This window comes from Lutjanus erythropterus, chromosome 11, assembly GCF_056507025.1.
Source record: "Lutjanus erythropterus isolate fLutEry1 chromosome 11, fLutEry1.hap2, whole genome shotgun sequence".
Classification (NCBI taxonomy): domain Eukaryota; kingdom Metazoa; phylum Chordata; class Actinopteri; order Lutjaniformes; family Lutjanidae; genus Lutjanus; species Lutjanus erythropterus.
The window spans coordinates 22753070-22825158 of NC_139327.1; the positions used below are offsets into that span (position 1 = coordinate 22753070).

At 38.3% G+C, this 72089-nt stretch overlaps 2 protein-coding genes across 2 annotated transcripts; one reads left to right on the forward strand and one right to left on the reverse strand.

Annotated features, from left to right (window-relative positions):
- The first annotated feature begins 334 nt into the window (after window positions 1-334).
- Window positions 335-26880, forward strand: LOC146319072 (periostin-like). Its single transcript, XM_084729677.1, has 22 exons — window positions 335-593; window positions 1667-1765; window positions 9903-9967; window positions 10106-10263; window positions 10370-10534; window positions 10641-10787; window positions 10897-11038; window positions 12641-12853; window positions 12965-13099; window positions 13690-13838; window positions 14274-14410; window positions 16558-16688; window positions 16860-16990; window positions 18355-18457; window positions 18537-18604; window positions 18718-18763; window positions 18845-18877; window positions 21689-22035; window positions 24880-24949; window positions 25190-25276; window positions 26483-26518; window positions 26804-26880. Exons 1-22 carry the CDS (start codon window positions 475-477, stop codon window positions 26860-26862), a joined length of 2640 nt encoding a protein of 879 aa, XP_084585803.1. The 5' UTR covers window positions 335-474; the 3' UTR covers window positions 26863-26880.
- A 16060-nt stretch (window positions 26881-42940) lies between these two features.
- Window positions 42941-47232, reverse strand: ugt5d1 (UDP glucuronosyltransferase 5 family, polypeptide D1). The gene is made up of 3 exons (XM_084729678.1): window positions 46916-47232; window positions 46114-46824; window positions 42941-43585 (listed from the first exon to the last, which is right to left on the reverse strand). Exons 1-3 carry the CDS (start codon window positions 47084-47086, stop codon window positions 43001-43003), a joined length of 1467 nt encoding a protein of 488 aa, XP_084585804.1. The 5' UTR covers window positions 47087-47232; the 3' UTR covers window positions 42941-43000.
- Between the last annotated feature and the right edge of the window lie 24857 nt (window positions 47233-72089).

The window sequence follows — 72089 nt, forward strand, 5'->3', positions numbered from 1 at the left end:
TACAAAATTCTTAAATTCATTATAGTCTAATACACTTTTATAAGACAATCCACAGTTGGAGCTGTCATATTAAAGTGTAGAGCATTGTAAAGTTTGAGTTACAGGGTGTCCTCGGTGCTCTGGGATGTGATGGTGGTAAATCCATGTGAAACAACGTGAGGGAGGGGGAAACAATAAGCTCATGCTCCGGTCTGAGCTGGGGGGAGGATTTTGACTAAAGAGAAGGGTGTGTGTGGGTGAGAGCAGGACGTATGGAAAAGACAGTGTGGGAGTAAAAAACGAGAGTGGGTGGGTACGGGTGTGTGCTAGAGAGACAGACTTGTTGGTATAAAAGCTCCCTGTCTCACTCACACTCCCATGAATTTTTTGTTGGGGGGGTGAGAGTGTGTGTATGTGTGTGTGTGCTTAAAAGACTAGAGGAGTGTGTGTGTTGTGCCCTTTCATTCCTGTACAGAGGACTGATAACTCCCCAGGATGCATCAGCTGCTAGTGGTGACCTTAGTGCTGGTGGCACTCTGCTCTCTCGGGAGTGTGGATTCTTCAGCTTATGACAAGATAGTCAGCCACAGCCGCATACGGGCCAGGAAGGAAGGGTAAGGACATGGGACGTAGGGCAACAACAGGAGGAGGATTAGGGGGGTGAGAGGATGTGTGAGGGGAGCAAGAGCAAAATTTAAAGAACAATATAACAGTTATTGGCTTTTTTGTTTTTAATTTAACACATAACTTGTGATTTCAACTATGTTGATCAGCTTTTTATGCATTTTTCTGCAGGCATGACACCATAAATTGCATGACTAGAAACAATATTAAAGATATGTGCCTGTGTGAAGTGCTAGTTATGTAAAAATATTATATTTGTGCTATGTTTTAAGGTGTTTTTCCGTCATAGAGTCCTCAATCATGATTTGAGAAGCAGGCCAGGCACATTGAGGAAAATATTGATTCAAGCCATAATGGAAAATTCAATAATTTCTCACTCCTCTGCTGTAAATAATGTGCCAAATTTGGTGTTTGAAATTGATCCCGAATTGATTTTTTCACTTAAGTTTAGGAAGTTCTTTGTTTTATGAAAATTTTTCTATTACACGGCTTTGTTAAATGCTTGATTCTGATTGGCCAATCCTAAGGTCTGTTATTTCTGTATAGCATATTGTTGCTATGGAGGCAGTTCTGGAGGAGAAATAAAATAATTTTTACATCAGTAAAATCAGATTAATAACTTAATATTGTTTTTTAAATAAGCCATGTAATAAGAGGGATAATCTACAGTGAGCAGGCCAAATAAACACCTGAAATGTGCTTTACATTATCCCTTACATAGTGAATAGACCAAATAAGGATTTAACACAAACTATTCAAATTATTGCTTTTCACAAGTACTTATTGTTAATAAGCAGCGTACATAAGCAGTGGCATGAATTAATGATGTTTTTCTTTACCTGTGTGCCTCTCACTGTGTCCTACCTTCACTTCACAACCCTCTCCTCCCCTCATCCCTCCTCATCTTGTTATTCTTTTCTCACCGTCCCACTCTGTCTCCCCTCCCCTCTTTCACCCTCATACACTCCCTCATCACGCCTCACCTGCTCTTCCTCCCATCTCACTTTTTTTGTCACTCCCTCATCTCCCACCCCACACCTCCCCTCCTCCCTCCCTGTTACAGACCCAATGTGTGCGCTCTACAGCAGGTCAGTGGGACTAAGAAGAAATACTTCAGCACATGTAGGAACTGGTACAAAGGCTCCATCTGCGGAAAGAAGGCGTAAGTCTTGAGCAAAAGATTTATTGGACTGAAAATGTTATTTTATTTTTATTACTTTTTTTATTTGCACAGAGTTTAAATTACCTTACGGAAAGTCCAAACCACTCACAGCTTCCATACATCCTGACAGCCGTATTTTAGTATTTTCTAACAGGTCAAATTAACATCTTATAGCTGAAGTGCCTGTTTCTTCATCCCTGCACTGACCTCCTCACCTGGTCCCCTCATTATTATGGTTCAAACAGCCAAGGTCAGCTCTGTATGACCCCGGTGTTCTGGAGCCCCGGGCTCTTTCTGTCTGGAGTCTGAACCTGAACATGTGAATGTTCACAAAAAAGATAAAGACATTTTAAAGATGTCTTTTTGACCTCCATTTTGTCTGTCCCTAAAGCAATTTCTAAATGTTTTAAATAAGGTTATTAATAAGGTTATAAACACCTCATAAACCAAACTGATGAACAAGTTTTAATACAGTTTTAATACATTGTTGGGGTCTCACTAATTGGCAAGATCCACTTACTTTTTATCATCTTAGGCAACTAATTAATGAGTAATTAATGAGCAACAATTGAATGGCAAAGGGGAGCCTTATTGTGACGTATAAAACCTCATTTATAACATAGAACATAACGTAGACTCACACAAAAACAATTCCTCTCAGTCATCACCCACAATCCCCCTGCATCGTCTGCATCCACAGACACCCTGCTCTCCTCCCGTACTCTTTTTATCTTATTTTCTAATTATTTTTCTGCACTTGGGATACTTTACCAAGCTGACAGGTATAAATGCTGGCTAATGGAGAAGACAAAGTAAATAATGAGATTACAAACTATTACTTAATTTGTTGTAACAGCTTATTGATGACTTATAAAGTGTTTACAACTTACTTAATAACCATTATATGATATGCAATATACACTATACCAATATACCATTTATAAATTGTTACTAAGGACTGCCTTATTGTAAAATGGTACCAAATTTTTCAGTTTAGAAAGAGAGAAGACCCAAGCTATCACGCTTCCTTCCTATAGAAAACTTTAGCTAAATATACAAGCATATGTTTTTTACATTTCCAACCAGATTTCACAGTCCCAGTTTCCTACACATGGGATCTTTATCTATACAGTTTAACTATCACTCTTTGTCTTCATCCACCCTTCCCCTCCTCTCAAGTCCGGGCACGCTGTGTAGCCTGCGGGCTGGGGGTTCACTCTATTGTGGGCCTGTCAATGTTGTAAACGCTTCTCAACAGTGATTGATGCCCCCACTTCCCCTCTGACACGTTATAGGTGCTCAGGAAAAATTCAGTCTGAGGCTCTGCTTTTAGCGTTTGCATGCAGTGGGCGTAACGGAAGATATATTGCGGCTCTAGTTTCACTGGTTTTGGGTTCTCGGCATGGGTGATGGGTTCTTGATTTGTGCCGCTAAAATGACTTTAATAGCGTTGATTCAAGTGGTGAATCTTCTGTCCTGCGGCAGGACGGATAGCTTTTTCAGAGTTCTGTGATAAACTGTAACAAAATGTTTAGGCTGTTTGAAAAACACCACATTTTAACATATTAATGAGCCAAAATCAAGTTAGAGAGTAGAACGCACAAGTAGGTTCCGATTTTTTGACTCCTGCGGGACATGTAATGTCAGAGGGCATGATGTTTGAATCTGTGTAATATTTTCTTGTGACATGATGTGCAGAATGAGTTGAGTAGAAATACAGCCACAGATGCACTGATGGAGTGTAGGGCTCAGCTGGAGCTGCTTGATGCCTTGTAGCGTTCTGGGAGACTGAAGAAGACTCTCTCTATCATAGACACATGCACATACAAGAAGACAAATGCACGCACACACAGACATCTTCTCTTAGTCATGCAATCAGCTGTAACACCTGCCGCTGTGTTGGGATAAGCCTGGAAATAAAGAGATGAGGGAGGGTAAGAATGGATAAAAGAGTGATTCAATCCAGGAGTGAGTCATTTTCTCCAGCGATGGATTACACTGAGATAACATTACACAGAGACACCCAGCAATTACCAAAAAAAGGGAAGACAAGATAATATAACATGAGGGCACACAGCAGAAAGATAATGAGGGTTTATAAGGTGCCAAATAAGTTTAATTGTTTTTGTCTCCTGGGCTGTTAAAGTACGATAAAGATATATCTCCTTTCTCAAATCTATTTACTTTGAGAAAATAGCTTTTTTTTCCCCCTGTGTTTTGTGCTTAAAATAAGTTTAAAAGAATTTTGCTAAAGGTAGAATAATAATAAGTCAGATGCTGTTTGTAAATACACCAAAAAGATAGTTGATTGTAGACTCTCTTTTCCAGGACATCAAATACCAACATTTTAGGTCGGTAAAACAGTCCAAGCACAGCAAAATAAATATATAAATACAAGGTACAGGTGGGTGAGGATTGAGAGAGATTGTCTCTGGGATTCCTGCATATTTTGCCTTTAAGTTAACATAAAAGCAGCTACGATTCAGTGTAAAAAGACTTCAGATAGCCAAAAGATGTGATTGAAATAATCATTTAAAAATGTTAAAGATACCATTTCTACTTTCCCAAACATCAAACAAACAAACAAAATATAGAAAAGTAAAATATATGTATAATTTATGGGATCATGTTATTTGTATTTAAAACATTACAGTTTTCTGTCAGTAAGCAAATAAAACTTGAAGACAATACAACAAACAGATGAAAATCTTTCCTTTGTCTCTGTCTGTAGCCACAGTGTGGACATTGTTCAGCAGCAGTGGAGGAAATCCCCCCAGCTGTGGTTATGTCTGAGTTGGATTTGGTGTCGATGAGAGATTAGAAAAGGGTGCTTGAGTCTAGTCCTATGGTCATTTCACTGCAGGCTGCTGTACAAATAAATTTAAACAAGGTTTGAGGGTGCAGCTGTTTGAATAAAATCAGACTGAATCTCTTACAAAGAACAAATTATGTTGATGTGAATTAAACATACGCTGTGTTCTTCTAATTATCCACTTTGGAGTTAAATGATACCATGGGGATTTCTTAATGCCTTCATTTCCACAAAGACCTCTTGAGGTGACGTTCCTGGAGGTTCAGGTGGAAGCAGTTTTCTTCAAAGTGATGTGCTGTAGGTAACGGACATGTCAGGCAGGAGGCAAAGATAAGTGCTTAAAATTAAACCATAATAATGTCATTGAGGTGGTAGAGTAGGGTAGACTGGGGACGGGTTGCCTCGGGGGACAGTTGCAACAAGTCTTGCTCAGTTAGCTCTTCTCCCCACCACAAAGACAAAAGACATATTCAGTTTCTGCTGCTGCATCCAATGAAAAAAAAAAACTTCTTTTGGAGGTATGAAAGTAATTTATTTCATGAATTTTATTTTTGTCACACTGTCCTGACCATTCTTATGGATCAATCAAAACATATGTAGTTTGAATCCTCATTGACTTTTAAGTGACATAGTTAGCATGTGTCTAGATGAGTGTGTGTAGCTTGCACATGATATTCTGTAGTGGTTGCTTAGCTTGGGGACTTTTGCAACATGTTGTTGCAACTGTCCCCAAGCTAAGCTGCAAAATATCAAAACAGACCATGCAACAGTATTTTACACCATAAACAAATGCACTCAGATACAAATGTACATGTTTAATAACATTTCATTGCATTGCAAATTGTTTGATTGTTCCTGCATAAACAAACAAAATGCAAATATTAGAAAATAAATAAATAATACTGTAATATTATTGTAAAACAGTCCATATTTTCAGAATACTATTCTTATTGAGATAAAAAAAAAAAAAAAACTGATTAGTGAAATATAATGTATTTTTAATATGCTGCTACCATCCACAGCGTTGGGGTCAGTTGCAACATCTGACTTCTTCCCTTGAATATTATGAATGTTGTGAATGATACGTCGTATAAAATCATCTACATGTTTGGATTAGATTAAACAAAAGATTTGTTTGGTCTAATCCAAATAGTCCCTGAGAAATACAAAAAATGTTGCAACTATCCCCAGTCTCCCCTATTGGCATCTTAATTTTTACAGTAATTCCGTTCCTGTGTTTAAAAACACGTTGGTACAGTGTTCATGAAGTCACTGAGTCTGAATTGGGCACACAGGAGAGACTGTTGATTTTTGATTACATAACAGGAAAAAAACTGTAATGTTTTTATCTGATGCCAGACAACCCCACCTAGTGTTTCTGTACGAGTACAGTGTGTGTGTGTGTGTGTGCGTGTGTGTGTGTGTGTGCAGTCATGCCCTGTGTTTGCACATCTGCTCATCTGGAAGCCACATTGAGCTGGTTCATGCAGTGACACTGCCAGAGGCCGGGTTGCAGAGCGCTGGCCAGCTCTGTCTCTGGTCTATACTGCATCCATTATCCTGTCAGAGCGCAGCCGGGGAGCAATGACTTCATACCTTCCTGACAGCCAGCTGTGCACGGATATTTATGTATTTTACATTATAACAATTACTGTCAAGGCAGAGAATTGATACACTATAAGCAACATGGCTGTGTGCACAAAAATAGCAAATTCACAACATTTAGTATCGGCACATGCATTTCCATAAACACACAAAAAAGTGTGTGGATTAGAGAGGTCTGCCAAGCTATGTGAGTCATTTTAGGGAGTCAAAGGGAGAAAATGAGTGATGTTGCTTTTCCTCTGTGAGTGTGTTTGAAGTGGGCTATGAAGGGAGTGCTTTGCTCTTTCATAATATAACACTACTGTTCATTTCTGAAAGGAAAACAAACAGGTATTTGTTTTGGACGGGGAGGAAGCACAAAGTTCATACAGAAACGAGGTATTTCCGTGGGCAGGGGTGAACTTAGTCATTTTGGGGCCTAAGGCAAACACAGACGTGCGGCCCTTCACATGGGTCTTGTTCTCCCTTTTTAGTTCTAAAATAAACTTTCATTAATGTTGGAGTGAGAAGTATGAATTGATGAGTGTCACAGCCTCATTAAAGATAATTTGAAGTATAGTGGTACGACAGCATATGTGTACTTCTGTATCTCTTGCCAGGCTGCAGTAGGTTGAACAGGCTGTGGCTGTGTTGGATATTGTCTTTTAGTATTTTTCAGCACTGCTTGGGTCGCTTTGCTTCATTTTTCAATAGTCTGTACACCACAAAGAGCCATTTGTTTACACAAGTTGGCAGGATGTTTACCACTTTTACACCAAAATTGACTAAACCCACTAAAATTAGCCAGTTGACCCTTTTCCCATTGCCAGTAAACAAGTTTACATCCCAGGGTTTTCATTCTGATTTTCTGACTCTGCTGGGTGTGCAGGAGAGCAGAAAGATTATTTAAAAGTGTCTGTCCTCAGCTCTCAGTACTTTTGTAGCTTCTAATTGAATCTCTAAGATTTGAAGTTTAGTTCCTCTCCTATGTTGCTGTTTATACTTTCAGATATCTGAATTTATTTCTGTTTTATTTTACTTTCAGTTGAAGAATTTATATGAAAGAATTTAAGAGAAAAATGTTTATTCACAGTTATCCACCCAAAATAGCAAAATAGTCTACCCAGATGTCATGTTTATCCCTGAGTACTGCAGAGTCATTTGACACAGGGGTGAGTGCCGATTGTATCCTTTCCCATGAGAGTCAAAAGCCAGAAGTTAGAAAGTATTAGTGGGTTCTTTGTTCAGTGTAAAAGTGGCTTAGGTTAGCAAGGAGACCTGAAACACTCATGAAATAAACATTCTTATATAATTTTAGCATGTGGATTTTTAGAAAGATGATTAATAACTGAAAAATTAAAAAAAAAAAAAAAAAAAAAAAAAAACACCCATTGCCAACCATTGCCTAATTGTAATTCCCACCCAGTCCATGGGAAAACAGAAAGCAGGAAACCTTACAACTCAAATTCAGTGAATGTGTATTAAGCTCTGAGCAAACTACTCTGAGCAAAAAACACTCAAAGCTCCAACTGAAACCCCAATTAAGCTTATTCCATCGTTCAGGAACTCTGTGGCTGCTTCTCTGGTGGATCATTGTTGAGCGTCCAATGTTGACTCACTGCTAGTTTGTTTGCATCTTGGAAGACTTGTGTTAGCTTGGGATGAGTCCCAATTAAATTTCTGCCTTCATTACCGTCTGTGGTTCATTTTCAGTAAAACTCTACTTGAGAAACATAATTTATTCCTCCATTAAACTTTAATTTGTGGCTCTCACTGTCAGTCTTCTCACACCTCGTTCTGTCACTGCAGTAAAACTTGATCTCCTGTAAACCATGCTGTACTGTTCGACTGACTGAGGATCTCGCAGCTGCACAGCTCCTTTAACAGGTCCTCTCAGCTTCCTGCCAGGATGTTTCTACTTCTTTGAGCTCTGTTTTCACAAATGCTCATAAGCTGTTCCTTCCACACCTAAATCTATTACATGAGCACAAGAAGTCGACTGTATATCAAGATTTTGTTTTCACTGGAGACATTCTTGGGAATTAGATTAATGGCAGGCCGAGAGAAAGTGCAGGGGAGGTAGCAGACACGGCTGTCTGGGTTTCATGTTAACATTCTTACAGTATCTAGATGAATATAAAATATATACTGTAAAGCTCTGATTTCCTTAGGAATGTGGTAGCTGTGAGTCTCCATAAAGTTTTTTGAGACTGTGCTGTTGGATTTGATTAATGTGACAGCCTAGAAATAATGCTTTACATATTTTATTCAACATTTACTTTGAAGAGAGGTAGAATAGTTTGAGAATATTGAGCTAGAGGCTTGCTTACTGATGATTCTTTTCTTATTTTCTGGATTTATTGCTGTTGCATGAGATATTGGAAATGATGTTGGCTGGCTCTTTTGAAGCAAGTGTCTTGTATGGCCTTTCTCTCTGAGATCAGTCCAGCTTTTCTCTGTGATTAGCCTGCTGGGAGTTGTCCACTCTGCCAGTTTTCTTGAGGAAACGTTTAATGCACCACTTCCTTGTTAATGGTGTTTTTCTTGTCTTTTTTAATTCTCCTTGACTTGCTTGCTTTTTTGGATGCCTTACTGTCGCTTCTTCTGATCTCACTTTCAAATGTGCTTCGACCAATTATGGATTTGTTATTTTGTGAGTAAGATTCCCTCTTTGCTTTCCTGTCTCACATGTCATCACCGTCCTCAAGCCAAGCACTCATCATTCTCTCCTATCACAGCTCCAGAGGTCGTTTTTCTTCTTCTGACATGAGAATTCTGCTTTTTTGATCTGGCAAGCTTGTTTTTTTTTCCCAACTTGCATTACAACACATTGCATCTCGCTAAGTTTTACTTTTTTTTGAATGGTCTATTTGCACCCTGATGACATGAGTCAAACAGCAGCTTTAGAAATAACAAGCAGCAAAATCTGTGTGGTGTGGTGAGGAGGTTGTGGTGGATGAATCAGTTAAAGGCAGGACTTTCCTCTGTACAACTGAGGCTTGAGTCTGTTGTGAAACTAGATGTCAGTGTTGGGGTTTCTGGGGGGGGCACCAATATGGCTATTTACACTGGGGAGTATGTAGCCTAGTGTGGCAGAGACAAGCACCCAAGTATCTGTGGCCCACCATACTATTTGCACCCAGGGTGTAAATATCATGTGGCTAGTTGTTTTGTTGCCTAAATCTACACAAACTAGGACTGAAAACTGAAAATAATAGCTTTTGTAAATAATAAGTCAGGTAAACTATAAGTTAAAAATTAGCTAATACTGATATAATTTCATTCTAGACTAAAATCCTAGTTTCCCACAGATGTGTGTGAATAGTCAAACAGCTGTTTTGTGCCTATTCTCATTCAGGTGCAAGTATACAGCCAGTTTTTACAATTATTTTTTCAGTTTTCAGTCTCTGTTTGATTTAGTTTGGCTGCTTGGTTACATCTAGAAAAATAGTTAGTTTGTCATTGCCTTGCTATCTGCACCCAGGTTGTGAATAGTATTGATGGTTACAGACACCTTAGTGCTTGTCGCCATGCTAGGTGAGATACACCTTGGCTATTCTAGCCAAGCATAGCATCTGTGTTTTTTGCTGTTGTTGCAAAAACTTTGAATCATTACAATGAGAGCGTGTCCTTTAACACTATACAAACCATTCTTCTTTACTCTCTGTGCCTGAATGTCAATAATTCACATTTTTTCATGATCAGACATCTAATATGTTTGCACTTTTTCTCTTTTGGAAGTATCGTCCTTTATGAGTGCTGTCCTGGATACATGAAGCTGGAGGGCATGAAAGGATGCCCTGCAGGTAGGTAGCTGTGACTACACCCTATGTCTGCTATTATAATATTATTACCCCATGTACAGTAGGGGGTGATTCAAAATCAATTCAAAATTTAAAATAATTGCTTCTGACCGTGAACAATTCCTCTACTCTCACCTCTAGTGGCTCCCATCGACCATGTCTATGGTACGCTGGGTCTCATAAAGGCTACAACCACACAGCAGTATTCTGACATGTCAAAGCTGAGAGAGGAAATTGAAGGCAAAGGCTCCTTCACCATGTTTGCACCAAGTAATGAAGCCTGGGAAGATCTGGATCCTGTAAGTACGCTGGAGGTTTTGAACTTTTCTAAGGGAATATAAATTAACACAATAATTTCTCACATGCTTCCCTACTACTGTCTCACTAATATTATGATTTCCCCAGGTTGTACGGTCTGCACTGGTGAGCAACGTGAACATCGAGCTGTACAACGCTCTTCACTTCCACATGGTGAACCATCGTCTTCTGACAAAAGACCTGAAGAATGACATGACTTTCACATCCATGTACAATGACCTGGGGCTCTACGTCAACCACTACTCTAATGGGGTCGGTTCATGAACAGTGTAGAAATGCACAAGATGAATCCATGATTAAATTACATCCATAAAAGACCACATCCATTGGCTTAATATAAAATTTTGTTTCGCTGAAGGTCGTGACCGTGAACTGCGCCAGGATCATCCATGGTAACCAGGTGGCCACAAATGGTGTGGTGCATGTCATTGATCGGGTCATCTCAGCTGTGGGCCACACCATCAAGGAATACCTGGATGTTGAAGATAATCTCTCCACCTTCACCGTATGTGATATGCATATTAACCTAAGATGTGTTACAGGCCTAGCGTTTGACTAATGTGCTTGAATGTGTGTAAAAACTGAAAAATAACATTATTTGGTTTATTACCCAGACTGCAATGTTGGCTTCTGGTATGATGGACAAGCTGGATAACCCTGGCCACTACACTCTGTTTGCACCCACTAATGAAGCCTTCGACAAATTAAACCCCGGCTACCTGGAGCGCATCATGGAAGACAAGGCTGTTGTTGCAGGTAAATTGTAAATGTGATACAATAATGATCACATAAACCACTAGCAAACCATCCTTTCATTGATTTTGACATGCAGAGAGTTAGAGCACTCACAGTAAATATCCATGCTGGCTTAACATGGGATGGCTGTAGGGATGGCAATGCCAGCTGGTTAGATGGCCAAAACATTATTTTGTTCCAGGCTGAAATATATCAGCTGTTGGCTGGATTGCCATGAAATTTAGTACAGACTTTCACAGTCCTCAGAGGATGAATCCTTTTGACTTTCACTCCTCTGAGTCATCTAGTGCCACCAGTAAATCAAAGTGTTCACTAACTCAGTGAAATATCGCAACATCAACCAAATGGATTGGCACAAAATCTGTCCTTTGTGTGGGGTCACCACTGTGCTCTGAGCATCTGGTGTTTAATCTTTGATGCATATGTCCATGTAAAAAAAAATGGGTCACACTCAGGTATATATTATTCAGCAGACTTTTCCTTGATCATGTCTGGCAGTAAGTTACACAGAGCGTTTTTGGCTATTTGAATGACATTAGTTAAACGATGATCAATTGATGAAGGCCAAATGGCAGAAAGCATTCCATGTAACTTACTGCCAGACGTGATCAAGTAAAAGTTAGTTGAACGATAAACTCCATGCATCCATGTGATCCTCTTTTTTATAACAAAATGTTGCACAGATATTCATGGTTCTGAGATTATGTAAGGGTTGGGTAAGAGTTTGGGGATACCGTGACAGTGTTCTCCAAAATTAAATTACTTTTTCCACAATGCCCAATGTTTTAGTTAAATATCTCAACAAGTATTTCAAGTATTTAAAAGTGTCAAACTTATTTTGACCTGAATGAACTTAATGAATTTTAACTCCTGAAACCATCTTCCAAATTAATTCATTAAATTACTAAAAAAAGCATGTCTAAACTCCCATCCCATCAGATAAAGGCGTGCCCACACACACACACACACAACACACAGTGAAAGTGTGAGGCTCTTGTCTCCACAGTGGCAGCTTATCTTCTTATTTGCTGAGTCATGGGCCTGCCAGGAACCTCTATTAGCCCGAAGCCAGTCCTCAGCGAGTGTCTCCTTGTGGGAACACAATATAACCTCAGATAAATTCTCAGACACTTGGCAAACGGGCTCTGCTGACCAACCATGTTAGAACAGCCTCCAAAGTAAAGATGATATGGAGCCGTGTGCCTTGTTTATACAAGGGAAGGCTTGGGCCGCAGAGTAATTTAGCTTGCAGTGTGACTCTGATTGTATTTGAATTTTTGTGGATTTGGAAGAGTTTTTCATGCTGTCATTGAATTGCTTTTGCAGGCCAGTTTTGCTTACTTAGTTTGACAGCTGGACTCAGTTGAAGGTGTAATCCCATATCTAAATGCTGACAGAAGTGTGCAAATACTTCTAAAAGAGTGGTGTGTGTGTGTCCGTGCACATGTATATCGAGTTATGATTCAAACTGTAAACCTTGGATCATGTAACCAGATTACAAAAATAACTGCAGGCAAACCACAAAGTCTAAAAAAGTGTGCAATCTAATAAGCAATTTTTTCTCTCCCTCTATCCCTCCCACACGTTGGCCCACCTCTTCAGCTCTGGTGAACTACCACCTGTTGAACAGTGTCCAGTGTTCGGAAGCCATTATGGCAGGGTCAGTGTATGAGACTGCAGAGGGCAGCACTATAGAGATTGGCTGTGATGGAGACAGTCTGACAGTCAATGGCATCAAGATGGTGTTGAAGAAAGACATTGTCACCACCAACGGCGTCATCCACCTCATTGACCAGGTGCTCATCCCTGACTCAGGTAAAACACATCCTGTACTTCCTCCTCAGCAAATGCTAACATTTGTACAAATTATTTGGTTGTATATTTTTTTTGTTCACTAACATGTCATGTTTATGTGATTCATATCAGCCAAGGATGGGATGGAGCTGCTCGGAGTCTCCCAGAGAATTTTCAGTGACCTGGTGTCTGAACTGGGCTTAGCTGCTGCCATCGGTCCGAAGACAGAGTATACACTCCTTGCTCCTCTCGACGCTGCCTTTACCGGTGAGTTTATCTGTGTGAGCACAGTGTCTCGATGTTGAGCAAGGATATAAAAGAGAGGTTGTACTTTTTCTTTCACAGGGGACAACTTGCTTCATTCATAGATTGCATAGTAAATAGAGATTCAACCTCTTTAATATACAGTCTGTGGCTCCAATTCACTATTTAGACTACAGTACTCATTCTTGAATGCTAGAGTCTTACATATTTCTCCTTTAAATAAAAAAAAATGTTAAATTGAAATTGAAATAAATTAAGCCTGCTGAATGTGACCTCTGCTAACCTCACCAGAAAAACACTCAGCACCGTCTAACAGACTGAAATGCAATTGATTTTACTATTCTAGTACCAAAAAGTTGAATTTGTGTATTCAAAACTGACATTTTATGCATTTAAATATCTATACTTGATATCTGTGTATCTATTGCTATGAAAAATATCATGATACCATGCTGAGCAACCATCACCCCCTTTTCAAACTGTTCTCTATTAGGACTTTTTAAGGCACACACAGGAGGAAATGTTTTTCCAGGACTGACATCTTATATATTATCCAAGTCATTTTAAATCTGTAACTTTTCTCTGTCTGTTAGGTGACGTGATGTCGTTAGACCAGAACCTCCAGAGATTAATTTTGGAAAACCACATCTTGAAGCTCAAAGTGACACTGGGTGAACTCTACAATGGACAGCTGCTGGAGACACTGGCTGGCAAACTCCTCAGAGTCTTCATTTACCGCACTGTGAGAACTATGTGTGTGTGTGTTTTGTGTGTGTATGATGTTGAGAGTCAAATAGGAACAGTAAAAGAAAAAAAGAACAATTAGAAGTGATGTAAAGACAATGGAGAGCGGCGCCTTCCATGGTGGAAATCTGAAAGCCATTAGCAGGCCCCTTGCTAAGTGTTAACATGACTTTTCTGTCTTTCAACTGTAAACAAATGCAATGAAACAGCTAATTAGTCCTGCTGTTGGCAGATGAAGTGTGTTTCTGCTCTGGTGGTTCAGATATTAGAAACAGCTGCATTAATTTCTGCACAGACATTCTTCTTTCTGATTGATCACAATCAAATAGGACAGTGTGACAGTCACCCCCCCCTAAAATAAATATTTACCAGATTTGTATAGTGACTTTTAAAACTGTAACTCTGCTCTCTGAATTTTTTTTTTCATTGATAGGCTGTGTGCATTGAAAATTCTTGTATGGTGCGTGGCAGCAAAGAGGGAAGCAACAGTGCTCTCCATGTCGTCAAGTCCCTCATCAAACCTGCTGAAAAAACGATGTACGAGCAGCTGATCGCTGACGGACGCTTCAAGTAAGACCAACTTCTTATTTTACGCATTTTTTTGCTTTAATTCTTTTAACATCTACAACATCATTCAGATCAGATGTAGTCATTTGTTGTTTTTTTTATATATATATTTGGTTTCCTGACTTTCAAACACTTTGTAGCATTTGTAAGGTTAAAGAAAGACTACGTAACTTTTTAAAGAAGAAATAATATCTTACTCTTACAACTTGAGTTGAACTCATGCAATAAAAAACACCATTACTCAGTTTCACAACTACAGTCTTAATAGTGTGCTATGTCATAAACAGCATAAACATTTTTATGGCTTTATCACACAAGTTAAACAAGAAGTAAACATATTGTACTTCCAACACATCCTCATACCTAAATGACAGAATAGATAGTTTGCCAATACTTCCAAAATGGCACATATGACCGCTGGAGAGTACCAGTGACCGGCGTACCAGACATTTGTCATACCAGTCCTTCTTTGTCACACAGTTAACATTGTGAATTGGTCAGAGTTTGGTTAGGTTTAAGCACCAAAACCACTTGGTTAGGTTTAGGAAAAGATCATGATTTGGGTTAAAATAAGTACATTAGTTAAGTTACGTTAAGTGCGTCAAATAAATTAAGTATGTTAAGTTAAAATAAGTCAACAGTAACTTTTTGTTTCACAGGGGACATAAACAGTGGAGTCCTTTGAAAGTTTGTGTGTTTGACCCATCTATCAACCAAAATCTCCTCTCTATGTGGACTCACTTTGTCACCTCTGTCCTCAGTTGCTCCTATCATAAATACTACAGCCACCAGAGGCTGCTGCCAAACAATAAACCAGAGACAGTAGAATGAGTGAACAGTGTTTCCCAGTCTGAAAAATGAAGCCAATGTGGAAGTGCCATGTTTCTGCACTCTTTTGAAGCGGGGGGTGACTCCACCGGTTGCAAGAAGAAGTCTGATTGTGTGTACTCTCATGGCAGAATGACCCGACTTCTCACCTGATTTATCATGTCAGTAAATATGGTCTCAATCACAAACTTCAAGTCTTCTTCTGTACAGTATGATGTGGTCCTGTTTAAAGTCAAATATAAGGGGCTACCGTAAGATTAACAGGTCATTCCCGGTGAATCTGTCCAGCACAACGCATATGGTTCATGAAACTCGGATCAAACTGTCAAATTAGTCAGAACTGATCAATTATGGGGAAATATTCTGTTACTGCATTGACTTTTTCCTGCTTAAAATGCTTTCAGAAAAAATAATTTTGTGCACTGTTAAGCTGTAATATGAGATATATCCCGACCAGGCAGGCCGCCATTATTTCCTGCTGAACGGGCGAGCCAAACCAAGCTCCACCCAGTACATCACCCACTAGCTCTGCTCCCTCATTGGTACTGCGAATCCTCTGGTAGCAACTAAGATGGCAACCCTCTTAATGTGAAACTTGCAATTGACAAAGAGAATCTTGGGAACTTAAAGGGAAATTCAATGTGCTATTATCCTGTAGTTTCACATGTGACCACAGTGGTCACTGTGCAGTAATAGTTTCATAGACTTGCCTCAAGTTTAAATTATTAGCTTGCTACAGCTCATTTCTGTAAGGCCGTTTGCCGTACCCACCACACAATGGAGAAACATTAAATCACGTAAAGGAAGTGGCAAAGAATGACAAATTGAACCGTGGAGCATGGCGAACATTAACGTCTTCACAATAAAATAAAACATTAGTGGTAATGCCTGACCATGTCCATTTCACATTTTCCGGCTCTGTGACGGGTACTGGCACCAGCAGAGGCTGATGATGAAAAACTGAGGAAGCAGATGTGTGAATCAGTGGGACCACACAAGCGCTCAAGGCTCACATAAATCCTAACCTGAACTCCATCATATCACACTGCCAAAACCATAATCATCCTGTCTGAAATGAGCAACACACAGCACACATTTGTGCTCCAAATGTGACATTTAATCTGGTCTTTCCTGGCTTGAATAGTTGGAAATACAGTACTTCAACATGATGGAAACGTGAAATTGACAATCCAGCCTAAAAGTGTAAAAATTTGATCTGTACACTGTGAGTTTAGGCTTTATTTCACTCTTGCACGTTGATTGTATAAATTGATCACTTTCTTCTTTCCTTTTTTTCTTTTATCTTACTTTAATAAATGTAGGATTTTCCTGTCACTGATGGAGACAGCAGGTCTGACTGATCTGCTGAGACAGGAGGGCTCATACACCATCTTTGCACCAACTGACGATGCCTTTAATGACCTCAGTGAAAGGGACTTTGCTCTGCTCAAAAGTGAGTACTCCATTAAAATGAACATCTCCCTTTTGAAGAGTGGGGATTGCTGTCAAGCCAGGTTGTACTGATTTAAAGTTACATAATGCAGAGGTAAGGAGAGAGAAATGTCAAGAATCCCAGCTGTCCTACAATATGGCTCTCATGTTTGCCTTGTGTTGTCACTTACAGGTGATCTGAATGCGTTGAGGGTCATTCTGCTGTACCACTTCAGTAATGGCATCTTCATCAATGGAGGATTAGAGGGAGGAGTTACCAATCTGCTCAAAACGCTCCAGGGCAACAACCTGCAAGTTATATCTGTACGTACCAACAGCCATCATGTCAGTGTGAATTTGCATCATTGGAATCAATGACTGAACTTCTGAATCTTTCTACTATTTCTGCACCAGTAGATACAAACAAATAACAAAGAGTGTTGTGTTTGTGCATCCATACCCCACAAACTAGTTTTTTTGGTGGCAGCTAGATTATAATCCCTGCCCGCTTTTGATTGAAAGGGGGTGTTCTGTGAAATGCAGGAAATTGCCAATTGAAGAAAAAACACACGGGATATGTCCAGGTTTTTATTGTTCTTTCAAGAGCATAGTGTGTTTTCATGGCAAGTCATCAATCTTGCAAACTTGCAACTGTTCCTGAGTTTTGTTGCTCAGAATCTACATCCCAGTGTCTCCAACATGGCCGTGGTTACTGACCAAGCTGTGTCATAGGTACAAACACTACTTGTATTATGTAATCAAGTTTTAAATTAGCACACGTGACCACTTTTTTTCCCTTTTCTCAGAGCCTTCATTGTGAGACTTAAACCCAGTCTTTCCCCACGTTCTCATTTGAACAATAGCATCAAAGAGCCAGTGCTAATCTATAACTTCAAAGCTGTATATCTCTGGAGAAAGGCCAAAAGTAATAAAACCTGGCTTCCTGTCATTTCAATCAACGCTCGCTCTCTGTATTCACCCACCAACCCCCTCCGCACGTCCCATTCTGATGCCCTCCACCTCCACCTGCCATTTTTCTCTGTCTGCTTTTCTCTTGCTTGTCAGTCCTCAGGTCAGCTTTATCATCATTTCACCCATTACCATTACTGTTAATTTCACCCTCTCTTTCTTTCCTATCGCGCTATCGGCCAAGGTCTCATATCAGACCTACAGGACTTCCTTAATGGATGCGGGAAAGCTTATTTGACGTAATTCACCAGCAGGAGAGTGGGCGATTTAGGCCTCAATCAGCAAAGGGGGGACAGTGATTCATGGAAACGTCTGGTCAGGTTTGAGGCTGAAATTTGAATGATGTGGCTCAGTTTAGTTGGTGAGTGGGTGAGAGTTCCTTTCTCAGAGGCGAAAGGAAATTTATCCCTTACTTACTCAGCATGTTCACCTTCAGTCACCTCCACAGAGACAATTAAATTGCAGGAAATTAATCATAAATGGAATTCCCAGATCTCACTTCCAGCAATGGAGAACACTGCCTGGGATTCCTATTAAGTCTCACCTCAAAACTTCTCATGTCAAGCCATTTTTAGAAAGTGTAAAAGTGCAAATGTCTTACATAATGAATGTCTCACCCAGTTATTGTTTTTTTAGGCAGTAGTTATAGCTCAGAAAATAAGAATATGTATACCCTTAAAAAATAGATATACAGATATTGTTTTTTAACTTCTTCTTAGGTGAACAACTCTATTAATGTCAACTCTGTGGATGTGCCAGACAGCGACCTGATGGCAACAAATGGTGTAATCCACGTGGTGAAGAATGTTCTCTATCCTGGTGGTGAGAACAGCCAACATTATTATACATTCATGCAATGTGGGATGCATTATGTTCTTCTGATGACGCATATTACTTACAGACCTTCCTGTGGGCCGCCAGGACCTCCTGGTCCTCCTGCAGAAGCTGATTAAGTACATCCAGATAAAGGTATAGTGAAAGACAAAATACACATACTGTATGTCTGGATATGCATAGATCAAAGAGAGACTCTCTATTATTCGTGTGCCTGTCATGCCTTTGATTCTGTGTCTGTTTTCTAGTTTGTATCTGGATTTACTTATTCTGAGATCCCACTCACCTTCCTCAGTAAGTTTCCTTTGTGCAACTCTCACCGTATGAACATTATTACTTTTGCAACAACTTAAAACTATTTGTGTTACTTCACAGAGAGGACCATCACAACACAAATCATTGAAACTGGTAAGACCACTACTACTAACCACAAGATCAAAAGTTTTTGATCTCTTATGGACGGTTGATTCTAAAAGTCATGTCTGCCTTTGAAAGTGATGCATGTTCATTGTTCCAAAATGTGCATCTGCTCTTATAATGAAATCCAACCTGCAGCCTCATGCATATTACATACATATCATGGCTCCACTCAGGTCTCCTCCATGGTTCACTGCTTTGTTCCTCTGATTATCCGCTCTCGCTGTTGCTTGAGTCCTCATGGACCTCTTGGCATATTTAATCAGCTCCTTTAGGGATAACGTAATTGGGCTGTCAAAGCATAACAGGGTCAGAGACCATGGAGGGCTCTTGGATGTTGTTCGTTCAGTTGGGCTGAGTCCAGTGCATTTCCACACAGATGGGAGCATGCCTTGATGTATTGGATAACATAGGGGAGATGAAGTCTGAGTCTTCAAAGGTAATTAGGCAAATTACATGGACTACAGAGCTTAGAGTCTAGACCTCCAGGGAATTTCATTTTTAGGGGTTATGGAAATATGTTATACTTTATTAAGTTATTGTGATTTCTATTTTCTACTATTTTTGGCATTGTGTTAATAGTTTTCAAACTCTAGGCTGTCTGTCATTCATCAAACAAAAGAAAGTGAAAAAGAAGGTATCAATTTGTTTTATGCACTCAGAAGCTGAAGGTCTAAAACTGATGAAGATCTTTTTTAAACATAGGCAGAAAGAAGTAGAAAAAGAGGGATTGACAAAGATATAGAGGGTAGCTGCAGATTTCTTTATTCGCCATTATTATGGATTTTTTCATGAGATTGAGTAACCACACTAGTAGTTTTAAAAGTAGCCTGCAGAAACTATGTTGTGACACTGACATATATATTGTCAAACTGACTCTGAGGCAGTGATTATAAGTTAACTTTCCTGGGCAAGAAGAGTGGCTCATCTTGGAAAAGCAAATAAACAATTCCTTATATTGTTTTTTTTTTTTTTGTACATTATAAGAGCCTTGAATTAAAATTTCACTGGCTTAAATTTGAATAACTTGTCATTTGGATCCACCAGAAAGAAATTAGATCAATATGTATAATACTGAATTACACATAGTAGTAAAATCATGTAGAATACACATAAACACATGAATAATATCATATTATCCTGCTGTCCTAGTACCTAGTAAGTATAAAAGCGGGGCGTTCGGTGTTTTTTAATGTTCTATTGTTTGCTAACTAGCTAAAAAGTTAATAAAGCATTCCACTGCTTGCTAGCTAGCTAAGTAGTTAATAAAATGTAGTTTGTTTGTTAGCTAAAAAGTAAAAAAAGGGACATTGTTTGCTAGCAAGCTAAAAGTTGGGGGGAGGGGAATCATTTTTTGCTAACCAGCTAAAAAAGGTGGGTATTCCACTTAACCTGCTCATGGTGGCTCATCAAAGAAGTTCTAATTTCTCCTCCTTTGAGAAAAAGAGTGGCACATCATAAAACTTAAATGGGATGAGTCTTTCTCTAATCTTTCTTCGAGAAACTTGATTAAATAGGCTGCTATTTCAAAGTTAATACTTAATCACCATTTAAATTGAAATTTAAAATTGTGGTGCAACATTTTTTTTACAAATTATTAAAGGGATATTTAAATGTAATATTTCTTAATTTTCAGATTTTTGTTTGAAAGACAGACATGAGTCTGGCACTAATTACCGGACTAAGCCATGTATCAAGGGACCTCAGGCCTGAGATGAGAAACCCTCTGATACAAACACACATCTGTCAGCTTTCATCTCTTTACAGCTCATATAAGTACTGTCACATAAAAAAACCCATCACTCAGAAGCAGTAAATGTAAGAGAAGTGAAAGAATGTCACTGGCTGAAGTTTCTATTGGCACTGATTCAAAAGGGGAGTTGTCAGAGTTTACAGAGATATCTGGCCCCAGATGGGAATTCACTGACTGGAGATAAATGTGTTAAAGGATTATGAAACATGTCACATTATACGTTCTTTTGTAACATTTTCAAGTCAGTAGACAAGATTCTTTAAATACCTTACAATATGTTAGAATATAAATATGTCTGCAATGTGATGCTTCAACACATGGATAAGATACTTACATCTGTCCATAGGGAGCAGCTCTCCAGACCATGAAGCTTACAGCAGTTATTAAAGCATGTCTTTTTCACTGATGCAATCTAATATCCTACATGCATCAGACTATATTTGTTAGGCATGCTTTGATGACTTCACATACTGTATTTCTAGCCTCGTTCTTTGCTTATAATAGAAAGAATGTGGTTTTCTTACAGTTGAAAACATGAAACAGCCAGCAGAGTGCTTATTGCTTACATGCTTCCTGTAAAGCAGGCAGCTGGGGGGGGGCTTAGCTATCTTTTCCTGAACTGAGAGCTCCCAATGAACACAGCCAGACCAGGACCAGCACAGCTTCAGGCCAATTTGATGACAAGGAGTAACCTGTAGTACCAAGGCAGTTTTCTTGCTGGGTTTGGCTCCCAGCACCCTGGGGGTTAGTAACAGCTAACTGAATAAGTGGTTGACTAACTTACTTTGGCAACAAGTAAAGCTATTTCAATCAGGATACGCAATAAACCACTTCAGTGCTGTATGCCCTGTCGGGCTTGGAGGCTTTATTCATCCCGGTGTTCAGCTGTATTCACTGGGACTGCTATGCTCACTACCACTTTGCAATCAGCGAGCTATGAAAGCTATCTGTCCATCAAGAAACTCTGTTATTAAATCACACTTAAAACATCAATTCTGACTTCATGGGAACTTTAAAGAGATGTTCATGTTACCTGTTCTTCTCTACAGTCCCTGAAGTAAAAGTGACCAGGGTCATTGAGGGTGATCCCTCAGTAACCACGGTTACCAGGGTCATCGAGGGGCCGCCAACCATCACCAAGGTGACAAGAGTCATTGAGACAGAGCCAACAGTCACTGAGGTGGTCATCGAGGGGGAGCCGGTGATCACCAAGGTAACCAGGGTCGTCCAGGGTGATCCTTCCCTCACCAAAGTGACCAGGGTCGTTGAAAGAGATCCTTCCCTCACCAAAGTGACCAGGGTCGTTGAAAGAGATCCTTCCCTCACCAAAGTGACCAGGGTCATTGAAGGAGAACCTTCCATTACCAAGGTTACAAGAGTTATTGAAGGTAAGTTCATTAACATTTTGAGTGCAAGTGATAAGCTACAACATCAAATCTGGACTTTGAAGACATTTGTTGACACAACACGCTTTTGTCACGCAGGTGGAGATGCAGGGGGAAACACAGGTCAGTTTCTCTTAACTTTCTCTTGGAGAGCATGATAGTCTAGATCAAAGAACTTTCATGCATCTTCTAACAACCCTTTTAACAAATCTATCCATCCATCCATGGTCCTGTGTTGACCTCACTTAACTGAGCATCATCATCTAATGTGACATTTCACATTACATTTCATGTTTGTTGGTGATCATCATCATCATCTGATTAAGCCATCAGACACATCATTTTCATGGTGTGCACCACTTTGACATTGAATGCAACTTTTACATGTCATTTATGGATGATTTGTTGATTGTTAAATGTATTTGGAAATCAAAACCATTTACCATGTTTAACAATCATATACACATCAATCATCTAAGTCACCAGCGTAGTGACTTGGTTGTTTTGACTGTTGGTTTCCAGCTATATCTTTACGGGCAGCAGTTTGGCTTAAACACTGGTGGTTCAAGACAAACCAAAAATCCAGATGGTTCATGTCTTGCACTGCTGTGTTTGGTTTAGTGCCAGCCAGAGTTTCTGTTGCTGCTTGAGCCTGTCTTTTCAATTTCTCAACTTCTAAATCAGCAATCAGCACCGAATGAAAAGAAAGTATAAGAAACTATAACCTTCTACTGTACACTTGATTAAAACAATGCAGAGAATCTGTCACATCAAATTGGGGTAACATTTTATGTGACGAGGTGTGCATAAGACTGTCATTACACTGTCATTGCAATGTCAGGACACCTGTCAGGAACATGAAGGAGTCTTTATGAACACTACTGACTTTTATTACTAATTGTCATTCAGCAATCTGTAAATGTCTTTGTCATGACAACTTGACATCATCAAACTTAAGGAAACTGTTTGGCTGGACACTGGCCATCATGAGACCATTATGCGTGTGTCATGAATATTTTCAGCTTTATGTTGTGACTCAAGTAAAGTGATACATGTTGGGATTGTCATAAAGATATCATTAAATATTATAAGGCCAGTTTGACAACAGTAAGAGTATACAGTAAGATGAGTTAGCGTAAATACTTACCTGATGGACAGATAGTGGTTAGCTTGCTAGTTTACTTATTGCTAAAGTAGACCAACTGTTGTCTGGTGTCATCTCTAGCTGACATTAGCTAATAAGCTTGGTTAGCTGTGAAGCCAGCTGACTAATTAGCTGACTCAGCCCAGGTTGGTAGAAGCCAAACCTGGCAAGAAAACAAGTTAAAACATAAAGATATACAGTTTCTTTAAGTTTGATCAAGTTGCCACGGCAAAGACACTGACAGGTTATGTTGTCTTGGTTAATAACAAGTTGTCATAAAAATAGTATTGGCCTGATTGATGTCAAGTTGTCATAAAGAGATTTAAAACAATGTCAACTTTGCATTAAAAATTACATAATTGGCTGAAGGACACCATGATAACAGTCATAAACTCATCATAAATTCGTAGAGATGCCTTCCTGTTCATGATATGGTTATGACAGTGTAATAACAGTCTTATGTACACCCCTTCAAATAAAGTGTTACTGCAAACTGTTTGATATTCCTGGAGCCATTTAGTCCAAAGTTACACTGTTTGGGTTGCAGCAAATCAAAAAGAAAAATGTTCACATCCACTAAAGGCAGTGGCATCGTGAAATATGCGTAAAGCTGCTTATATGGCTGCATTAATACCTCACAACAGCAAAAAAGACCCCACAGTGGCTAATAGTAAGTTGGATTTACCCAAGCAGAACTTGTATGAACTGGCTTTATCTAGAGAACCACGACCAGTCACGCAAGAATGTAACTCTCAATATTTTAAATCATCCTGAAGAAAAATATTTCACTATGAATAGACTTACTGCTCCATTTTCCTACCTATATTCTCATCACAGTCAGGGTCATGAAGCAGGTCAGCGAAAGAAAAACACAATGACTGTTTAATAGCTGCAGCAGTTATGCTCCTTCCTGGCTGCTGTAATGTTGGGGGAGAATCACAAATCATTTTTAATAATGTGCTACATTATTAGACAGCCAGATATGTTTTACACAGAGAACCCTCTGTTAAACGCTCTGTTCCTCAGGATCGTACAATATATTATGACAAGCTTTGGCCAGCCACCACTGAAAACATCACAGGCTCATTCTGGTTTATGATATTTGTATAGGCTCAGTAATGATGCTACGGAGGTAGGAGGTTGATTTTTACAGTCCATTCCCTGCTTAGGCACAGATAGCTACATAAATATAAAACCAAGTTTTTATAGATGTTCTTCTACTTCCCATGGTGCACCATGATTTGGATGTGTACCATCTCACCACTTGTTCATTTGACTTCATCTCCTTTTCAGTGTTCTTGTCTCTCAGGCAGGAATCCCATTATTACCCATTTTCTGCCTAACACAGCTGTGATGTGTGTGTGTGAGCAGTGAGCAAATTATAACGTGCCATTTTGGGGTGCTACAACTGCTTCACTGGTGTCTTGCAGCTTAGACTGTGGGCTATGAAAAAGACTTCGCTCTCTTTTTCTGAGCCGTGCGACCCCTGCACACCTGTATTTCACACCCTGTGCATTTATGTGCAAGTGTGTGTGTGTGTGTGTGTGTGTGAGAGAGAGAGAGAGAGAGAGAGAGAGATCATAAATACTGCACATCTGTGCTTAATTCTGTGTTGGCGGTGGCGGAGGAGGTGTTTTACCAGGTGTATGTACCTGTCAGTCTGTCCATGTGTCAGTCAGTACAGTTGCTAAGTCGTTAAATGACTTTCAACACCCTTCTCCGCTGCCCGTCTGAAGGTGGAGCCAGATACACCAGGCCGAACGAACCTTATATCATTGAGGGTAGGGTGTCCATACACAAACTCTTTATATCAAACAGGTTTCTTTCATATGTTTGTGTCCTTTCCACCTTGAAATAATCATGTGTACAAATCTGTATTCATTCATCTGCAAGATTAATTCAACGTGGAAAAGAGAATGTGATGCATTTTTTAAAACCCATGTCACTCCATACATGGTTTTGTATGTGAGGCACAAATTGTTCTGTATTTTGCATCTAATGGTTTTGTTTTGAACGTTTAGGCCCAGACTTCTCCAAGATCACCACCATCCATGGCAACCCAAATCTGATCGACGAGGAATCAGAGAGGATTACCAAAATCATTCAAGGTGAATGCTCACTCCTGCACATCTGGGTAACACTTATTTGAAGGAGTGCACATAAGGCTGTTACACATAAGGCTGTTACACTGTCATAACCGTGTCATGACACCTGTATTGTCCATGAATCTTTATGAATGCTTATGAGTGTTTGTCATTAATTGTCTTGAGATGTCTTTCATTATAACAACTTGACGCTATCAGACTTAAAGAAACTGTTCGGTTTCATGATTTAACATTACATTAAACTGTCACATGTGGTTGGTTTTGACACTGACAATCATGAGACCATTATAAGTCTGTTTCTAAGGTGATTTAGCTGGTGTAGTAGTTAGATAGCTAGGTCAGCCATTACTTAGTTGACTCAGACAAAAGAAAATACAGTACAAAGGTGGCTTTCTTGCTAGGTATGTCTCCTGGCACCCCAGGTTTGAGTCCACTAATTAGGTAGCTACCTCCGTGTCCGAAATAATGTTAATGCTAGCAATAGCAAACCAGACACTGGTTAGTCTACTTTAGCAACAAGTAAACAAGCTAGTTGCTGTCTGTCCATGAGCTAACTCTGGCAGCTAAACCACCCTGGAACTGTACTCTATTGTCAGACTGGCCTTATAACATTTAATGACATCTTTATGACAAGCCAAAATGGTGCCACTGCAGTTAAAGTTCTGGAAATTATTCATGACACCTTAACAAAGGCATATGACAGTTTAATAAAGCTTAATGACATCTTTATGACAAGTCCAAAATGCACCACTTTACTTGAGGTCAAGGAAAATATTCATTACACACTTATAATGGTCTTATGACGGCCAGTGTCATAACCAGCTATATATGGCAGTATGATGTAATGTTAAAACATAAAGCAAAAACATTTTCTTTTAGGTTGATAATGTCAAGTTTAATGACAAAGACATTAACATGTCATGTTGTCTTGGTTAATGTCAAGTTGTCATAACAAAGACATCTCAAACAATGTCAAATTTGTATTAAAGAATACATAATTAACCGAATGACACTTAACAACAACAGTCATAAAGACTCACAGACTCATTTCTGTTCATGACAAGTGTCATGACTTGGTTATGACAGTGTGATGACAGTCTTGTGCACTCCCCTTCAAATAAAGTTTCAAATCTGCAAAGGGCTCATGCTGTGCTTGCATGTGTGTGTTCACAAAAGCAGTGATTGACTGTGTCTCATCTCATTTCACAGAGGGAGGTAAATTCGCTGCTGCCAGGAAAGCTCCAGGTAAGAGCATAGCTAGCTGATGATGCGTTCATCAACACCAGTGTTGGATTGGATTGAAAAGAGTTGAGTGCCAAAAATCACATAATCACTGCCGGAAAATATGCACGGCAAAAGCCAACTACCTATCTTGTCGTTGTTGGACTTTCCTCTGACTCTTGCAATATTTCTTCTTTCCATTATGTACCTTTAAGTGCTTCCACCTATTCTTCACGTCTTTCCTCCTTGACATGTTTTCTTTTGTCTTACCTCCGTTTCCCTCCATTGACTTTGTGTCCTCTTTTACAGCTGGAATTAGGAGGAGACCAAGGCTGGTCAGGCGTCACCACCACAAGCCAAGGCAGTGAATCCAGCAGGGAGAAAATACTTTCACCGCAGAGACTGAATGCATCTCCTCCTGGTGCTCCTGGTCGAGCACTGGAGGATTGAAAAACTGTGGACAAATAGGGAGACATTGAATCAATCTAGCTATTTCTTTGTTCAAACCCCAATAATTGTTTACTACACCATCTGGACCATACTGTGTGATAGGCATGATGTGTAATAGCAATTCAGTGAGATTAGAATACCCTTCATGTAAGTAATGTAAGAGTGAAAGGGAAAAATGAACTTTTGCCGTAGGGTAGATGGTGTTTAAGGTGAGATATATTCTACCACTGAAAGATGTTTTTTAAGGTTTGCTTTTTTTCTAAATTCATTTCACTTTGTAAACAGTTGGCTTGGGAAGACTTTTGTATGCTTTTTATGGTGCTCGCATTCTAAATGATGGATGCCTTTCGATGACAAATGAAACAGTGTCAAACAGTGTTTTACTACCATTAGATACTGTACTGTACCTCTGTAAATTATCACATGATAATTAAAAAATACAGTGAATTTTTATACTGTTGTCAGTCGTTCTTTACAGCTTCCAAGACTGTTTTTTAATGCACTAAATTATGGATGCAGTTACATTCACAGATGGCAGTGGCCAGTGTTTATCTGTGTGTAAATGATGCATTAGTTATTTTAGTGTCCTTTATTTCGTATTTAAACTTTTACATCTATGATGGACACACCACAACATTAACAATATCATATACAACAATAATAAAAGATGTTTCAAAAACACATTATGCAACAACACATAACAGAAGTTGGTGTATAGTACAGTGCCTCAAAATCACAGTCACATCAGCTATGTGTTCCCATATTAGAAAAATCAAGGAACTATGTTTATGTTGAGAAACATTTTGGTTTCCAATTAACAATGTAACAATACATTTCAATTTCCAATTTATTTATAACTTATTCTAATTCTCCCAATAAAAGGGCATCAATAAAGTTTTCCTGCTTCTCACTCTGCTTCTGATTTACAGTCTAACTCAGACAACAGTAGCTAGAGTATCCAGCTGATATGTCGGAAAAAAGTGCCACTGACACGACTCTGGTATGACCCAAAAAGACACAAGAGGTGTAATAAATGACAACAAAACCAAAATAAACAATCACAAAAAAACAATTGCATCAGATATTGGACAAATGGATATGTTAAACATCGGTACATGCCCAGAATTTCACACTCGGTGCATCTCTACACGAAACCAAAATGTTGCATACTGCTGAATGTGAGCTGGACTTGTGTATGTCCTTGTACAGTCAGGCTTCACATTTTTTTCAGTGTCAGTGGCAAGTAAATGAATAAAATGTGCATGATTACTTCAGAATACAAAATTCCTTTCATTTCTTTTCCATAACAAAACTTAGCTGCTCTCCATTACAGAAATGTCACCTTTCCATATTGCTGCCTGCCTCAGTAATATTGAAATTACTGAGGCATGAAGGTCAGATTAAACTTATTCCTGCCATGTCGGCATCAGCAGTAGGAGTAACAAGGCACAGGAAACCATTGCAGTGTATTAAAAGAAAATGTCTTCTTCATTTAATCTCTTCTAGACTTGTTTCACTGAGAGTGAAAGTGAACAGTGAGATTAAAATCTGTCTAAAATCTGCAACATGTCATGCAATTTACAAACACAAAAGCAGATGAGGATAAAGCTTCAAAGTCCCACATCAGCCACATGCTTCCTTAAACCCAAAGTTTTATTTTCATATGAATCTGAAAAACAAAGCTTAATACATGACAGAACAGTCCACTGTTTATTTGAATTTGCTATTTAAAGATGTACTTGTTTGTGACTTGACTTTGTGGTTTCACAAATTTGTTTACGAATCCAAAGCCAGAGGTTTTTACAAGTTTCATAGCTTTTCAAAATAATTTTCACATTTTATAAAACATTCTTTACCGCTGACATAACATCATCTCAACTGTTAACATATTGTTTAAACACGTGTATTTGCCAGTATTTATTTTCATTACATGTTTTTGTGACTAATACTAATGAGGATGCAAAACACCCAAGGCCACAGTATGTTACAGGTTGCACAGACAGACACACACCAGAACCACAAAAATGTTACAATATTTTTTTTTTCTTAATCACTCCTTTATGATCTACCTAGTTGCTACTAACCTTAATCAAGGGTTCAGATTTATTGTGATATACGCTTAAAAAATATGTATATTCCAATGCATTGTAATGTGTGTGCCCTGGCTCTTTCAGCTCTTAAAACTATGAGGAAGTAAATGAATAAATAAGAAATACAATGAATAAGAAATACCACAAAATGATAAATCACTGCAAGTTATTTGAGGTGCCTGCTGCTCATTATCCTGACCGTCTGAGAGTAAATTACACGTAGACACCTATAATATTACTATACATTTACAACATGAGGGTGTGGGAAGCAGAGAAATGCGAGTTCTTTATCTGAAGTATTTATACCTGTAGATCTCTCAGTGGCTTTGGACTGCCCGCCCTATGAAGCTTATAATTTCATACAAAGAAAGGCTCAAATCATTTCCTTAAAAAACCACACATTTGTCTTGCATCTCCTGATCAGATGGTATCTGCATCGTGGGAATATAAACATCATACACAAAAACAAACCAGATTTGAAGAATTACATAACAGTTACACAATTCATTATTTCGCTGTAGCACATGCACCAGTAATATTGGTGTGTGCATCTACTGGACTCACATTTTCCTGCAGTCTAATATTTTCCTTCTGAGAAGAAAATGAACATGAGACCATGAGCTAAAAAATTATGAAATAGCATGTATAGTGTAGCTCTGATGCAACATCATTAAAATGATCCATGGCAGCTCGTCCAGGCAGCAGCAGCAGGGAGTTGACAGCAGCAGAGGGGAGTTGAAGTTTGCACAAGGACTGCAGGATTAACGTCACAGAGCGCTGATAGCAAGGTGATGAAGAGAGGTAATGATAGTCTGTAGCTTACTAGGTGTGTTCATGCAGCACAGGGGTACAGAAGCTCACACAGACACATGATGAAGCTGCACCCTCGGACTACAGGCTTGAAAGTAAATGGATTTTGACAACAGCACAACTGTACGTTGTACAACAGAAGCACACATCCAGCTGTTTGGAAGTTATGAAGAGATACGGTTGTGCATAATTTCTTTTGGACCTAACTTGAACTTCAGATCATAATATGATGAGATCATGATCATGCCCCTACATGATCAGATAATCACACACGGTTAAGACATTAATCAAATTCACCACAGACCTTTCTGACAAATGTTGGGGGAATTTTTCTCTTCTTTATAAAAAGAAAATTACAGATCATGTTAGCATCACAGTCAACACAAAGATTATCAACTTTAATATGCGGTGCTTGTCTTGGCAGACATTTTCCTTGCAAGTAATTTGTTATAGTGATGCTTTTACTCATTTTCCTAGTAGTAGATATAGTAGTTTTGTATAGTAGAATAAAAAAAAACATTAAAATAATGATGTTCTTTCATGTTTAAACTGGACGTGTATACATACCATACAAACATTCTTGTTAAAAAATAATACTAACCTGCTGAGTATTGGTCAATGAATTTTAGTTTTAAAGCTTCATCACTTCATCACAGATGCATGTAAACATGCAAAATGTCAGCATAGAGAATCAGATGAAAACAAGCCCTCTCACTTCATGTTTTAAGTCATCTGGGGTTAAGCGACCATCATCAGTTTTTACAGAATTTGTATTTGTATCTGTCATATGTCATTGGCAACTTCAGGCAGGTAACTGTGGGTTGTGACAAATCGGCACCAATGGGAGTAAAGCCGGAGTTTGAATTAATTATTAAACACACAGCATCACAACATTTTTGTTAAGCAAACATCAGGCTTAGAACTTCTTCAGGCCCCTTAGCACGAGTTACAAGGCAGAATTTCAACATTTTTGCTCAGTAAGCAATTTGTTAATGTTTAACAGGAGGGATGGACCTAGTTTGTTTTGTTCACTTGTGACTAGTGAACTGACTCATCGATGACTCTTGTAGTTATGTTTTAGAGAATATTATAGATCCAAGACAAAACTGACAGAAGGATTTGGATAAAGGATCAATGAATGAGGCAGACTAGACTCACATATTCAACTGAACAAGGATGGCCCCTCAGATCATCTACTGATTTGCAAGACTGAGGCAGACAGTGACCAGTGAACAGTATGAAAAAACAAATTAGCATAAAAACGGCAGAGATTAATTTCATTGTACAGAGTATTATATAGTTTATCTACTACTGATTTATTTTGTGGTGTTTAACTGTATGCAAGTGATAAATTGGTACAGCTGCAGGCAAGCTGTGGGTCCCGTGGACAAGAGGAAAAACAGTTGTGGTATTAACCACAAAACATAACATCAAAAATAAAATTATTATTATTGTTAAATAAAAATCTCCCCCAGCTTCTTTTTAGCTGGCTAACACACTTCTCACTGTAACTTTGCCTGGAAAAATGTAAACACAAGCTCTTATCAACATTAAAAAAATAACAATATAGAAAGAGCCAATCTTCTCTCTGATGCTCTCATTTGCTTATATATTGAACTGAGCATTAAACTGAGACCAGTAACAGCAACTTCCTGGAGTCTCAGTTGCCTGGCAACAGCTCAGAGCAAAGAAACAGTATGAGGAAAAAAACAACACACTCCTTGCTTGGTCATCTCCCTGGTTGGTGTAAAATTTCACTACAAAACTTTAATGACGCTGTGATGTCAAAGAGTTGAGTTTATGCAGACTCTGATGAAGAAACGTGGCACTGAAACAATCGTCTTTCAAGAAAAATGGCTGTCATTAATTTATTTAATGACAGAAAAACACCTGGATGTCAGCCCACTTACAGCGATGGGCTGACCAGGTGTCAAACTGGAAGAGCTTCAGCGTCTCGACTGCAGCTGTCGAGTGACATGAGTGGTATTTGACCTTTACTCTTTATCTCTGCATCTTGTGAAATGTGTGGAAAAATATTTTCTGTGATCCAAGACGAGGGAAATACTGTGTAAACAATAATTTCATCCTTGTGTGATGATGCACTAATCGGTGTTTACAGACTACAAGTTTTGAGTATTAACCAACATCCCATTAACAATGTTCCAATACTCACTTCAGGAGCCAAAGTGTTGAAATCAATGCCCTCTCATGAATGGCTCCATTGTTTCTCTCTGTCATGGTCAATTGAAAAAATAAAACTGTTGGATAAATCTCACAAAGACACACTGGATCCAGAATCATGGATATGATTTAGATTTTGTCATCATGTTCCAGAAACTACAGTTGGCCAAATATGAACTCACAGTCCTCAACAGATTTATGCAATAATAAAGTTAACGAGTACAAGGACGAAACATAAAAAAGAATGGAAATCAGCACTGAAATGGTCTGTGAATGTCAGCGAGTCAATTGGTTATAATAATCATATACCTGTCAGCCTGTGCGAAGATATCCTTATAATCTAACATTATCTTTTCAACATAATTATGCCCATATTTGTTGGGAAATACAACTAATACTGGCTGCTCCAATTGTTTTCCTCAGAAATATTTTTGTAGTTACACATAATTTTAACAGTCTACAATCCAATAAAAACCCAAACTTTTTTAAACATGTGATTTTAAAAAATTACGTCATGTTGGCACTTGGATAAGATTTATAGAGAAAGATTCCAGTTGTATTTCAAAAGGTGATGGCAAATTTCCAAATTAGAGACTAAAGAACAAAATCACAAAAGATGACCACATTTCTTCAAATATGTATAATATACATAACAAACCTCATACCTCTATATTTTGACTTTTTTCATATATCAATGCCATCCTTTATGACTGTCTGTTGGTTGTTGTTTAAATGTTTAACCATTGAAAAGTATTAAAAAGGAGCTACTAACTTTGTCTAAGTAGCATTCAGTTAGTTTAAAAACATAGTTTTTTGTCCTCAACCCATTCCTTGACATTTTTCTTGTCTCTGTGTTCATTTGTGCATGTGTCAGTCAATATCAGATTCATGTCACTCTTTTCCTCCTAACCATGTTTTTAACTGCAAGTACTGCATCATTCGTCAGGCCCAGGGTGACCAGGCATCCTGAAAAATTCAAGACATCCTTGAATTTTGAGCAGTTGTCCGGAATCGTGTGCTGTTTGTCCAAAAGTCCATATGCTGCATCAAATTACTACTGTGGGCAATAATGCCTGCTTTCAGTTATTTGAAATGTCCTGTTTGATTTGGAGAGTATTATTGATGTGTTTTCATATCATCCTCAGAATTAAAAAGATTGGGTCAGTGCCAGCAAACCTCGAACATCTAGGGCAGGGCTTTCCAAACTTTTCCAAGCCAAGGCCCCCCCAAATAGCATTAGCTTATGGCTGGACCCCCGCTTTTGTAAGGTGTTTTTAAAAAAAAAAAAAAAAAAAAAAACACTGATAAATACTACAGAGGATGTCCAAAAGAACAAAAAAAGACAAACAAACAAACAAAAAACAATCAAATAAATAAACCCCCAAAACACTTTTGAATATATTCTGATTCAGATTACATTATTTCCCTTTAGATTCACATAAAATGGACATTTTAAATAATATATAGTCTACATTATAAATGACATTATATACATAAAAATAATTACATTTTGATTTAATTAATGTTTTTTTCAGCACTTTCCTTTTCCTTCCCCTGAATTTGCTGAGGCCGCCATGACACAAAAAAAGAAATAACTTCTTTTTTTAAATTAAATTAATTATTGAAAGTACTTGTGTATTGAAATACGAACCAACTAATGCAGAGTTACTTTATATGCAAATAAGATAAATTTTAAGATTGGTTTGCTGGCTGTAACTGTGTCACGATGATGACGACGAGTCACGTGACGTGGGAATTTCGGCAAGGCCCGGTGCGTAAACGTTTGATTAACGTTGCGTAGACGTAATGGACGACGTTACAGTTGGCTGACAAACAACAAACACGGCTCAAAACAGGAGGGTGGTGTAGCAGCGAAGCAAGGGGGTGAAAAAGAAAATGATAGGAGAGACATAATACTTCAGACAAACATGAACGACTGTCTCAGATTTTTTCTTTTCAGATGTAGCGTAGCTAGCAAAGAGCCTCCCGAGGACGATGCTAACACTGATGGAGGAGGACGACAGTAACGTTATCCAACGCTAGTAGTTCAACTGTCTCAGCTCGACTTGGATCAGAGCAGCATCTGAGGATCAACCTGAGGATCGACCTGAGGATCAGCATGACACTGAGGCAGACAACCACACCGCCACCTGTTCAACTGCCTCACCTCCATCTTCACTTCAGGTAGGCTACCAACTGTTTCAATCATACATACTGAAAATGAAAATAATCATCACAGGAAAGGCTTGAAATAATCCAAACATGTAAAACACATTGACATTCTTAACTATTTTTCAACTAACAAGATTAGTTGATCGATAATTCAAGAAAATAATCAACAGTCTAATCAGTAATAAAAATGAACAATAACGTTATTTAACAGATAAAGTGAATGCACATTAAAATGCCCATAACTCGTTTTTTTATCGTTATTTTCAAATTAAATTAGTTATTAACTTTGTCTAAATGAACTGTGCAAGGGTTGCCAGATACATCTGATTTTGTACTGCATTCTCTGCAACTGCATTTTAATTGTAAATGCTTTGGCAACACTTGAAAGAGTCAAACATAGTTGGAATTTCTTCCATCATCCAGTTGCTGAAATCTTGGAATGATTCATAAATGTAAACTGCTCCTGTAGAGACAGAATGAATAATCAAATATATTTTTTTTGGTATGAAACACACATTTCCAGGATTATCCTCATTTCTGTGTAACTTTTGCTCCACTTCAGCTAATAGTTATCTTCCACTGCAGAGCTCTCTGCGTGATCCTGCTGCACTTGGCACAGCGTGACAGGCCATCAGACAAAGATCAGCCTTCTCTGTTGTTGACATTTATTTCATCATACAGAACTTTCATATCCGTCCCTCTTTCCTGAGAATAACACTGAATCCATTTATTTTCACTGTGAATTAGAAAATGGTGGGAGGCACCTTATTCGAGGCCAGATGTGGCCCACTGGCCATAAGTTGAGCATCACTGATTTTACAGGGAGTATTCCCCCTATACCACTGCCTTGGGACCCCCTACCTCCCCTGAAAGAAAATAAAATTATGTCAGGCTATTTACAGTCGTGCTATTTCTGTCTTCACCTCTGTCTCACACACAGAGCGAAGCAGAGGAGAGACAGGTGGAGTGATGTTGGTACCAGTTACAAGAAGACCCAGCAGTGACTGTCATGCTAATGTGCTGATGGATTCTGTGTTTTTGTCATTTTTTCTGAGCAAGACCAGAGTATTTGGTTAAACAGATCGGTGATGCTCATTGTTCTCTGTGAAGTTTGTTGGAAGTGATGCTTGGTGCATTGTAGACTCCCTTTGAAAATTGCTTTTTAAATTCTACATTCTTGTCAGCAACCAATCATATTGTAACATAGGAAGGAAAGCTGGCTTAATGTGCTCTGTTTAGTTTGGCATGTAGTAAAAATTTAATTATTTTGTTTGTTTGAATTTACGATAGCTGTTGACTTCTTCTCTTGGGATTTTTGGCTCTTCTTTTACCACCTCAGGTGCTGCTTGAGGTGAAATTAGTTTGCTGCATTGCCCCCTTTTGCTTTCTACATGTTACTGTTTGTTGCACATCTGATTTTTTGTAACCAAACCACTTCCACACTACTGAAGTTGCTTACGACAATATTGTCATCATCACAATATGAATTTATGATATTGTAATTTTGCAATTTGCAGTTTTGCAATCATGAATTATATGGCGCATCCAAATGTTAGACAAATGTTACTATATTCAAACTGCACTGTGTCCTCTCCCAGGGTTTGACATAAAGGCTTAGTCCACTCCTCCACCTCAAGCTGAGTGCCAGACAGCTCTGTTGTCTGTCCTCCAGCTCTAAATTAAAACCAGTTGACCACAGCTATGGAACCGAAATTTATGGAGGTTGAGACTAGACGTCTTTGCAAAGACAAGAGCTAAGTGCCATCCAGGATTCACTTTATGATCGATGGACTGTGACAGAGAAGTATTTCCAAATCACTCCAAACCTGCTTTCACTGATCTCAGACAGTGTGTTTAGATTTCATGTGTTATTGTGGATTAGGGAACAATGCGTAGTAGTAAATATTGCTGCACAATGAATCAAAATGCAGAATGATTAAGTGCAATAACGAAATATAGTGGGAGAAGCTGCAGTTTTTTGATAAAATAAAAATGTGTGACAGAACAGCATTGATTAATGAAATGCTGCAGAGATGCCATGGCTCACTCATCTTCTTCTCCAGATCTAAGAAAACATTCCACATCATTATGATTTGAATAGATTTTTTTTTACTGAAAATTAAAATTAAATAAATGCAAAAGTGATCAGTTTTGCTAATTGTAAGTCATATTGTGATCGCCATGTCTGTCAAAATATTTTCAGTATGATTTTTCTTACCATATCATGCAGCTTTTCACTAAAATCTTTCTCTATTACAAATGTGCTACTGAAAACAAAAATACAGCTGTAATCCTGTAAAGACAAAACTCATGATAAGAAGACAAATGTAGGGTCAGAAAAATATCACAAACACTACATCTGTGTAGCCGTGCGATCCAACAGATTTTGGAGAACGGATACAGTAATGCAGTTTGTCTGGAATTATTTTACATCGCTGAAGTATGAGTGTGATTTCCAGGACTCAACAGACAGCGACACGTGCAAACGCCCAACGAAAGCAGAGCAGGATTTGTTGTGCAGATTGAATGGATCCAAAATTGTGCTTCTGGCCAGTAGTTTCTCCATAGAGAGAGCAATTAATGTGATCTGTGTGTCTGTGGAGAGAATGATGTCACGCCTCACTGATGCCCTTTGGGAACACAAGCCAGTAAGGCTGAATTTGTGAGTGTGTGTATGTTTGTGTTGAGTGATGAGAAGGGGGTACGTGAAACTGTAAGTACATGCTTGATGCTTGAAGAAAAGGGGTATGGGGCAATATGGCTTTGTAAACTAACATTTACACACAGAAAACTAAGCCTGGAGACAAAACGCTATTCTGCTTTTCCAAACCTCAGCACTAAAGTCTTGTGTTTGAACAGTACCAGCTAATTAATGAACATTTTGGTTTTTCTCCTTTTTCTGACAGAGGCTGCCAAGTTAAATAATGAGGCCTCTTAACATCCCAGTCAAAAACGGTTTTCACTACAGCTCATTAGAGTGAGGTCAATAAATAAATATGTCAGTTTATTCCTGTGTGTATTTTCTTGCAAAAAATATCTGAGTTTGATGCAGCCCAGAATTCTGGCAAATGAAAGTGGGGGTTAAATATATGCTGTCTCCAGTTTCAGAAAATCCAGCAGCCTGCCCATATGGACATGATATAAATACGTTTTAGTAAGTGTTTGTATGTTTTATCTGAAACTTGTAAGTAATATAAATGACATTCGAACTATATACAAGATCCTTAGTAAGTTGTGTAATGTGAAACTTATATAAATTGTCAACTTGTGACAGTCAGTCCACATACAGTATCCTTAGCAGTAGGGTTGCATGATAAATATTGAGGCAGATGTTGCTGTATATTAGCTGTTAAATATCTGCTATACTAATATCTGATTTTACAAATTATGTGAAAGCATTTAGCTTAGCATTTGAATTCTTAGGGAAAATGTTCTATAAAAGTATATTTAAAAAGTATATAAACGTATATTTCTGAAGTTTTTTTTGATGAACTTTACGGGGAAAAATAAATGACATTTGAAGAGCCAAAACTGTTTACCTCAAAGAAATTGAATATTTAACCATCCATCTTTGCTTACTACATTTGAGTCTCTCGTACCCTCAGGTGTGCAGAAACTACAGGTTATATGAACTTCTTTTTAAAATACAAAAAAATTGGAAATGATCAGTTACCCTTACAGCTTTGCCATTGTTGATTATTGAGTCTATTGAGCCTTGCCCCTTAGAGAAAGAAAATCACAGCTGTAGGCCACCAGTAAGTTAGACTGTGTTATTATCCAGAAGTAGATGGGGGTGGAGAGAAAAAAAAATATGAGAGACCTGACAGTCCTGCCTTTGATTTTGATCCATTTTCGATTCAGCTAATTTTGCCTGATTTTCAGTTTTCGAAATTGTGACACCCCTACAACAAATACAAACATTACATACGGAAAACATAATCTGCCAGGCACTTCACTTAGAAACAACATAATATTTACTTGATTAATACTACTTTATTATTATGTTTTATAGTTTTTATAGCCTATATGGTAAAGGTACACCCATACTCAAAGTTTAGCATTCAGTCATATGAAGGGATCTGCTTTCCCTGAATTTAGCCTTGACTAGTCCTTAACACAAAACATGCACAGTGACATCATGCTGTACCAACAATGATCACAAGAAGGATTTTCCAAGGAAACAGGGGGTGCAAAGTCAGAGAGGGAGGGAGGCAGGGAAAGAGAAGGACGAGAGAAGAGCCAGGGCTGAAACAGATCCAGAGAGGGATCTGAGGACACAATGGGAGGAAGGCCGTGAGCTCACTGTCACAGTTGCTGATAGCAGTGACGAGACAGAGACATGCACAGCACCTGTTTTATGTATGCATGTTGGCCGTCCCTGCAACAGATGTTAGGGTGTCTGACCCTGCGCCTGGACTAGTCAATAAATCCCTTGGGGCAAAAGTAATGCAGAGGAACCACACGTAAAAAGTTGTGCAACTCATAATTACATGGATTATCACTCAGGAAGTAAGGTTGCAGTAAATCTTGACTTAAAGGTTTTTCCTTGACCTTAAGGGTACATTTATTCTGAGATGATAAAGACAACCAGTTCATCTGCCAGGAGACATTTCTGGAACAAAACAGTTTGGAGTGCTTTATCTGGCTTAAAAAGGGAAAACTGGGATGTTTCCACGATACATTAAAGGCATTCAGCAATTGATTTTAAACAGAGACAAAATAAGCCTATTAATGTCTACTTGAGTATGTTGTTGGACCAGTTCAGATTGGATTTGTATTTGTTTAAAACAGAATGATTTACATTTATTGGTTTGGCTGGTTTCAACTCGTCATTAAACTGTGATTTAAGCAACAGTTGCATCAATTCTTCCATTTTATTCCACGACTCAGTTTTAATTGAAACTCATTCAAACTTTTTTCAAAGTGCTGGATTAAGTCTTTGGCCACTTCAGAGTTACCATTACAGCAATATGCCACACAAAGTCCACTGAGTATCAAATACTCTTTAGGGTCAAAATGTGGCTGGTAAACCTTTGTGATTTCCTAACTGGCAGAAAATAGCAGTTGTGGTCAGCTTCAATTCATGTTGTCACTGAAATGAGGTACTGTAATCTGTGTTGCAAATTTCTCCGGTATGTATTACTCTACCATATTGGCACCGGATTTCAGTACAAATTTGTGAAGGAAATCAGGCATACACTGAGGAATACAAATATTCCACATACACGGTTCAATGGCATGGTCGATAAAATGTAAGAGAGAGAAACAATAACATGAGAGACCTCTTCAGCTTCAACATTATATTACATATAGAAAATATACTGGCAACCCTGTCATGTATTGTATGTCCTTTGGAATAATTTGATATAGCCTATTTTTTTTACACATCTACTGTGTAATGTTCAGACGTCTTTGATTCCTACAGTTCATTCCCTCACAATGTTTTGTGTTCCCTAGCAATAAGTTTTGCATTCCCTCGCAAGAAGTTCCCTCACAAAACTTTTCGTGTTTCATTTGTTCTGAGCCATATGTCTCTTTCCACTCAACTGTTCCCAGTGCAACGCCCCAATGGATCAGCTGATTGAGGTAGGACACAGTGAACAGCTGTGCCTAACAGCACTGTGCTCTTGGGCAGCACTTCTCAGAGGCTGGTATTTAAAAAAAAATAGTACAATACCATCCACAGCATGATAATGTTCCTGAAATTCACTTACCGATGCTTAGGAGTGGCAACAGTAATCCCACTTCGCCAGAGACATTCGGATTGGCAGGGTTTTTCTAGGCATGGTCAACCTACACCCACACATTGAAGTTTCTAATATTCACTGACAGAAGGAGAGAAGGTACACATGCTCATTTCCCACCCTCGATCCCACATGCAATAATTGGTAAATGTATGTACTTTGTTCCACTTACATCAGGCTTTCTTAAAGTCTCTGTAGAAAATCTATTTCACCATATGGCGCTTACTAAAAATAAAGGCTTCCCCCATGTAGGATTTAAAGAAGTACTTGCAAGTCAGCTGGAGGAGGATGAAACCCCCATGACAGTTTCTTCCATGACAAATTTCATCATCTGGTGGTTTGTTGATGGAGGAAACACTGTGTTCCAAGATCTCCCATACAGCAAGAGCTAAAGTAGGTAAATATGTTGTGTCTAAGATAGCAAAAGTAATAGCTTTAGATGTCCATGCTCATGATAACATTTATTCCTTTTACTTGAGCTGATTGAAGGATTCATTTATTGTTGTCAGAGACACCTCTGCACAGGATGTCCTAAGACACGTGCCAACTAATCTACACCTCTGCCATTACAGATTACATGTTTTATAAGAATGAAATGATAGGTCAGTCACTTTTTGTACAGTGGTGTTCAACTTGCCTCCTAGGGCATTGAACAACCTCACTCATCTTGTAAATCAAAAACATATGAGCCTTTATCAAAGAGATCTTTCCTTTCCAGCCACTGATTGTTTCAAGGCATCTGTTTCTGCACTGTTCAGAGAAGAGAAAATGGTTTTTAATACCATCTATTTTCTGAAATTATAGGATTTTCCATAGTTATTTTTGAGGTTTGTCTCCTCACTGGTATTGACTTTAGTTTAAAAGATGAAGTAATTTATCAGGATTGATATAAATACAAAGAATAACAAGCAGGACAGGATCTCTGAGTTTTCCATAAAAACAGATCGCCTGTGGTGTCCCGGTACCAATAAATATGTGTTGTTGATACTGAAATTAGTTTTCCGTTTCCCACACAGTTGTATAACACAGACATCTCAAAGAAAACACTGCATTGTATTCCCTGACACATACAGCAAATAGATTGTTGTATGTATCAGCCAAATCTGTTTCTTTGAGATCTGGGTTAGTTTCTTCATGTTATCAAATCTTCTTGATGAAATAATGAACTAAATTATGATTTGTCCTCTGGACCAGTGGAAATTTGGCCTCACAGCCTCACCAGAAAATGCAGTGTATAGTGTGGGTATTTGTTTTACAAGTTTTGGATTTGCACAAGGACTTCTGCTGGAATGCAGGCATCTGACGCCAAGACATCTGTGAAATGAAGCTACAGTTACAGACAACAAGAACCAAGTTACAGTATCATGGTCTTCACTACTGCAGGACTGACAAACAGAAACTGTTACTTTTAAATTAAAATGTAATGAGGTTTTTTCTAATCAAAAATTAAATGAAAGTGGGGCAAATAAGTTACAGAATTCAGTATGTCTTGATTATCTGGACTAGGCTTGAACAGTATCTGTATTTTCATACCTTCATACTACGGCTGCACACCATGGTCAAAAAGTCATATTGCAGGTATTTTGACAGAAATTGTGATAGTATATTTGATATGATTAGTGGGAATAATAATTTTTGATAATATTCATAATTTTTTTCTTGAAATTGTTATGATGTGACATTTGAAAACATGTTTTCTTATATCTGGAAAGCAAGATTTGTAGGCCAGGGCATCTCTGCAACACTACAGGACTTCATTAAATTCTGTTTTGTCACACATTTTTTTTGCATATACAATTTCTGTTGATTTAGATATTACACTTGGACATATCACAATTTCGATTCTTTTGCAATGAATTGTGCAGCCCTGCTTCATACCTTCCAGACACTTCGCCAGAGTAAATGTTTTTATATCAGTATTTGTGCAAAACAGCTCAACTCATCTCTCCTCATTTTGGGTAGGACACCTATATTTAGTTTTCCACTGCAGATAGTACTTCTCAGCGTTGGCAGAGATGACTGTAATGGTGAGGGTATTCCCACATTTGTGAAATGGCAACAAACTCAGGAGCTTTGATTTGGTATTAGAAGCTGCAGCCATTATTCAATGACAAACTGAAACCTCTACTGTACATTTACTGCCAGATTGACAACTTCACTGCTCACCTGTTCCTCTACTGCATGCATTCACTGTCACTCTCTGCCACTGGCTCTCTTGTGCTCACTAAGTTTAAGTTACTAGTTACAGTTCTAAACACAATGATCACCTGCAACAGTTTTGTAAGACTGGGCTATACATTCTTTACAGCTGAACCAATTGGATAGTGAAATGTAACATAATGTAAACATAAACAGGCGCATCATATTTATGTTCTAAACTAGGGTACTTCTTTTGTGATAATGGCTGACTGTGAGTAACTGCAGATGGATACAATCTGACCAACAATCTTCAAAACAAAAAGTGATCAAGGTTTTGTCACACAAACACAGTTTGCCCAAAAAAAATTGACATTTGACAGTTAATTTTAATAGAAAAGGGGAAACATTGCTTTCAATATATTAATTTATTTTTAACATGGCCAAATAGGGCTGGGCATTATGGCTTAAAATTCATATCTCAATATTTTTCAGCTATTCTATATATATATATATATATATATATATATATATATATATATATATATATATATATATATATATATACGATATATATCTTGACACATTTTCTATATAACAGCATACTGCACATTCAACAAAACTGTATGGATGACTATTTTCACACAATGTTAACACAATGAGATTTTTTACAGTAATGCAGGTATAATAAATAGGTATATACAACACTTATGCCAAATCATGATATAACGATATCAAAAATATGAAAGGATATCAAGTCTTTAATCACAATACCAATATCACATCTTTATATTACCCAGCCCTATGGCTAAATCAATTGACTGATTGTCACTTCACTTCATAAATAATAATCTGATACAAATTAGATACCTTAAGATGTATGTCTAAATATAATACTTTAGAGAACTCAAAGTTGACCTTAATCAGTGTTGTTTAGTTTTGGTCTTTCTTCTACTTCTGCCACAGAGGAACCTGAAAAAGGCCAGAGTAGAGAGCAGCAATACAGTCGCTGCAGTCAGTAACAGTAGCACAACATCTAAACAGTAGTATGAGTACCAGGGCATTTTATAGGCCTCTGTACGGAGGTGAGGAGCCCCTTTATGACGCATCACGTATTCCACCCAGTAGATGGCCTGATCCATGGGTTTCATTGGCTGATCTCTGTGCAAAGTTGACAATCTCTGCATGTTCAGTCTGTAGCTGTCCTGATGGAGCACTTCGTTGAGACCTTGCTCAAAATTGTGACTGTTGATGTCACCTAGTTCGATGATCTTGCCAGCCCCCCTCTCTTGCAGACGCAGCAGGTTGTCATACTGGTCAAAGAACAATGGTATGCCGAGCACGGGGACTCCGTGATAAATGGCCTCCTGGACTCCATTGGTTCCACCGTGAGCTATAAAGACTTTCGTCTGTGGGTGGCCCAGGAGGTCCTTCTGCAGCATCCAGTCCACTATCAGGGTGTTGTTGCCCAAAGTAGAGGGACGCTCTCCTTTGTGCCTCCATATCACCTGATCAGAGAAGCAAAAGAATCATTATGGATTAACTTTTTACTTTGCTAGTGGATTACCTGTACACCAGCAAGTACATAAAATAATGACGTTGCCATTGTAGCCTGTCTCCATTCACACTATCATAGAACTCTTATATTAACTGTATTTGTGGTCATATATAAAGTTAATTACTGCAGTTAATTCCTGTAAAAAAAAAAAAAAACAGTACTTTGGCATTTTTTTCAAGTAGGTACTTGCTTTCCCAGCCCTGAGCTGAAAGCTGCAGGAATCATTTACTCACTGCTCAGAGTGTGCTCCCTGCCTTGAGCTGAAGGTCAGCCTTGGGCTGTGCAAATCACTTACTCATTCTCAAGTTCCATGCCACAGTCAGTAGCAGTCCATGAATAAGCATCACAACCCATGATATAATTTGTTCATGAATTTGATCCATTCAGTCTGATAACATTTGGAAAGTCTAGAAGAGCTGCACAGTTCAAATTATTTCATGCCATTCCAGTTAACTGATAGGTAAACCTGAAGTTAGGCCTAACAGGCTTGGCTGGCGAAAGTCTCTGGAAAGTCTCATGCTCTATGGGCCCTGGAGGCAGTAAGAGCCCTGGGTAACTGACTTGGCTACTTGAGTGACTTGAAAATCCAATTCTTTTCAGTGAGTGACTCATACAAACTCAGTTCAGTCACAACAGAAAGAGACAAACCTCCCTTCTCCAATACATTTTATATAGGGAGCACTTTCCTAGATATTTAGAGACACTTTACATGACATGATATTACAACTCCAATTGTCACTGCATTTACAGGCTAAAACTCTGTATATCAACATCATCCAGAAACACTGCTGATTTCTCTGGGGCTCGAGCTTATTTGAAACGGACTGACGCAAAGTGGGAAAGTGGGCTGTTGCCTGACGAGTCCATATTTGATGTAGATCATGGACGTTGTGTCCTCCGGGCTAAAGAGGAGAAGAGCCATCAAGATTGTTACCAGAGCTAACTTTATGATGGTACTGGGGAGTGTTAGTGCCCATGGCATTATGGCTAACATTTGTGAAGGCCCTTCCTCTATAAATCAATCCATCCATTTTCTTATACACACTCTTATGACTCATAAGACACCCTGGCAGCCAGTCTATCGCAGGGCCGTAAATCCCTTTGTTAATGTCTGCCTTGGAGGACTGATTTATTAATTTGTAGTCTTTTATTAATTCCTCTCTCTGCTTAAACTTTAATATTGCTTTTAATTTGATGTATTAGTGATAGATTAATTACTGCATGAATATCTGTAAGACTCTCGAGGTCAAACAAGTAGCAATTTGAGCTGCACATTCGAGTCTCGTTAACACTTCATGTAGGGGTGTGCGATATGACGATATTAGATTATGAAGGATTAGAATGTGTCCACAATCTGCCTTTACAGAGAGGTTGTTGTATTGTGCTACAGTGGGCATTCTATCTGTTGCAGTTCTGTGTTTATACACGACATGAACGTTTTTTCTGAGCCAAATCACACTATTTCCTTGTTTAATCCTGTCCCTAGAGACATGTAGATAAACCAATCATAGGAAACCATTGTCCATTGGAATTCCTCCACACCCCTTTTATTTCACAAGCGGGAAGTGGTGTATGAAAATGAAAACACCACCAGCCTGTCCACTTCCTTGGATTAGTTCCTCCACACACACACCACAGGTGGAGAGACAGTGAAATTTAACAGGTGAAGTAACTTGGAAGATTTCTCAATAACATCTACACTCATTCTGGTAAATAAGTGCAATAAAACCCTCACAAGTTAAAAGCCAATACTTTATCAATACACCTGTTCAATGAGCATTAACATGTATGGAGAGCCATATTTTATCTGCTCTGCCCGCCAGTCACGGGCGATTAATAGCGAATTGAAACAATCCAAAACATAAGTTCTCTGTATGTTGTCAGAGTATTTAGCTTAGTTTTCCACACGTGTTAAAATCTGTCAAACTGTTGTAAACTTACTGGCGGCTGAGACAAAAAGCTCCTCCTCTCTGCAGCAGGGAGGACGACAGACGACAGGATTAAATTAAGGACTGATGTCTTTGTTCTTCATGCTTTACAAACTTCACTCAGTGTTTTGATGTCAGGAATATGATTTTTTATAAATGCAGGAAAGCAGTGTGGTGCATCAGATGATTTTAAATAAAAAATTTAGACTTCATTCCAGTGACACATTGAGTTTATGTAATATCTTACAGTTGCTGTTGTAGTTATTTATAAAAAATATTTAATTGTCACAGATTGGACACACAGATCTGTCCAGATCTGTTCAAAAGGGTACTTTGGCCTAAATGGTCTGTTTTTCTTTTTTCTTTTTCCTTCTATGTTTTTTAAATAGGCAAATTAGTTTGGCTGGTTACTGTTCAATAAAACAGCATGACAGCGAATCAAGATAAAATCATGATCGTGATCCTGCCACCAAAAAAAATAGTGATATGATCTTTTTGCCATATCGCACACACCCAATGTCATGTCAGTGCATCACTGAGCATGTGTTACCTTCTGTGGCATCTTGGCAAAGATGCTGGCGATATCCTCTGCGACCACTTTGGGCAAAGCGTTAACCAAAGTTCCCAGACTCATGATGATCACTCCATGCTCCCCGGCACTCTGAACGAACTCTTCTAGGTCTGGTGGCAGAGGCTGGGCTGGTTTACACTGGAACCCTCCTATGTAGATGATATTTGGCATTGTGGGCCGAGGGAATTCAAACACGAAATCTGACCTGAACAGCCAAATGTCTGCTTCCTGAAGAAGTGAGATGATGTCACATCCACCCTCAATATATTTATCACAGATGGCATCGTAGCTCTGCACTATCAGGGATTTCTGAATCATTACAATGCTGTAGAAAAGCATGTTCTTGACCCTCTGGATGAAATTCATTTTGTCCGTTAAGCCCGATCCTGGTATTGGGATGTAGGAGAGAGGTGAGGGGGCTATTGCAAAATGGCCCTCTCCACCGGGGATCCAGCGAACATTGAGGACCATGGGAAGTTTGAGATACTTGGCTAATACAACCCCCGGTGCTATGGCTGGGTCAGTGAGAACAAGATCATATTGTGAATCCTTCAAGCTTTTGATCAACTTTTTATCTTCCAAGATTTGAGCAAGAGCATCAGACCACAATGAATGGGCCTGAGTAATCATAGACATGAAATCCCTGGTGATTTTGAAGAAAGTAAGTGCCGAAGCCCCTTCTCTCTGCGCCTGAAAGAGAAAGTGAGAAAAAGTGGTCAAAAAGTAATCATCTTGATATGTGAATGACTAAACGACCTACACATGATCCAGAATGACTCACCCTCATTTGCTCCTCCAGGAACACATCAAAAAAGTTCTCCATACCTACATTCAGCTTGATAGTGATGGATGTGTAGAGAGGAGACTTTTCTGGGATGTACCAGCTGTTGCTGGCTCTTATCACAGTGAGGCTGTGTCCCCTGGCATGAAGTTCTTCCATCAGGATCTTCATATTGATCCAGTGGCTGCCGTCTACTGGAAACACCAGAATGTTTCCTCCATCACAAGGAGGTGTGAAGGAAATCAGGCATACACTGAGGAATACAAATATTCCACACACACGGTTCAATGGCACGGTCCCTAAAATGTAAGAGAGAGAAACGATAACATGAGAGACCTCTTCAGCTTCATTATGTTACATATATTTTAGAAAATATACTGGCAACCCTGTCATGTATTGTATGTCCTTGGAATAATTTGATATAGCCTATTTTTTTTTTACACATCTACTGTACTTAATTGAAAAAAAAAACATGAGAAATGTAAACAAATCAATATCAGTCATGCTTTTTAAGAAAAACAATGTTCAGACGTCTTTGATTCCTACAGTGCATTCCTTCACAGTGTTTTGTGTTCCCTCACAATATCTTTTGTGTTACCTTGCAGTAAGTTTTGCATTCCCTTGCAATAAGTTCCCTCACAAAACTTTTCGTCTTTCATTTGTTCTGAGCCATATGTCTCTTTCCACTCAACTGTTCCCAGTGCAACGCCCAAATGGATCAGCTGATTGAGGTAGGACACAGTGAGCAGCTGTGCCTAACAGCACTGTGCTCTTGGGCAGCACTTCTCAGAGGCAGCAGATTTATCAACATATTATAGGTGTTGTTCTGACTCACAAAGCAACTGTTGCTGAGAAGAAGAAACAAACTGTATTCACTTAAGACTGTTTATAACTTTTCTTTCATATAACCATGCTTATTAATGTGCAGTAGTACTATATCAGTAAGTAAAGTGCCTCAATCATCTGATCCATAATGGAGTGTTGTGCTGGGAGCTGCTGAGTGGAAACAGACATATGGCTCAGAATGAATGAAGAAAGAAGAAGTATTGCGAGGGTGTGCAAAAGATATGCGAGGGAACAAAACAAAAAAAAAATCTTGCTGTGACCCTCAGTGGGCTCTGTAAATTTCAGCTTCTTCAAAAGTGAATATTTTCTGGTTTCTTTACTCCTCCATGACAGTAAATAGTAAATATCTTTGGAACAAAACAAGAGGGGCTTTGTGAAACACTGATAAAGATTTTTTACTGTTTGCTGACATTTTATGGACAAAACAACTTATCAGTGAATTGACAGTAACAGATGGATTGACAGTGAAAATAATCACTAGTTGCAGCCTAATCTCAACACAGAATATCCTTAAAACAATACAATTGACATCAATTCACTTAGCAAGTAAGAGTACAGTAGAAATGAAAGAGTATGAAAATTTCATATCATGTTTATAGTATTATTAATGTTAATTTAAAATATGTATATGAGAATTGTGTTCCAAATTAGGAGCAGAGTTACAGTTTATACATAATTTGAATGTAGTCTGTGAACAACAAAAAATATATAGCCTATTCTTGTTTTTATCACAAATGAAACGTTTCACGGACCCCTGTGCTTGTCAGATTTATGGATTTATGTCAGGCAAAATCAATGTTAAGAAATCTGCTGGTAAAACAAATGTATCTGTTTCTGTTTTTGTAGTTTAATGAGGGGTACATTTCTCCCACTGATATTTAAAAAAAATAGTACAATACCATCAACAACATGATAATGTTCCTGAAATTCACTTACCCATGCTCAGGAGTGGCAACGACGGCGACGTTCGATCTAAAGGATTCCTTTAATATTTGAGTTCAAACTCCAGTCAGAGGTCACAGGTAAATGAGTTACATGTCACACATGTCACGTGAGGCATTGATGCTGTCATAAGTGTTCTGCAAATAAAAGATAAAATGATTATTATTGTTACTTCTTTGTCATGTCATCATAGTTGTATTATTTCATATAATAATGTTGTTAAACTGCATGTAGTATCCTGATCAGTGTGGTTTGGTGAATGTGCTTCTGACACGAGAACAATGCTTGCATCAGAAGAACCTGTGACCTCTTTCATAAGATCATTAGTGCTGGTTGTGTAATGTTAATCCACGCAAGTTTCATGCACATCATGTTAATATTGCAAATAAATTCCTGGAGAAAATATGAACGGTTTCCTGGATACAGTGCATATATATGCCACCATGATCTTAGCACATTATGCAGTTGTTTTATCCAGGTTTTTGACCTGGAGGTTTGTTTACCACAATTTGTGCCAAATGCGACTGCTACTTGAATGTAAGTTGCAGGTCAACTGAGTTCATGGTAGTGGAGGAAGTATTCAGATCCTTTACTTAGGTAAAAGTGCCAATATTTTAGTGTAAATATGCTCTATAACAACTAGAATTTCTGCATTGGAAATGTTACTTGCTGGAAGTATTAGTAATGTTATCAGGACATGTACTTAAATTATCAAAAGTCAAAGTATTTAATGCAGAAAAATGCCTCTTGTAAGTGTTATACTGTTGTATATTATATTATTACATAATGTCTGTTCATGCAATATTTAAGCAGCATTTTACTGTTGCAGTTGGTTGAGGTGAAACATTTTTTTTAACTTTTATGTAGGGCTGCAAGTAATGATTGTTTTATTATAGACTGTAGACGGCTGATTGAAACTGCTGATTGATTGTCTGGTTTGTAAAATGTCAGAAACTAGTCAGAAATGGCCATCATCAGTTTATTGTTTATTAAGATAAAGGTAGTTAGGAAATCTTCAAATTTGAGAAGCTGGAACCATAAAAAGTTTATCATTTGTTCTGTCGTAAAAAAAAAAGTTGCAGATTATTTGTTAACTACACAATTGATTAATCAACAACTGTTTCAACACTAACTTTATATACTGTTGGGTAGTTTAATATTGTACAAAACATTATATTATTAAAGCTCTTCATGTTGTAACAGATTTTGTGTTTTACTATTGTGTTATTATTATGTAGTGTCAGTGTTAAGAGATGGGAGGTAAGCTAAGATAAAAAGAGCTGTGTATTTGCCGTGTTTAAGATGTGAAGCCTGTCAGTCGTTTAAGCAACTAGTAGCTAAATCTGTCAAGTCAATGTAGTGGTGTAAAAAGTACAAAATGTCGCTCTCAATTGTATAGCAGTATAAAATTTTAATACTCAAGTACAAGTACCTCAAATTCTCATTGATGTACAGTACTTGACCAAAAGTACTAGTCACTTTCCACCCCTGCTTAGGATGAGTTTAATCAAAGGGGATGAGAATAATTGATCAATCTGTTGGACTATGACACAGTTTATATGATATGAAACTCTGCACTCGCTCAAATGCTTCGAGTCCACCTGGGAGAAACACTTCTCAAGTTTCAGTTAGTGAAACTCATGGCAATGCTGACAGTGCTGCCAGATTTTTTTTTTTTTTTAGGGGTGAAAATAGTTCTTCTTGTGTTCCTCTGTTTGAACAGGGCCTCACACCTTTGCATGATTGCGTATTAAAAGAAGCTATTAAAATGCTTCTGCACTGCAGTAATGTGGCTGAATGAATCCACTGTAAACGCAGGACTGCAGCTGCTGCTGCTGTACTTCTGGTGTGCTGTTTACATCCATGTAGACAAGGAAAGTTCTATTTAGTCTGTGAAATATATATACATGTACGTCTCTGGTGACACTGAATCCTTAGGCTTCGGCAAGGAGGAAGCAAATCTCAAATTGTTGATAGATGAGATGATCAAGGTATATGGAGCAGTTGATAAATCACATGAACTACAGTTTATCTAGTTCACTTCAGTTTAATGAAAGGGGTTGATCAATAAGTCATTGACAGAGGTGAGAAGTAAGTACGAATACTTATGTATTAAGTATTTATTTTTCTGACAACCTTTACTCCATACATTTCAACACAAATATCTGAACAGTCAACATTTTCAAAACAGGCTTGTTATTTTTGTTTTAAAGTATTTGAGGGGAATTATCAATTATTTTATTTTGCATCACGCCACCTTACCAACATCAAGACTGATTTAACCTACATGGATAGGACAATAACACTTGAAAAATCCATAGTGTATCCATCAGTGCATGTCACACACAAACATACAAAGATGGAAAGGACATAAATGATGCACGAAGACAAAACCGAGAAAGACCACGGATGAATAGGCATCTAGCTGCTTGTGAGAGGATTTTTTACACTAAAGGGGTGATTTTTAATAGTGTTGCACGGAAACTGCCACTGGAAGTGTCATTCAAAAGGCCACTTTTTACTTTTATACTTTAGAACATTTCAGTGCCTCTACATCTCCCACTTTTACCTGAGTAAAGAAGTTGAATCAGAACTTTTACCAGTCTTTTTTTTTTTAAAGAATGTGTCTACTTTTGCCACATCAGGTCGTTGAGTATTATTGCAAATGTTTGTTACTTACGCAACTGGCACTCGCTTCTTCTTGAGAAATAGGTGTGTATATCTATAGAGATCGATAGAGATATTACAATTAAGTAAATTTTAATAATTTAACACTGCTGCTCCTAAGTAGCAGAACATTATGTGTGTTTTTTCTTGTTAAGGTAGTGACCAGAAAAAACAAGGAATTAAATTTATAGCACATTTTCAGCACAGGGCATGTTTGTGCTCAGGTAATTATGAGCCTCTCTACACTGTGCTGATATGTTTAAAAGATAACAACAAAGCCTGTGAGTCAGCTTTCATAATACCTTTTATCTCTCTTCTTTGCGTCTTTCACTGGTTCCCTTGAACAAACTCAGGTGAAAAACAATCACCCTATGAACAAGACCATGGTTAAGTATCTCTACAACCCCACGTCAAAAACATCTGATCTGTCCTTTTAAGGTATTTTGACAGGAAGGTAGTTTCAAAGAAGGAACATTTAATAGTTACTGAGAAGCATCACAGTCTGGTTAAAAATCCATCACTCTCTGCATGGAACAGTTGAAGCAGCAGATGACTGTTTAGTCTGTGGCAGTTTGGTTGGTGGAAACAAAAGTTTTAACAATATACCTCCACATGTGTGCGCAGTGCTTAACCAGTAACCATTTCTTTAGATAGTGATGATGATTTGTTGCATTGGCAGGGTTTTTATTTAACATTATCAACCTACACCCACACGTTGAAGTTTCTAATATTCACTGACAGAAGGAGAGAAGGTACACATGCTCATTTCCCACCCTCGATCCCACGTGCAATAATTGGTAAAAGTATTTGCTTTGTTCCACTTACATCAGGCTTTCTTAAAGTCTCTGTAGAAAATCTATTTCACCATATGGTTTACTAAAAATAAAGGCTTCCCCCATGTATGATTTAAAGAAGTGCTTGCAAGTCAGCTGGAGGAGGATGAAACCCCCATGACAGTTTCTTCCATGACAAATTCCATCATCTGGTGGTTTGTTGATGGAGGAAACACTGCGTTCCAAGATCTCCCATACAGCAAGAGCTAAAGTAGGTAAATATGTTGTGTCTAGGACAGCAAAAGTAATAGCTTTAGATTTCCACGCTCATGATAACATTTATTACTTTTACTTGAGCTGATTAATTTTTTATTTATTGTTGTCAGAGACTGATAGGTCAGAATCACTTTTTGTACAGTGGTGTTCAACCTGCCTCCTAGGGCACTGAGCAGACATTACAGGAAACTACACCCCATCAGATTTGATTGTTTCTGTTCCTTATTTTTCCAGGTGTTTCCTTTATTTTGGTAGTTGATTCTCAACTCAGCAATACTGAGGAAGGCAAACACCCCGTACACCAGAACATAATCCGTTACACAGTAGGTCTGACACACTTTGTTCATCTTCAGCTGCCAAATAATTTGCAAGAAGAAACCCCTTCAAAATGATTAACAGTGAAATGTAAATAATGAAAATAGCATTAAAGCTCAAACCCACTCAGCCATACCTACAGAGTAATGCCATGTCATATATCTTATGTAACAACTTAAGTCTGAACAAATAAAACTTGCCATTACAGTATTAGAGTGTGTTTTTTGGTTACAGTCTGCACAAGCCATTTTCATTTGTCAGCAGGGCTCTGGACAGGATAATGACCATGTGGAAACCCAGGGATGTCTGACTCATGCATAAGTCCCTGCAGCACCACACATGACGAATGAGAAACAGCTTCAAACCACGGAGCGTTTCAAGATTGTAGGAGCAGATGCACAGTGAATTAGGAGAAGTTTCTCACCTGCAGTTTGTTTATTCACTGACCTTCAGCCACTCCGTATCTGAGTCTCAGTTATGATCTCCTGTTTTTGACAGCATTGTCCATCTACTATTTATTGTCTGAAATGAGTTGTGTTGACTGTTTATTTACTTATTAATTGTTCTATTAATTATGGATGCACAATAGTATTGGGGAATCATTGGTATTGGCGGATAATGGCTTTAAAATGATATATCATAAGGGCCTGAAATAAACATTTCTGCTGATGTGACAGGATGATAAGATGTTGCTTAATTATACATAAACAACACAAGTGTGCCTGTGGTGTGGTTTTTTTGAAGTGTCCAGAACAGATAGCCAAGTTGCTGTTTACAGTGATTTCTCAGCACTGGTCATGGAAGGAGGAGCCAAATCGCATTCCTTCACTTGTACAAACTGAATTGCCGTCACCTCGTTTGTTAGGGTGAATTTGCAAAGAACAAAGAGAAACAGCAACACCAGCAAAAAAAGAAGAAAAGTAAAACAGTCAGCAGTAGTTTTACTTTGGTGCCCAGTGAATATGTACATTTTGAAAAGCATTTTGTGTTATGTCTGCATCTGCCAGTGGGACAACTCAATAAGAGTGGGCACAATGATATGTTAATTCCCCTACAGGACAGACAGCAATGAGGTGGAACAGAAACATGGACATTCATTATTAGCTTTGGCAGTAGGTCTAAATGAGTGAGAAAATATTTATATATAATTGCAGTATTGTGCATCCTTACAACAAACGTACAGGAGTTTTTTCTTCCTTTTTTATTGGTGCAAGAACAAAACAGTAGTGACTTCACAGATACAAAAATCAGAGGAATTGGGATAAAATATAGATTTACAGAGACAAACAGAACTTGACATGATATATACTGTAAATAAAACAACACAAAAAACACAAGGATAATTATAACAATAATAATAATAACATCCTGCAGTTTCTGTTATTTATAGTTACGTTATAACAGAGTGTTTTAGTGGAAGTCTGTTAAATGTGGGTGTGGGAGAGACGAAAAAAATGATAATACATGTATTGAAAAATAAATTATAAATTAATAAACTTTAACAAATTATTGTCTTAATTGTGAACTGAATGGTCAACTTCAAAAATGGAGAGCAGCCCCATCTGGCTGGAGACAGGGGAAAGTTAGTGGCAACGACGAGTGGAAAAGATGGGAAACAACAAATGTTAAGCTGTGATTTTTACTAATCAATTAACCCTGTACGTTTGTCAAATCCCATAGCTGAAGGCAAAGCTAGTACCAACACATGGAGTATTCAAGACTTGCCAAAGTGTCAGCCTCACCTATGACTATTTCTTTTACTTGTAGCAACTTTAAAAACAATAGGCCTATATCTTTGTTTTCTTTAGTCCCGTAAGAAAAATATGCTAAGTACAGAACAACTAAAGTTGAATAAAATAAATAAAGTTAAAAGAACCCTCTCTCTTTTCAAATACAAGGCAATAGCTGCTGTTACAACTCTTGACTTTTCAGTGTGGTTAGGTCGCATTACTTCTTGGAGTCTCAGGTGAGACGCTGTATGACCTGAAGAAGAAAATTTTAGAAAAGATTTAAGAGCAACAGATGAAATTTGGGCTTTATGAAAAGTGGGTTTCTGAAGAGGGATAAAGGCTGTCACATCCTTATTCATTTATTTTTTCATAGGAGTGATCACAAACCGAATGTGAGTAATCATGGGTGGATAGACTTTTGTCAGTTGTTTTTATCAGTGAGGAAAAGACCCTTGGGGGAACTCCATTGGAAAATCACTCGTGCCCATTTAAAGTGCCCGATACGGACACATTTATCTGGAACTTAAGTCAAAATCTTTGTTGAACAAGCTCTCACACATTCTTCTGTTTACTTTTTTCCATTTTCAGATGGAGACAGAGAGAGCAGGTATGCACTTGCCAAATGACTCTCCCATTATGGTGACATTCTGTGTGTGTGTGTGTTTGGAATAGAGCCGTTCAAGTTTCCTCGGGGTGGAGATGATGATCTCAGTGTGTTATAGCTGGATCCTGCAGCTGACAGATGAAAACCTTTAAAAAACAAACACTGCTGCAAGATACACCCTGATGAAGTTTGTCTCTCGTGTGCCAACCTGCTCGAGAAAGAAACGCACTGCACAGGCAATCTTAGTGCTTCAGCGATGGATGGTTTCTCAAGAAAAATGTCAAATTCTTTGTTCTTTGGGAACAAAAGCTCTCTTCAGTGAGTTGGACTTTGGTTACTCATACAGGAGGTCTTAGTTTGTCAGTCATACATGCTCGCACAAATACACAAACGGGCAAATTGACCTTTAATTTCCCCGTCTTATATACTGCCTGAATTAAAGGACAGATGTGTTCTCAAAGACAAAATATGAAGCTGATTACAGGCTCCATGTTAGCCAAATGCCTTTGATTTGTCTTCTCTTTGTTTTAGATTTCAATTACACTTTGCAGGCTAACTTCATAGATATGACTGAAGAGCATGTTTTTATTATGGAGTCACAGTATCATCCTATTTCAAAGATTATAATGACATCTGTCACTGTATACATAAACAGACAATTGGGAAAATGTCTTGTATTCACATGAAACGAGCACAAAGACAGCATATTTGATGTTCAAATGGATAAACTTTGTTGTTTTATGTAAATATACACTAATTCTGATTTTGCTGGCTGATGTTTTGTCTCTGATGTATGGGAGTGTGTTAATGCCCATGGCATGGGTGTCTGTCACATTCTTGAACATCTTGGAGCAACATATGCTGCCATCGAGACAACGAGACATGCCCCTGTCCAAACTTTTTTGGAACGTGTTGCAGACATCAAATTAAGATGAGTGTGTATTTACAAAAAAACAATAACATTTGTCAGTTTGAACATTAAATATATCTTTGTACTACACTCAGCTGAATATAAGTCAGCGCTTTACACAATGCTCCAACTCTTTTTGAATTAGAGTTGTACAGTGAGGTGCACAATACACTGAGTCTTTGCTCCTTTATGAAGTCAAGATTCAATACTTTATTACCATTTCAAGTCAAATAGCATTCACAAATGTAGTCTGTATTAGAAGACCACTTTGGTCTAATGTGCAACAGAAAATCTACCATCAATAATTTTCCACATGCCACTATGCATTTTTCGATTAATCATTTGTTTCATTTTACGGCTGAATACCTGAAGAGTAAAAATAAATATGCAGAGACTTGAAGGCTTGAGAACATCAGTGCACTTTAGTCAGCCATGTATATATTTATTTTTGTCAGAAATTAAACCCAGAAGACAAACAACAGGTCAACGCCTGTATTTGAAAGTTTTTCCTGTAAGCACTTAGTCATGCCAACATGAGTTTTACACACCGTTCATTCCTGCAACTGGATTGCTACATAATAAAACAAACAACAAAATATGACTAAATGTATGATTGGTCCCCTTGCAAGCACGTTTAAAGCCTCTGTAAATTGATTGAACTGAAGTATAAAAACCTGTATATAATTTGGGAAATGGTCTGCAATAAACTAAAGTCTGTGTAATTTGTTGCATGCTAAAACATTCAAGAAAATTTTTCTCAATAATCTGCTCTCTAATGTTGTATTTCATCACAAAATGAACTAAAAAAAATTAATAATCATCTTATGCAGTATTTCCAGCATGTCTTGCCAGTGACTCTTCTCTAGAAGCTTCATTTGCTCTTAATTATTTATTATTTATTGTCTCAAACAGATAACTTGATTAGAAAATGAATACATTAAAGAGAACAAAGGAAATAGCATGAGATACAGGAATCTTCACTTTAACCACAAACGTAGCAAACAGATGTGGCCAGATGACATCCCAAAGTCAGTTTATTTACCTCTACAATTGCAGATTTTTACCAGCATTTTAGACTTCGTGTCCTGTTCATCGACCAAAGAACACTCGTCTCATCCATTTAACAACATATGGTGCAATTCACTATGAAGTCATTTACATAAACAAGAGTATGGCATTTTGTACTGTTTATATCAAGACCCCACGCAGTAATGGAGTCAGTATTTACAGTCTATAAAGTGAAGTGTTGGTTGTGGCTCACCGACTGTCTCAGGCATACAGTGTATTTGACTGATGAGTCTAAAATGTATTTCAGTGGCAGATATCCACTGAAAAGAGAAAAAATTCTTGAATGTACAAGCAGCAGCTACAAATTCATATCCACGCTCTAAACAAGGTCCAAAGTGTAGAAGCCTTTAAAGGGATAGTTCATGCAAAAATTCAGTCATTATCTACTTTACTCATCTGCTTCAGTGTTGCAGAATCTTCCTAACAATTTAAGTGAATGGTGACCAGTGGTGACCAAAAATGCCTCTATACTGCTTTTATGGTGTAATCCAAATCTCCACCGACATGCCGTTCACTTGCGTGCACACATTGTGACACCACACACGCCCAGTTCATACGGTGTGCAGGCTCATGTGAATGCGGCTCCAAGTTAAGGCTCTACAGTGAAGATTTAGGCTAAAAACATGGTCTTTCAAGTCAACTTGGCCTGTTAGGGCTCCATTCATTTGAATTGTTTGGGAGATTCTGCAACACTGTGAAACTCCAGCAGTGTTTTGTGGACAAAAAAAAAACTAAACCTTACCTTCAGTCTGTGTGAGGGTGAGTAGATTGTGACTGAATTTTCATTTTTGAATAAACTGAACTATTCCTTACCTAAAGGAATTTCAGAGATTTGTTCCCACACAGAAAGTACTGAATTGTAGAATTAAGCCATCAAACTTTTTTGGGTGAGCATGAAATCATGGCTCGATTACACACACAAATACTGCCACAGTCCAATTTCTATTTGATTCAATCCAAAAACATTTAAAAAAGCCAAATAGCTCCATACTGCTCACCGCACACTGCCAAGTTGACTTGAAAAACATAATTTATACCATGTTTTTAGCCTAAATCTTCACTATAGATCCTTAGCTTGGAGCCACATTCTGCATGCCGTCTGAATTGGCATGCAGAGCGACCAAACCAAGCCAAGCCAAACTGGCGAGTAGTTTTTAATATGGCTCCATAAAAACATACATCTACAGTGCATGATGTTTCACTGAGATCAATTGCTTATGTAAATTGAGTAAGAGAGAGACACAATGACATGGAGAAGAAATAAGGAGAGAGATTGATTCAACTTATCCAGAGTGTTTTCATGTAATTTTATGCAGCCTACATTACATGTTTCAGTCATTTCAAAACTTAAGCTGCTCCTCAGCTGTTCTTATCCCAGAGCGCCTTCAGCAGTCACGCCCCCAGTGTTTCAGAGTTGACAATATTGCTCATTTTTTTCACAATTTTTAAGCCTTTTTTTTATCCACTTAGAAATTTTTAATTATTCCACTTTGCCTGGGTGGTTAATAACACACGTTTCTGTGGTGTAACAAACTCGGCACAAAGCGCACATATTTATTATTGCTTGACACAGACTTTAACCTCTGCTTTACTTTCTGCTCGATGGAGTCAGTTCATTCATCTGGGAGAGATCAAAAACTCCTCAAGGTTTATGATTTCATTCTATTTCGCCATCTTCATTACTGGACAATTCAGCACGGGTCCTGTTCTGACCCCTGCACGTGTGTACAGAAATGCAAAGTCGCACGCACGTGTGAACGCAGTGATTATTTTTCCATCCTCAACGTTCAATCTGTCTTCCATTCTGGACATGGAGAGCGTCACTGTAGCACTGACAGCTCTCTGGAGAGGGCATTCGAATGCACATGTGCACATATACACACATTCATATGTGCACACACACACACACACGCACAGTAATGGTGGTGGGTTTGATGATTGGGATGATTAATGAGTGATGTCTAATGCCTTCTTCTTTCTGATTTCTGATTCTTGTAATCAGATTGATTCTTTATTTTTCTTAAGGCAAGTTGGACAGTAGTTCTTCTATATTCATTATTGTACTGGAAAGTGCTGAGTGTTGAGCAACAATGAAAGAATAGTGCTCTGAATTACCACAGGCTCTAAGACAGTACTTTGTGTGTAAACCTCATGTTGGCACATCCAACTGACTGTTCAACAACCGTGAAGCAGACCGAACACATGAGACAGATTACTTAACACATCAGGCCAAGGACCACTTCATGATCCCCCAGGAAGTATTTTTTGCTGAGAACTGTGCGCATCACACGGAAGAAATGAAAACCAGTAGGTAACGCCATGGAGACACGCTGCTTAAACATGTAGTGTGAACCTGCCGTAACAGTCATCGCCCGTCATGATATCGTGATGACGTAGTGTGTCCCCTCAGACTTGCCGTAGAATTGTTGCCCAAGTTCTGTCTTTGACATGTGGGGAAGAAAATAGAAAGATGCTGCTGCTGCTGTTCACTGCACTACGTCTCCAGCTTGTGTTTAATATATTTTTTTTCAGACATAACAAAATTACGGACATGTGGTGCTAAGATGCAAACCCTTTTAGTATTTTAGACATTGTGGACATTGTCAAATTCCAATTTAGTAGACATCACCCAACCCCGGTAGGAGTCCAGTGTTCACTTTTAGAATACAACGACTTATTGTAAGGTTTTAAAAGCTTGAAAGCTGATCAGACAAATGGCAGATTGTTATTTTGTACGATAATCTTCACAGACAACACTGAACTCTGTGACCAACACTTGCTGGCTAACAAAGAGTGTACACGGGAAGAGGAAAGGGCATGTCTGCCATGCGTCATTCCAATTGGGAATAACTTTTGCTGTCTCTGGTAAAATTCCACTTTGTTGAAACACTTTAATCACTTAACTGTATCCTTTTAGAAAGAACTGAAGGCCAAATTTGAAACTCTGCAGCGCTCCAGCTGTCAGACCTGATCAAACCATAAAATTTGCACTATGCATTGCACACAACAGTAAGCTATGTGGATTGTTATACCTCTACTGATTGCTGTGCATTCAGCTCATAATTTTCCACTGTTTGAGGATGGGTATCCTTGTTAAGTTGTCCTCACGTCTTTATATGCCCATATTCTATCCATGGGCTTTTAAAGCTCCCTAAATGTATTTCTTATGTCAGAACAGACTTTGGACTGTTCAGAGTTCAACCCAGAGTGTGTGAGAAGTCATGCACTCATATCAAAGAGGGGTACCTGATAACCATTTCCTGTGTGAACAGCCTGAAGACTGATTGTGTTTTATTTGCTGAATGTAAGATACACAGAGAGAGAGAATTATAGGCCCATAAACAACCATTTAGGACAAAACCAAACAATACTGGCACCCCCTAAGATTCTGTGTAATGGGAATCTGTACAACACATTAACTGAACACAGGCTAAAATCATGTATGTTTTCTGTGAGTGTGTGTTTAGGTCCCCATGGGTCCGGTCCGTTTACAGAATCTTAAGTTATAGTCAGAAGTGTTTTGCATGAAACAAGCCTGTGTTTAGGCACAAGGACCTCATGCAGAACACAGAATAGTTCAGTCACAACTAGTTCAAAGATCTCTGTAACTTCCTACGGCCCAACGTTTACTCTGGAGAGTCTTTTGTAAATATCCATAAACAGTAAAAAGGTTAAGGCCACAGCATGATGTAAGCAGTGGAGAAATCAACTTGTGACGCCACCACCACACACATCAGAACCGCAACAGTGGTGGTGACAGCTCTGATGTGTGAATGTTGTATTTTAAAAATGTAAAATTAACAAATGATTCATTCAAGTAGGTGAATTTATGTATGTAGTGACTAAATGAATTGAGGGGTGAAGGGGACAAAAATACATTTAGCCATGATCATGATCTCTCCTATGTTTTAACAAAGTAGTTTAAATTACCTTAACTATGCTACTACTACTACTTTTTCATTTCTGCTGCAGGGCTGGCAACAGCAGCCCTGCAGCAGAAATGCTGCCTGTGTGCACCACAGACATGCAAGCCGATGCAGTCCAGCAAGGTAGCCATCACGCACGGGTATAAGCAGGCTGTGTGGCCCAAGTGTTAACTGGTCAGTAAGGGCTGCAAGACATCAACAACTGCGAGGCTGAAAAGATGCTTTACCATTTATCGCCTGGCAGAGATCTGCACTCTACTGAGTGCTGTCTTCTGGTTTTATTTAAGTGGACATTTGCATCCTCTGAATCTAGCAAAGATTCTGTCCAAATACTGGACAGATGAACTGCTGAGTAGTTTAACACAGAGACAGTCTGAGAAACTACACTAAATGCTCTGTGCTCGCCCACCTTAAAATCCCACTCAGGATCAGTTTAAGCTGTAATGACGTCCCCAGGCCCCAGACTCAGACCTATTCCTCCCACCCCCAGTGTCGTCCTGTAAGGTATCATAGCCTGGACACCAGTCAAATGCCTTTTAACTTTCCAAGCCAAAGCTAGAGCCAAACATCTGTCTCCCACTCAAAAGGAGTCTCAACTCCTTCCTCGAAGTATTATAACGCCCCTGTAATCACAGTCCCAATACGTCACACGGAATGTGCAAAAAGATATCAGCGTATTCGTTCCCAAATTATTTTCCAGACAGTCCACACAACCTCCCACACTGTATATATACACACAAATCAGAAACCAGTGCAGTTTTTTTTTTTAAACTCTATTTGGGCCACTCAGTCAGTCTTGACTCACACAAGTATGATTTCATACCTTAAGTTTATATTATTTCTAGTTAACTGAAAACTCTTGGGGCCATATTACAGAAACTTCTTGTCTTACGTCTTCAGATAGGAAGAGTCCAAAATAATGTTTTCCTCAATTTGGTATTACAGAAGCAAATCTTTTGGAATCATATTTTATCTCACTTAATCCTATATTATATCAGGTTAGGAAATCCTACATACTCAATCATACTCAATACTCAACATCGCTTATCAGCTTTTATGTTACAGTGTATTTCTTAAACGTGCTGGAAACATAACTTAAAAAAATAAAAAACATGAAGCAAAACAGCAATGGGCACTTCACTTAAAGACAGATGGGAACAGAGAGAACAGAAACAGATATGTTCTTTTGGGGAAATGTTCAAGACTAAGTCATACAGTCTAAATGCATTAGCTAACACTACTGTTAACATAGCTACCATTAGCTATTGTTAACTAACACTACCGTTAGCTACTGTCAGCTGTATAGTAAGTTATCTACTACTACTGGCAGCAAAGTGAAAGTTAGGACAGTATAATGGTTATCTTAAAGTTAGGAGAGCTTATTGAAGATTTTGGGAAGTTAGGATACTTGTGTACCACACTTTTCCTATCTTAAGTTAGGATAGGAAAATTGACTGAGGAACTGTTCATCTATAACTGCTTTTTTCCTAAATGAGGTCCTAACCCTAATTACCATGGTTACCAAACAGTTAAGATAGGATCTGCAAGCTAGGAAGTTCCTGTAATACGGCCCCAGGTTTTATCAGCACAAGCGCTGGGTTTCAAAACAGCAAGACAAGTCAAAGAAGTTCATCGTGATTGGACAAAAGTCCCTTGAATTTGCTGTTCTCTTTTAAGTGGCACATCTTTCCCATCTCGGACTTCAAATGAAGCAAATTTGAAAAACACTTTGCCACATCGAGGCATTGATCTGTGCTGCTCTGCCTCTCAAACACACAGCAAATAGACTCAGTCCTCTACTGTTACACTGATAAAAGTGTAGGAAAACCTCGTCTTCATCTTTAGTTCCACAGTGAGTTTCAGTTATGATAAGATCATTTAATGGAAAAAGAACAGTTAGAAGAGCTTGTAAAAGTCATTACACGCCTCTCTGGCCTGCCTTCCTGTGTGTGTGTCTGTGTGTGTCCAAGCACTGGTGCATTCATTCATGCCAGTGTTTATCTCCGCCACACGCCATCCAACATGTGACCATTATTTTGCTGTAAGTCAGCCGCATAGAGAGGTGCAAGAAAAAGCAAAGAAAGATCCATTTTACAATCATGTCTACTTCCATTCATAGTCAATGAAATCCATCTTGCGTCTCGCACAGCCGACTCCAATTTTTTTTTTTTTTTTTTGTCTTTTTTGGCTCAGAGTTTGTTTTTAGAAGCCCGCCACACAGTTCAGTGAAGAATAAAAGCTCCTTACGTAAGTGACCCACAACTAATAGAAATAGTTATATTCCACTCTTCAAACACACATGTTTATGCATGTACACGCACTGAAATGTAGCATGAAGAGCGTTACTTAATAATAATTATGAGATTTAAGGTTCAGTGTTGGAACTCAATCTTGTAGACAAAGAAGGTGCTGAATGACACATTGGACTTTTCCTTGACACAGGCCAGACTGAGGAACCGCCACCTTATCTTATCCACGGGGTTAGGGTTGAGTCAGCCACATTTACTCAACTTGAAGCAACTTGCAACAACATTACTAATAGGGGAGGAGAGTTTTTCCTATTCTCGCAGCACTATTCTATTTTTGTTGTCAATAAATGTCCTTTTCCTTAAAACAAATCACCAGTCTCTAAGTGTAATTTGTATTTAAGAGGCTGTTTTAACCTCTTGATCTTTCTCATCACCAACTAGTCACTATTTATCATTTGTCTTTAACAACACCAGCGTATTCTCCCACTCTCTTCAGAGTGAGAGCCACACAGTTGACAGACCCATTGTTGTAATACTCTGTCCTCCATCGGCGCGTGAAGTTTTTGAGGTTTCTGGTCATTTATCGAATTACCAAGGCTAGTTTTTATGGTCAATCAGTCTGAAATTGCAGCCAGCGGACTGAAAATTGCATGATATCCCTCGGTTCTTCCGTTTCTGGAGTGTTATGCAGACAGACGTTGACCCTCCATTCGAACAGGCATCACCAGTGATGTCATTCAGCAGATGATAATGTACAGCCTTTCCCTTGTTCTGTCTTTTGTGACTGATCCTCTTTCTCAGTTTTTCCAGCATCCCATCTACTTGACAGTTTTGATGAGTGGTTTAAAGGCAAGGAATTCACAATTAATCCCCCTCTTCAGTGTTGGGCTTGTGATAAAGGCGAGGGATACAGGGATGACAGCTCTTGAGGTTCCTCCAGAGGGCTGGTCTGAAACGTCTGACACGTGCTGAACATTGAACTTGGCACTCAGGAGAGCAACATACACCCACACCCACACTCAGTGGCATCCCCTGTGATATGAGCACCGGCTTTCTTCAACCTTTAGTTCATACTCTGTAATTCACAGAAAATGTGGTTAAAATCATTGTATTTTCATTAATCACCTGAAGTATATCATGTGGCAGCTGATTGCACGTAATATCACAGAGTACAGTGGTGGACTGTATGAGGAGCAGGGGGGAAAAAAAAATAAAAAGGGGCACCAGCATGCAGACAGTGTGTAGAGCAGCCCCAATTACACTGCATCTGGTTTTCTGCACTGGAAGGGCTCCCTGGAGGGCATGTTATTACATTTTCCCCATTTTATAGCAACGTTATGTAAATATTCTACCTTAAAGTAAGAGCTTCAAAATCATTTTGATGCCACACTGACTTGTAATAGAGTGAACGGTGTCTCTGTCATTCCCACTCAGCACCCTGTGTGCCCGTTCTTGCAAACTGTAACTTTGGTGGCCTGGCTGTACTTTTGTAATACTTTACGCACTGAGTCACAGTTTTATGCAGAAAATGTTTTCTGGTTTTCTATCTGGTGTCCTCCGACTGCTCTGTCTCAACTCACTCAGTTTCCTGATGGGCAAGGAAATAAACTGCTGCTAAATGTAGCTGTTGTTAGCTAGTTAGCTGTTAGCTCAGTTAGACATACTGCCTTGGTGACTTGGTGTTCAGCGCACTGGAGGGGTTTGTTTGTCTACAATGCAGCGTTGGTGTCATGTAAGAGCTGGACCTGGATGAGTGGTCAACATAACTGTTTGCAGCCTTTATGGACATAACCGAAGAGAGCACTGATGGAGGAGGCTCAGCGAGGAGGAACAGAGATTGACTGAGCAAGGGCTGATGGACACGAGTAAATGTCAGACTGGCTTTTAGTCTTTGGTGAGAGCTTTGTGAAATAAAAGGCTGAAAGACAGTCGCTGAGCTGGCCTTCTTGCTGTTTGCCTAGTAAGTAAAATAAGCTTACTTTATTATTAGCTGGTTCTGTGTTTGCACTTTGTGTTTGGCTGTGTTAGCAAAATTGTCAACTTGCTAGCTTTTGATCATAAGTTGTGTAATCATGAAAAATATACATGTACATCTAACAATTTTATGACAGCGGTGTATGTAAATTACACCAATAAACTGGGGGCACCAGACTGCAAAAAATACCAAATCTTACACGGTTTCTTTGTGTCTAGCCATAACTACGTTTTCTTCACTGCAGGGGCATCCCTAAGGACACTTTGATATTTTTTGCACATTAGGCCATTGTAGAAAGCAGTCACACTCAAAAGTGTCTTAACCAACCAAACATTTAGCCACAATCCTGTTTATTTATCCAAACCTTAATCAAAGTTTGTACTCTGGCCTAATCCTAATTCTAATTCAGTGTTACCCTTTTCGTTATTCTCAGCCTTATGGTTACAGCAGCATAATGTACACACTGGTACTCTTTAACATACCACCTTCACCTTTTTCACCACTGCACTATGTAACTGTCAGTCTCACTCTGGTGAGGTGCCAGCTGGCTGCTGGCCAATGTACTACACACCTCCCCACTTCTGCTGTGATGACTGATGCATTCATATTTCCAGGACTGTTTTTAAAGAAGGGCTGACAGAGTCGGCGGGCGTATTTTTCCTGTGGAGGGTGGACAGCTATGATGCAACATGAATCAAAGCAACTGTTGCAGACACGGAGCGCAAAACAAATGACCACTGTGAGGTTTTTTTGTTATTGTTTTTTTTTTTTTAATCATTCATACTCTTTCCCATCATTCTGGATTTTTTTTGACTGACCTGAAAGTGTCAATTTAACTGTTTCAGTCCTTGAATCCAAGGTAGATTACAACACTTAACCCTGACGCAATCCACAAGCTCTGCCAGTGACCTTAAACCAGTGATAGTGTGAGGTCAGTGGTCACAGTAATATAACTCATGAGCCACATTATTCATGAGTCAGTGCAGGCTGACAGATTCCACGTGCGGTTTGTGTAATATGGTGATGAGCTTCGAAAATTTAATTTCTCTTTTGAGTTACATCAGCTTCTTTTTTTAAACAGTACATTCACAGATTTTGGCTCATAAATCTTGACTGTTCTTGTGAAAGTCAGTGCTGTAGCTCAAAGCTACATGGTCAGAAACATAAAGTCACAGACAGGTCAGTTGTTTGTTTTATTTTCATTGCAGGCCAGTGAAACCCACTTTCTTGATGATTTAGAATTTTTCACATAAACTCCAATAAAGCCTGCTTCTTGAATTATCTGAAAAAATATGTAGTTATGTATGTCAAATGCCAAAAACAGGGCTTTTCTTCTTAACTCATGTAAAGCTGAAATTTTGTATATATTAACATGGTCTTGACAGGACAGTAATAATATATTTTTAGACATTTATTTTAATTTAACAACTTATTTCAATAATTTTTACAGTAAGAATTAATTTGCAGAAGCACCACACAATAAAGCCAAAGGTACACACATCTAAACAAGTTTAAAAGTTCTAATAAAACAGAATTTACTCAGTGTCTAATATCATTGTAATACACTGAGAAACATCTCTGTGCCTTAACTTGGCAGGAGTGTTACTTGGATAAACTAACATCAGTGTGTATATAGTGTGAATGAAAGATTAATCAAAGATAAATCTGTTTAGTGTCTCAAATGTTATCAGCCTATCCATTATTATTAGTCTTCTCTGTACTTCAGAATATCATAATAGATGAAGAAATGAAATCATTAATCATCAACATTTCCACTATAAACACATTATACTTGAATTCACTTAACACATGTGAAGGAGAAGTGCTAATAGTAATCATGAGGTATGTAATAAGGACTTGTAGAGTCTGTGTTGACAGTCAGATTGACAGATGATGTCTCCATAACAGATTGGAAACAGTTGTGATGTTTGATGTTGAGTCAGAGCTTCCATCAGACAGTCTACAGGCTTTTTTTTTTAATGTCAGTGCTGGATGCTGCCTTCTGCAGTGGAGAGAGTTCCCAGCGTGACAAACAGGGACCACATACTGTAAAAAACAGATGGAAAGATATGATAGTGAATCTTTTTTTAAAGCTGAGTCCACATTAAAAACTGTATAGATACAATTGCTCCACTGTTTTGTGCAAAACATTGCATGTTAAAATTGTTTTAAAGATCCATCATGTGAGATTTACAGGGGTTTATTGGCAGAATATGGCAGAAATGGAATATGGCCTAATACTTGTGTTTTCATTGGTGTATAATCACCTTGTTACCTTAGAATGAGCCATTTATATCTGCAGAGGGAGCAGGTCCTCTTCCATGGAGGATGCCATGTTGCGTTAAGTGTACACGTTAAACTCAGATTTAAGGTAAAACTTTCCCCCTTCTGCAGATGAATAAAAACAGCCTTCCAGTGTCAAACTCAGCAATATATCATTCAGCGGTTTATCACTCTGCACAGTGAAAGTCAAACATCCAAGTGAAGTATCGATAAGTGGTTGTGGTTTTGATTGTGGCCAGTGGGGAGACCACTGCTCTACTGAATAATAATCCCAACTGAGCAGCATCCAAGCATCAAATTTAATTAAAAAAAAAAACTCCATCGTGGTGGCTTCCTGCTGACATCCCAAAATACACTATTTTGACCTTTCTGGGGGTTTTTTTCCCCTAACTTTTTTTGAGAATCTCTTAGGCAATCACTTCCTGCATTCCACACGTCTTTTCTTGTTGTCTATGTATGGCAATGAGTCTGTAGCCTGTTGTTCGTTTGAAGGTTGAGCCCCATTGGATGTAGTTGTGGATGGTTATGTAAGGCGGCGGCGGCGAGGGGAGGGGCGGGCAGAGCAGACTTCCAACTGCTGGGCCCGCTTAGTATCATTACTGAGTCACTCTGAATGATGAAGCGTAAATGGGGGCCAGGTCCGATGTTAAATTCTCAGCTTTCACCTTTAAGTGTTCAGTTTGAAAGCACAGATGCACAGAGCACTTAGGGTGGTAAGAATATCCACATTAATATGGCATCTGTGGGTAGGTGACAAATGACTCTGAAATGATTCACATCTTGAGCTTTAACACAGTCTGGGTGATTTAGTGAAAGGTTATGTTTCTCAGTGTAAACACTTAAATCTAAATGAGGTGCAATATGCACCAAAACACCAGCTTTGATTAAGCTATGCTGACAAGTTACTTTTAAATGAGCCATAAAGGACAATTTTATAGTTTCTAGGTGATTAAGTAGAAACATAATATTGTTCCAAACACATAAAACTAAGCAGAGGTAGTAAATGTTGATTAAAAGGGTCATTTCACTGTAATCACAAAGACAAGCGCACAATATTTTGTCACTTGACACACAGCCCATGTACAGCAATGCAGACAATTTCAGTTTATTTGCTTAGGTTATAAGATTTCTTCCTCCAACAAATGCAGCAGAGGTTAATGGAATTTGGTTTGTTGTGATCACAGCACTGACAAATGACTTCTGAAATACTCTGAATACTTCCATGAACAATGCTCTGGTTAGGACAAAGGTCAGCACTTTGCTGTAGAGCGTTTTCTTTGGAACTACTTTTTACCACTCTGGATGCAGAGCACTGGAGATTATACAAAAAAAAACATGGACATTGTTTGTGGAAAGAAACTTTGCTGGTTTTTCAAATGTAATTTTTCAAACTTCATGAGAGGTAGGAGGGGACAATATGGCTGAAGTAAGCTGGGAGAGCTGAAATTCTACCTCTAGATATATTTGGTTATCAATCCTTGTTGAAACACAATTTCAAAATGATAGTTGATGACAGTTAATCAGCTGGAAAACTTGAGACCCCAGTCAGTAGCCAGTTTTATGCATTAAAATATAAAAACACCTCTATGCAATATTTCCTAGTAATACAAATTGATAGCTGCCATGCAGTGGCCATACCAATGCTTTAGCCCTTCAGAAGCATTTATTCTGAAAGTTTAAAAAAAAGAAACCGTGATATACCCCATTATCTTCTGTGCTTATACCCTGTTATAAATTGTATGCCGTACTGCCCAGTCCTATATAACGTTTAAAACCTCTGGAGATTTGGCTTTAAAAATCATGAAAATGCTGTATGTCTCACTAAGCATCTACAACACTCTGAGTGAAAATATATTATAATATCAATGATCATAACTATTAGAAAGCCTAGTTAAAGTAACAGCACATTTTGCTGTTTATCTTTTCCAAGTGTGGGTGTGGCAGATCATGTTTTGAGTGACATCTCCCTCAGGACCACTGGCACAGAAGCTAAGCTATGTACTGCTGCAGATGAGGGCATCTGCAAAACACATTTTAGCCACATTTAAAAAATAAACAAAACAGAAATCAACATTACGTCCCACGGATCGAGGCAGCAGCTTCAGTTCTGACTGCTTTGTGGAATTATTTGCATAGATGTCTGTGCATTTGCATCCCTAATTCACACCCAATATAAGGAAACAAACAGTGAGCAAAAACTTAAATGACAATATTTTTAACTTGATTAAGATTCATATCTAATAGATGCTTATTATTATGCACATAAGACCCTAAATTATATAGTTAGAAGGGTATTGTGGAGTTGGGCTTTCAGTAGCTTTAACCAGTACAATAAAAAGTTATCTTGTTTGAGCTCCAACATCATGCCGCTTCGGACCAAACACAGAAAATGACAGCACATTCATGACCTTTACAAGCAAATACACACATGTCAGAAGTCATACTCCATCCATGTCACACCTGGTTTTGTTGCAGGTAGTGTGTCTACAGTCATGACATTTTTAGCCAGTGAGGTTATGTGACTGCAGAGCAGAGTGTGTATGAGGGGTCCAAGGTTTATTTACTGTGCAAACAGAGCTTTCTTATTACTACAGCATGTTTTCACTGTTTGATGTAGTGAGAGCTGCGCCACACACAAAGTAAACAGATGTGACACACACACACGCACAACACAGTAACTCTTCTGTTTTGGCTTAATTGATCAGCTTATTGCTTTTATTGCTCTCTTGAATTCTTTATTATGTTTTTTTTTTTTTGGTTGTTTATTGCTTAGAGCTGGATTTTTTTCTCCTCTGTGCCCTGTGAATGTTCCTTTTCTCCCTTAATCAAAATGCCATCGCTGTTATGAAACTTGTTATAAAACTAATGTGCAGTGGTGCAAAGTAAGTGCATTTACTCAAGTACTGTAGTTTAAAGACCAGTATGTAGAATTTATTGGCATCTAGTGGTGAACTTCCAGATTGCAAACAACCCGTCTGTCCATTCTGGGCTACTGTACAAACATGACGGTGGAGCAACATGGAAGAGGACCTGTGTGTTCTGTAGATATAAACAACCCGTTCTAAGATAACAAAAACACAATGATTCTTATTTTCCAGTGATTATGCACTAATGAAAACATACATATTCTGCCAATAAATCCCTGTAAATCTTCACGCTGGGCCTTTAAATACATTTTTGAGGTATTTGTACTTTACTTGAGTGTGTCCATGTTTTACTACTTTCCATTTCTACTCCATTACATTTCAGAGTCAAATATTGCATGTTTTACTCAAATACATTTATTTGATATCTTTAGTTACTAGTTACTTGGCATATTCATTGATAATACAAAAGTCAGCCACTAGAATGTGATGTAAATTATAAATTAAGATGTAACTTAAATGACAAGCTGTCATTGTAAAATGTAAAATTTAAAATTAGCTCCACATTTACCAGCTGCAACATTAAAGTGATGAACCCATTAAACATACAATATGTAAGTTCTGCCACGAGGCGTCTCTGTCACATCAAATTAATAACAAAAGACGTAGTTTGATGATGTGAAATAACACAGTTATTATCTTCACTATTAAACAACCACAATTGAAGATCAAATCTACCTGACGTGACTCAAGCAGAAATCATATGGATCAGTGAAGAAATATTAAAGTTTTATTCATTTAACATTTCCCTTGTTTTCTAGAAGTTACAGCAGCTCACAACTAGCTAGGATGGCTGGCAAGAAAGAACCAACTACTTTTAATAAATTATCGATTTCTCTGTTTGAACATCGTTGGAAACATTTGGGATAATGTAAGTACACAACTCAACAACTAAAAACTCAGCAAATTTATAACATTTGTCTTTAGTGTTTTTAGTAGAGCCTGACTGATATCAATCAACTGATATTATCAGTCTGATATCGGTCTGTCACAGTTACATTGGTTTATATCAGCATCGGCATATAGGTTGTCCAATGTGTGCCCATATGAAAACTTACATTTTCAACAGAACATAATGCAGATTTAGCTTTATAGACAGCATTTTATTTATATTTGATTCTTTTTCTTAATTCAGGCTTAATATATACTTATGTTTGTTCTATTTGTGTTTTTGTATTTATAGTTATATTTACTAAAGATTCTAGTGAAAGTTAGTTGTTTCAGTGACCTGATATATGCTAAACTGTAAAATATCCTGTCTTTATTACATGTTTTTGTCTCAAATTTTGAAGAATCTTTGCATCAAATGTTTGTTTATGTATATATTCCTATATTTTGTATATTATATTCGGTATGAAGAATATTGGCCAATAAATAGATGTCAGACAGTTTTTACTCCTTAATACCAGTATCAGCATCGACCCCAAAAATCCAATATTGGTTTTAGACATTTTGATGCTGAAATGCTATATATTATAGCTTTAATAATTCAATAATTATAATTAAGTAATATCACATAAATTATTGTAAATTGGTCCATTAGTACCTTAAGTACCAAATACTTAAGTATATTTTGATGATGATATTTTGATTTTGTAAAAAAACAGAGTGCATGATGTTTACTTTTAATTTTAATTTAAGGGTTTTCTACACTGATATTGCTACTTGTACTTTACTACAATGTCT

Coding starts and splice junctions, on each gene's coding strand:
- LOC146319072 (XM_084729677.1), top strand. CDS start 475: ATGCATCAGCTGCTAGTGGTGACCTTAGTGCTGGTGGCACTCTGCTCT. Junction 9,968..10,105: donor CATGAAAGGATGCCCTGCAG/GTAGGTAGCTGT, acceptor TCTCACCTCTAG/TGGCTCCCATCGACCATGTC. Junction 13,100..13,689: donor TCTCGACGCTGCCTTTACCG/GTGAGTTTATCT, acceptor TCTGTCTGTTAG/GTGACGTGATGTCGTTAGAC.
- ugt5d1 (XM_084729678.1), bottom strand. CDS start 47,086: ATGAAGATCCTGATGGAAGAACTTCATGCCAGGGGACACAGCCTCACT. Junction 46,825..46,915: donor TCCTGGAGGAGCAAATGAGG/GTGAGTCATTCT, acceptor TTTCTCTTTCAG/GCGCAGAGAGAAGGGGCTTC. Junction 43,586..46,113: donor TTGCCAAGATGCCACAGAAG/GTAACACATGCT, acceptor TTCTCTGATCAG/GTGATATGGAGGCACAAAGG.